General features: G+C 42.8%; 1 protein-coding gene across 2 annotated transcripts; it reads right to left on the reverse strand.

Moving 5' to 3' along the window:
- Nucleotides 1–2,079: 2,079 nt before the first annotated feature.
- Nucleotides 2,080–48,001, reverse strand: EFEMP1 (EGF containing fibulin extracellular matrix protein 1). Of its 2 annotated transcripts, none has more exons than XM_082277242.1 (11): nucleotides 47,744–48,001; nucleotides 47,212–47,299; nucleotides 44,246–44,294; nucleotides 43,807–44,067; nucleotides 14,460–14,582; nucleotides 10,886–11,005; nucleotides 8,576–8,695; nucleotides 7,046–7,165; nucleotides 5,497–5,620; nucleotides 5,181–5,376; nucleotides 2,080–3,286 (listed from the first exon to the last, which is right to left on the reverse strand). In XM_082277242.1, the coding sequence occupies exons 2-11, from the start codon at nucleotides 47,290–47,292 to the stop codon at nucleotides 3,128–3,130; spliced, it is 1,353 nt and encodes a 450-aa protein (XP_082133368.1). In that variant the 5' UTR covers nucleotides 47,293–47,299; nucleotides 47,744–48,001; the 3' UTR covers nucleotides 2,080–3,127. The 2 variants fall into 2 exon arrangements, with proteins under 2 accessions (XP_082133368.1, XP_082133367.1); XM_082277241.1 differs by lacking the exon at nucleotides 47,744–48,001 and adding an exon at nucleotides 47,401–47,442.
- Nucleotides 48,002–71,668: the final 23,667 nt, after the last annotated feature.

Genomic DNA, 71,668 nt, shown 5'->3' on the forward strand with positions numbered 1-71,668 from the left:
TTACTCAGTCCCACTTTTTTTCCTCTTTTCTCCCTGTTTTCTGTTTCTGAGAAGGTACTAAACTTTGCATGTGATCCTGATTTAGATTCTTCTCCAACATTGACAGATTTATATGAGAATCCTTCCTGGAGTGTGCTCTTGGTAATGGTCATGGCAGTGGGATACAGAGAAGGCTGAGCAAACACTCTGCTGTCAAATAATTTCTTGGGATTTTAGTGTCCCTTATAATCCAAGTAGCTCTTCAAACTCTTGCTGCATGTTTGCTGCAGTTCCATACAATTTGCAGGGAACAGGTGAAGCTCTGCTTCCCTGGAGAATTGGTGAACCTGCAGGTTTCCCTCCTAAAAAGGTGAAGGTTTTATGGTGCACAAAAGCTCTTCTTGTTCAGGCTCTGAACCATCTTCTCATTCTGACTGTGGGCTCCTTTCAGGCTCAGTCATGTACCCCACCCCTACCCAAAACAAAACCAACCACCCCCTGCCGGTTTCTGCACAGCTCAGCTCTGCTCCTGTTTTGGTTTGGAGGGGCTGCTGTTATTCCAGCTCCTGGCTCTCATGGAAGCGCTGCCCACACCCAGTGACCGCCTTCAGGCTCAACCAACCTGCAGAATAGTGACAAGTGGCTGGATCTGCACTCCTGAGCTGTGTGATAATCTCTGACTTGGCCAGTTTGGGCTCTCAGTGGTCTGGTGGACACCTGGATATTGCAAACAGGGAGCAGGGTTGGCAGGACAGTTGTGTGTAAATTGGATTGAGCCAAGCATCTGAGCACTGTGAGGTGTGGAGAACTTTGCAGGCTGAGGATGGCTTGGGAATGTGTGTGAGGTACAACTGTCTCTGCTGCTCCTGCCATTTGAGAGGTGTATAAATATTTTTATATGTAATGATTAATTTTGGGTCACTGTCAGATGAGCAGAGATTTAAAAGAAGGCTTAAAAGTGCTGGTGATGAAATGGATGAGAAAATTGGAAAAGCATGAAGGTAGAGTAAATCCTTGGGGCAGAGCCTGGCAGCTTGGGGACTTCAGGGATGGTTTGTGGTTCCTTAATTTGCTACAGAGACCAGCCTGGTGCCCTTCAAGTCTGGGGTCTTAAGGAGGCAAAGCCACTTGAGCCTCGTTTGAGCACCTCTCAAGAGAGATCTGCCCATTTTAAACTTAAAAGCACCAAATTTTATTTTTTTGTAGTGGGCAATGCTGAATTGCACAATTTGGAAGTTAAAAGTTGGTGTAAAAGAACAGTGCTGGGGGTGGATGCCTGAGGGGCAGCACAGCTTGTTTGTGAGGAGAGCCTCCATTGAGAGAGAAAGTTACTTAAGGGGCATGTGGAGGTGAGCATGTGCTGTTTGCCACAGGAATTGCATGGAGGAGCAGGAGCTGGAGGCATTTTGCTCAGTGCTTGTGTGGAATGAGGAGCTGCCTTTCAGACTGAGTGGATTTGTAGTGATGAATGGGGAGGAATCTCTGGGGAGAGGAAGGAGCTCCCTACAAGCCAAACACTTTATCAGAGACTTTTCACCATGGCAAACCCCAGTTAAATCCCACTACAGAGCAACTGGATTTGTAGTGGTGAGCCCCTCCCTGCAGGGAGGGACAAGGGGTGCCCGAGATCTCACCCCACTGCTCCAGGGCCCCAGGCAAAGAACGCGACCCAGCACCAGCACGATTATCTGGCCTGTGCTACAGCCACGTGCTCCGACCCTTTTGGCAGATGAAGTATTTGTTTAAAGCCACAAATGACTTCCTGAAGGAATGATCATTGGATAATGGGGTCCTGCTCTGCAGTATGCCCGGGCGGGGGGGACGTGTCACCCTCAACCACAGCGGTTGTGGCCTGTTCTGAGTTTTGTTCTGGAGTGAACTTTTGCTGTCAGGAAAACTAAATCTCAGTAGGCAGCAGGCTTGTCCTTCTACAAAGGAATTGTGTTTGTAGTCTTCCAAGAACTCATCGTGTATGGGTTGAGATCTGGATCCCTCTGACTGTGCAGACCTCAACGTGGCTTTGCCAACTCCCACAGTACGTGACAATAATGGCAGTAGTAACGAACTACCTCCAAATAGACCAAATACAATATGGTAAGAGATCTTTATTAAAAATTTTGTACATCAAAGGATTAACTACTACATTTTAAACAAGAAATAAGATTTTACATATTACAAAAGATGTTATTAGTTCTTGAATTAGAAATAAATTTTATGAACACTGTACATGATACATCTGAGTTGTAGGAGCAGGAACAGGACTGAGTGCCTGAGAATGATATAACTTAATAAGAAAATGCACTCAATTCTTAGTATACAACATAATATTTCTGGAAAAATAGTATGTCAACTTCAGTCTGAAAATGCTGCATCCCTCTGACCGGTAACTACCAACAGTGTTCTCATGGACATTTGTGCCCTGCCTGGTGCTTTCCAGTTTGGAGTTTCTTTCTTTGTTGGAGAAATTTTGTTCCTATGCTCTATTTTTCTTGGGGAGAGCATAATGCTATTCCATGGTATGGTTAACACAATCTGCATACAAAAACCTGATGCAAAGCCTTTCTCACAATGTAACTTTACCTCCAACCCAGGTTAGAAAAACCAACTGTGATGGTACATAAATGTCTACAGAAGTAGATTTTTATTGACTGTTACCTTTTGTTACAAAGTAGTTAAAAAGAAATATATTTTAGCTTATCAGATAACCGTTACTTCGTGTATCATTTGTACTACATAATTTTTTTCTTTTTTGAGATTCAGTGTAGCTGCATTAGAATTTAAAATAAAAACAAAACAGAAGATCACTTTTAAATTGCATGACCTATTTGGCTAGGAAGGGTGTGTGAAGTTTTACAGGATAGTATGAACATACAGTTCCCATATAAAAGCGTAGTATGTATCTAGTCCAAGGAAGGTAATAAAAAAAGATTTAAATCTTTATACAGAAAGTGACAATGCCCATGTTATACTATGGAACACATCTACTAATTTGAAATTACAGGTGTAAGGCGTGAATAAAAGATACCAACTTACTAAACAAATTCTTTTAAAAAAAGAGAGCAAAATCTATAAATAAAAATAGTAAGTGCTTTCTTTCCAATACTATTCTTTGGCTGCTGCGGGTGCCAGTGGAGGGTTATTGCGAGCACTAAAAGGCGTAAGGTCCCACTATGATCGTTAACCTCAGCACCGAGCTCGTGCGGTAGTTCAGGCTGTTCACTGTCAGCATCTCCAGGTCCACGATGTGCTCCCTGGGTCCTGAGAGGGACTTCACCAGCACCAGCATTGCGCTCACGGCGCTGGTTTGCTGCAACAACACCACAACAAAGCCCAGCTCAGTCCAACCCACAGCAACTCCCAGCGGCATCAGCACTGCTGTCACCGCACTGTGCAAGGCTCGGCCTCAGAACAGGCATGCACGAGGCAAGGCTTCTTTTAACACTTCCAAATGGCCATGACTAATCTCACACCTGGCTTTGCTGCAGGGAAAACTCCACCTGACTGAGGCCCAGAGGAATAAACTGCTGCAAAATCTGGTCCTGGTTATGCTGACTTTCCCAAAGGATGTGGGAAGTGGTAATCTATCCCAGGATGGTCTTTGTTTTAACCCCATCCACCAGCTTTTAAAATAGAGAGAGAATGAGTAAAACAAGAGCCCTAATGACTTTAACAGTGAGGTAGCTTGTTCAGTGGAGGGAAACTCAACACTGTTTTGTGGCTCATACTCCAGAAGTTGTGCTGTCCCTGTAAACACTGGGAATGTTTGCAGCTGGTGTGTACCTATTGCCATCCCCACTTTGTACTTCTCCCAGTCTGGGATTGTGCTGCTGGGGAACACTGACAGGCCTTGTTGGCATTGTGCTGCTGGTTTGTTAAACAGCTTTGTCATTTCCAGATGATAAAAGGGTCAACTCCATCTCTGCCTTTGCCTACTACAAATATTTTCTCCCTGTGTGACATGAGTTGGGTGCACAGATGAATCCAATCCATCTGCTGCATCCAGGAGCCAGCTCAGCATTTTACTAAAACAGTAGGAATAACTTCCAAGCAAGCTTTTGTTTACCACAGTCCCCTGGCAGGAATAAACACGTGCTTCCTCATTTAAGGCCTGTGATTTCTTGTCGGATGGCAACAGGAGATGGGAATTGTTACTCCAAGGGTCAGTCTGACAGCCACACTGGGGTTGAACCCAAGTGGCACCTGCAGTGATTTTGTTTTTAATTTAAGCAAATAGCTTGTATTTTGGGGGTAGTTAGGGGGTTTTCCTGTGTAACCTGTGATGCAGTGCTTTTCCCTGGATTTATTATGTCACAACAAAAGATATATGGATGAGTAGTTCCCTGTTCCCACCTTGGGTAAATGTGGTCTAAATAGCAAGGCCATAGTTTGGTGCAGTTGTTGGCTGTACTATCAAAAGCCCCATATCTCCTGTTTTGAAGGAAAAGAATTAAAAATTAAAACTTTCCAATTAATGTATTTCTGATAGAAGCTTTTTGTGTAGATTGATTTACTGAGTGTAAAGCCACATACAAAGGAAAAAGATTTCCCAGGAATTTGTAAATATTAGAAGGGCTCAAGAAAATGAGATTTCTTAAAAAAAAAAACCAACCCCTTATGAAGCAGATGTTCTAGACACTCCCATTCATGTGTATCTACTTGGATGCAACCCACCTACAGGACAGTACTGCTATCCCAAGTAATTTGAACTTCCTTGGTTTTACTATGGGAAATAAAGGTTTAGTTTTGTCTCAACATAAAACCATTGTAGGTTGGCCTGAGCTTAGCTTGGGATGGGGCACTGATTTCTAGACTGCTGTTACTGATTTCTTCTTTTGCAAAATGAGAAATGTAATTAAGGTAATTGTACAAGGAATCTCTCTATGACTGTGTCCTAAATAGATTTATCTGGGGTGTTGGTACAGAGAGGGGAAAGCAGGGAGGTATTTTCTGTGAATCTGACACGGGTGTCCCAGGATTGCTAAATATTCCTGAATTGGAAAGAAACAGTTTGAGTCACAGTTTAGGGTTTTCAGGTAGGAAAGTAAAAGGGTTGTTAAAAACTGGAAAGCAAGCACACTTAGTAAGGAAGCACCAAGAAGCTGCTGAACTTTGGGGTGCTGGGGAAGCCTTATGGGGACATTTGGGGTTGTCACAATGACAAGGCAGTGTGGAGGCAGGGTCTGACTGCTGCCAGTACTCACCCTCAGGTAGAACTCTCCATTCTCGTTGCCAGACTTGATCCGGAAGGTGTTGATGGTATTGGGGTAGATGGTGGTGGCCTGGATCTGGAAGATGTCGGAGGGCACGGTCCTGTCGGAGCGGATGCTCATGTACTTGTACACCACCGAGTAGGGCAGCTCCCGGCAAATGGCGTTGGACACCGGGCACAAGCAGCGGCTGCCACACGAACAGGGGTAAAAGCACATGAAAAACCATCAAATACAATTTTCTGCTTCATTCCATCATGTCCCCTCTTGAGGATGAGCCTAAAACCACAAGACTTAATTTTTCCCTTACTTCTCCGAGGTAAGGACATAGGGCTCTTGACAAGGATTTCTGGGGTAACAACGGAACCCTCCGTGGTAATTCCAGCAGATTTCATCCTCTCTGCATTCATTAGTGGTCTCACACTCGTTTATATCTAGGAGGAAGGAGAAAGGACTGTGTCAAAGCAGGTGGAAATGGGCTTGCTACAAAGGTACACCTGCTTGTGTGTTGAAACCCATCAGCTTTCTGTGTCCTTGTCTTGTTTTCTGGGACCTGGCTATAAAGGGTTTCTCTATGCAGAAGTGGAATAAACTTGTTTATTGAGTGTTAAGCGAGACTGAATGTTTTTAGTTGACTGGAGATGGATATTAATCATCTGTAATGTAACTGTGGAAATGCTGTCAAGTTTATAATTACCAAAGAATTGTTTTACAGCTGAAGGTGTCCTGAAGACAGGGAAAAAGTCTCAGGGAAGAATTGTTTTCCTGCCCTTTGCATCTTCTCATTTTGAATAATTTTGGTTTCATGGTCTAAAATGCTTCATTAATAGCGACATTTTAACTAAAATAGCTTTAAAAGGAATAGTGAAAACTTGCTTATTGTGCAAAGTAGAGCTTCTTTTGCCTGGGAAAAGAACCCTGAAGGGAGGTGGGGACTGTGAGCCTTGCACTGTATTAATGCTGTATTTCCTGTCAGTGCCAGAGCCTCACTGTCTACCCACATGGTCTCCTGAATTTCACAAAGGCACAGAAAGGCTTTATTCAAATGTAATCTCTTGGAAGGCACTAGCAGGTTTTTAGATGCTTAAATCAACTATCCTGCAATGCTCAGCTGCTGTTCTTACAAAGGGAAAGATCAGGATTTTGTAGAACAAAATACTGATAAAGTAGAGTTATTTTCTTGTATTTTCTGCCCCTAATTATCACAGCTCTTTATTTCTAAAATTACTGACTGCTAAATCAGGTTCTGCATTGCAGAAGCAATAGTTCTTGCACTTAATATATTGTTCTGCAATATTCTCTAATAAGATGCAGGGACTTTTAGCACCACTGAGGAAAAACCACAAACTTGAAAATCCTGGCATTTGGTGGCACCTGGCCAGAACATTTATTTTTCTACACACGAGTTATCTAAGCTGCTGAAGGCTTGCATTTTTTTTTCTCCTGTTATCAGAAGAAACATATCTTTATTTCTACTGTGACTGGATTTAGGAATCTCTCTGAAAAGAAACATGATATAAAGCCATGTTTCATGTCTGTAAAAAATGGCCTGATTTGATTCAGGGATGTTTATCTCAAATTAAAGCCACTACCTTGACATCCAAGACAAGTTTTACCTGTGGGTTGCAAAAATTGAAATTTTGTCCTAGGAATCTGAAGGACTTGGAGCTTGAGTTGAAGGATTCAAATAAGGTTATAAGATATTTAATGAATCATCAACTACTTCATCAACATATCTTCTGCTAACAGCACAGTAATCCTGCCACGAAATATAACCATTTAGCTAGCAGGCACTCTTAGCCTTGCCTGAAATGGTGTAAATAATGCAGGGCTGAGCCTGCCAAGGGGAGGGCACCTACCTTGGCATGTCCTGCCTCCTACTACCTGGTATCCTTCAGGGCACACACAGGAGAACTTTCCTGGCTCGTTGACACACTGGTACTGACATATGTAACTTGAGGTTCTGCATTCATCAGTGTCTGCAGAGAGCAAAAGAGCTTCATGTTGTTGGCTTTGAAAATTTACTTTGTTACAAAACTAAATAGAATAGTTAAACGTTTGAAAAAAAAAAAAAAAAAAATCTGTGTGAAAAGAATTATCCAAAACCTGAAATGTGCTGTTTAATGCCTTGAGAATGGAAGGGTGAGTGCTGCTGGGGTTTTGTTAGTAATCCTCCAAAGGAGGAATTTTGGATTTGAGGAAGCAGAAGCTAAATTAGACTTCAGAACAGGTTTGGGAAAATAACTCTTGAAATTGCGTATACTTGCAGTATTCCAAAATGCGATGACTTTGAGGAAAAAACCCACAGCTGTGAGATTAGTTAGTAACGCAGAAATGTTGCCTTTGTACTTGTGCCCTGTGCTCATGGAGTAGCTCTCTGGGAAAGAGAGAAATATATTTTTTTTTTTTTTTGCCTTTTAATAATAATCAGTGGATGCCATTCTCCTGCTTTTTTATCCTTGTGTATCCATCAGTCCCTTGTGAGGGAAGCCTGGTGTGAAACAGAACTGAGCAGTGTATGCCGTGAACAGGAAATGAATTTAAACCTATCAAGAGGAGGGATTGGCTTGGAAAGCACAGAGCTGCCTCCTACTACCTCTGAGCTGAGTCCAGCTCTTGGGCTGGGGTCAGGGATGTCCTTGGAGGCTGCATACTTGCTGCTCCCTGTTCTGTTCAAATAGGATTAGCTTAAGCAGCTTGGCTTAGCAGAGGGAGGATCTGTAACAGCTCTTCCAGCTCGCTAGGGAGGGCAGTGGTGAAGCAGGGACCTCTCTGGCTCCAAGGCTGGTAGAAAGGATATGGGCTCTAAGGGTGAGGTCATCATGTGTCCAAAAGGAGATTAGGGCACCCCTGCGGAGCCTCTGGCAGAGGAAATAAAGTGTTGATTGTATAATCATCAGGAGACATGCTGTTTGTATACACAAGCTGCAAAGCACCTCAAAAGCACAATTGTTGCTCCCTTAAAATCAGAAATTGGAGGTTTTGTTTTCAGAGGAGCCTAACAAGACACAAAATTGCCCTTGTTTTTGGTGTGCATTCCTTTCCGATTCATTTAATGGTCATCAGCATTAGACCACCCACAATTCCAGGGAGTTTGTGCAATCAGGGTTCAGAAACCTCTTTCATCCCACTTTGGGATATGAAGTGCAGCAATCTCTGTCCTGTTTTGCACTTGCTGTAGAGAGACCCATTCCTACCTGTACCTGAAAGCAGCTGCAGCTACTCAGGTGTGAATTAGCCCCATTTGTACCATAAAAAATAAATATCTTAAGGCTTTTGGCTACAAACTGTACCCACAGAGTGTCTCCAGTTCTGTTCCTTAGTTCACAGGCTTCTGGGAAAACAAAACAAATGAGAAAATTGCTTTTCCAAGACAAAAAAAGTCTTACCTTCACAGTTGATTCTGTCACTGCTTAGCTCAAAGCCGGGATTACACTGGCAGATGAAAGAACCCAGGATATTGTAGCACTGCTGTGCACATGGGTTGTTGGCATCACATTCGTTTATGTCTGAAAGGAAAAATTAGATATTTATCTCGTGTAGGTGGTAATTAGGCTCAGTGGATTAGTCCTTAGGCTGGGCCTGTTGCTCAGCAGAAGCTCAGTTGGCTGTAGCAATGTAGATCTGCAGTCACTGGAGCAATGTTAGATCTGTGCTTTACGTTCCATGTAAAAACCAGTATTTTTCCAGGAATGAGAGTTATTCTAATGTGTGATGAATTCTCCCAAAAATGTTTAATGTGGCTATTAAACTCCACATTCCAGCGCCTTTTTTTCAGGTATGAAATGCCAAGTCTCTATAAATAATTGATATAAGGAACACATACTGATAAGACCTCTCAGCATGCAGTGGTTAAGATTTATTTGAGCTATTTATTACTCTGAAAATTTGTTCTTTTAAATTCCATTGCAGTTATAACATGAGCCTTTGAGGCCAGTAGAGTTCTGCAGAGCTCTAAGGCCTAGACCATATTGGGGGAAGGTATTTTTCTGTGCTACATTTTCCATGGTGTTGCCCATCCCAAGAACATTTTGAGGACACTGGTATGAGAAGAGAAGCAATTTTTAATGGGAAGTTTATATAAGTCTAATCACCTCTGGAATCTATCGCCCTTGTTTTGCACAGACTGTTGATTAACTGCTGCTCCTGTCAGTCTGTAGGTTTTAGTGTTTTCCCTAGTATTCCTTGTATTTCCCTCCTGCATGTTTTCCATTCATGTTTGTGTTTATCAGATATTGCCAAGAGTAGAGAGCTGTGCTTGGAAAAAACCTTTGAGTTCATGGCTTATAATTGTCAGCAACACTGTAAATTTACAGATACAACTAAAAACTGACAAAGGTGAGGCATTCAGAAAAATGAAACCAGTGAAGAGGATATGAATTCTCTGCATGATGAACCTTCTAGTCCTGAAAATGAATGATAATAGGGGAGAACTCATTGCAACATTTTTTTTTTCTTCCTCTGAGTTCATTTCTGGCAACAGTGCAAAGGATGTACATCATTCCTTCTCCAATACCACCAGGAGGAATAAATTAGGTGGCCAAAGCCCCAGTTCTGTTAGTTTTCCAAGAAATATTGACCCACTTTCAATATAGGCAGAAGGTGTGACACAAATGTAATGGCTACAGCTGTCAAGTATCACTGTGATAAATGTGAGATTTTGTCTTGAAGCAGCAACCATTCATTTATAAATTTTCTCCTTAGCTTCCCTTTTCCTGGTAGAAATGTGCCTGATGAGGCTGGAAAGCCAGGGAAAAGGGTGTTTGGTGGAGTGCTGAAAGAATCCACCTTCCATTTGAGCCATGGAAAGGGACAAATAAGTGACTTCTGTCACTTGGTTCTGTTGTGTCCATGGGCAATTTTTAAAATCCTATGATTTGGTGAGAACCAAGCAATTCCTGTCTCAGTTCAGAGATGTGCAGTGTCCCAGGGTGATTGATGAGGTCTGGCAATGCTTGGAATGATGGTAGAAGCTGGAAGATTTCTCTATGTATAGAATAGATTTTTTTTTTATATATAGTACATCTCTGAAGAACTTCTGACCATCTCCACCAATCTCTTGATTTTATAGCCATTCTGTCAGTGCTTCAGCAGACAGAGTTACCTTTTTATTATTGCTCTAATCCTTCTAGAACAGATTTTATGATTTCAAACTTGACATCAGTCTTAAAGTTTTATGGTGCAGCTTCCCTTAGTGTTTTATTTCTAAAAGCAACGTCAGTGCTGAAAGGTCACTCTTAGCAACCCTTGTTTTAATTTTTAATATTTTCTAGATATTCAAATGTAGCCTGGAGGCTTTCTTTACCATGTGCTGAGGATAATTACCCTTAACAGCAGAGGTATGGTATTGATTCCCTTAATTCCCAGTTCTGGCCTTTGTTGTGTGAGCTGGGAATAATATCAGGAAAGCCAATAATAAAGCTGAACTGAAAGAGTAATTAAAGCTAGGATTGAATACTGAATATAAGGCTTTAGATGTTCCTTGGAAATCTGCTATGCCGACAAAATAACAAGCGATCAAGAAAGCTCTAAATTTTTCTCCAACCCTCCTGTAATTCTGGGATCACCCACAGAGGAGATCACGCTCAGTGCAATCTTTTCCTGGTTGCTGTGTATTTCCTTTAAGTTTCCACCATGGCAGCCGTGTGCCAGTGTTTGTGTGTCTGGGGGAGCTGCTGTGCAGGCTGAGGAATCCTTACCTACACAGGTGTGGTTGTTGGATGCCAGCTGGAAGCCAGCGTTGCACTGGCAGTAGTAGGAGCCGGGGGTGTTCACGCAGCGGTGGTGGCAGTACGGGGGCAGGGTGCACTCGTCGATGTCTGGGGCACCAAAACACAGCAGTTAGTTCACATGGAATCCCAGCACTTCCCTGCTGCTCTCTTGTGTCCACGGAAAGTTAATTGCACTTGATTAAAAGCAGGTGAAAAGCTTATGTGAGCAGGGGACTGCTTCCATGGGTATTGACAAGATACAGTTTAACTTTTCCTGTAAGGGACTATTTTGTAACAAGCTTTTATGCTCGTTGTCTTCACTCTGCACTCCAACATTATTTTATTCACTCAGTCCTGCAGTAGTGCTTGGTCTGGTTTATTTTGTGTAGGTAGAATTCGGTGTTTTGTTCAGCTTTGCCACCAGGATCCCTCAGGATCAGACACGGTGCCGACCAACACAGCCAATGTGCCTTGGAGCTCATTTTCCCAAGAACTCGCATGCAGCACTCCTGGCACGTACTAAATCTTTTCAGCTCCATTAGGAACAGTCCAGACTTTCTGTGCAAGTACAGGGGAATGGCAAGGATAGAGAATTAATGGGCCTGAAAAGGAAACAGGTGGTTGTGCTTCCACAGGGATCCCCAGACCCTGCCTTGTTCCCCAGGGAGCTCCCATTGCTCCCATTCCACTGGCTGCCTGTCCTGGATACCTTCCCACCCAGCAGAACCACACCTGGCTGTGCATCTCGGGCACTGAGAGCCTTCCACAGCCTCTCCTTGCAGGTCAGCCCTGCTTTTGAGGTGGAGCAGGCTGCCTTTCCAAGAGTCGGCATTCCTGGTGTGCATTAGAGCAGGGGTTTCACCTGCCAACCACACAAAATGTGCACCACCCCATTCTCTTACCCCTCTGCATTTTAAAAGGCTTCCCTGCATTCTGGAGGAGATAGTAGCTCTGGTTTTGCCTGGAAAACATGTTTTATTATTCCATTTTCGTGTGTGTGTGCAGTGGCTGTCTTGAGCTGCGGCCTGCTGGAGCTTGGTGAAGAAATCCACGCCGTGCTCCGTCCTTGTACACAAAGGGACATTTCAAAGGATCAACACTCACACAAATCAGACCAGTATTCACTGGAACAAAGAAAGGCACTTCCCATATCCATGCCAGATCTTGAGTTTCCTACCTCCAGCTGTTTCCACCATAGATGTGTTTAAAAAGAGGCAGTGTCTTTTTTTTTTTTTTTTTTAATAATGAGGAAAGTGTTTGTTTTAATATCAAGTGAAAAAAAACTCTTTAGAAGTTAACCCTTTCCTTGTCAAATGTGGGGCTGAACTTAGTGAGGTGTTTTGGATGATTCTGAATGAAAAGGCTTATGCTGGAAAATTCCTGGCTATCCATACAGTAGCAACTGTCACTGTAACTCCTGTTGCAGAGAGAAATTTGGAAGTGGAAATGGAATAAATTAAGGAGGCACAGTAGATTTCCATCCTTGACTTTTACAGGACTAAGCTCTTGTAAGTAACTTTTAAAAAATAGGATTATATGTATGAGCAATGCCTTGCTGCATTCATACACAAATGCTTTTGGGATCTGGCTCTTATTCAGTGGGAATTTTCCTTGTGGGATTAGGCACATCAGCTCTGGGCAGATCTAAGGGCTGAGATTCATCTGATCCATTGGACCAAATCTGTTTGAAGTGATGCTGGAAAACAATTTATTCTCTCTGCAGTCATGCATTTCTGAAAAGACTAATTTGGCAATATGTGAACGAGCAAATTATAAAAATATCTAAAAAAAAGTCAGAAATTATTAGTGAATTTAGAATAAAATCAACCGATTGTTAAAAATGTCTTTTTTTCTTCCCTCTACCTTCAAGCCAAAATAGTCTGGAAAAATTTCTTTCAAATTTGAGAAACATTTCCTCCCATATGGAGAATCTCTATCAAGATCTGGCCCTGAGAACATTTTCTGGCTAAGTTGCTATAAAATCCCCAAAGACAGGCTTTATTCTGAAATGCTGACAGTACTAACTGTTGGGATGTACTTCTAATTTAGGTCAGTGTGTAATATGTAACACAGGTGTTATTCTTGGTTTTGACCTAAATAGGAGAAGGGAAATTTCACTTTCCAGACATCTTTGTGCATAGATTTAGATGTATAAATGTATTCACATTTAGATATAAGGGTCTATGACTCTCATTTCTTCTCAGTTCTGTCATGTTTCCAGTGAGGCTTTCATTTAGGACCATAGGTCTTGATATCAGAAGTGCTGTTGCATGGCAGTAATGTAATTTACCTGCTACATAAAAAAATCCCAATAAATCCCAGATATTAAAAAAATAAATCCATGACCTTCCAGAACTATTCCTCTACCTACATTCCAAATTAGTCATCCTACTCCTGTACAGAGAAGGGAGAAAAATCAGATGCACCTGTGTTTACACCAATTTGACAGTTCAGGGCCTGATCTACATCTCCTAGGAAAGAGATAAGAATTTTTGGGTTTATTTCTACAGCCCTTGGACTGGAATCCTGAAGAAAGAGCCATGCCCAGAAATTTGTTAGTCCAGGTGTGTACTGAAGTCTCCCCAGTTTCTTAGCTATGGCCTTAACAAGGCTTTTTGAGGAGATTAAGAATAAAAATTTTAAAATTCTCATACACTTTGAACTGCAGGATCCCTGAAAGAGCAACACCTCGAGTTTTGTTGAGGACAAAAAACCCTAACCCCAAACCCTTTTCTCCTAAGCTGCATAAAACCAGCACAGTGTCTTAGAAGAGGCTGCCTTGAATATCACCTCCTGATGTGCAGATTTGACTCTCTTCTTTCATAGTTGTTTTTATTATCTGACAAACCCAAGGCTTAAGGCTGGAGTGCCTCTAGAAACAATTTATCCATTGAAATGGTGATTAAAGAGGTGTTAAATGCAGGCTGAAGGAACAGGGTAATGGCACTTAGGCGTGATGTCCCCACCTGAGGATGGGACAGGGAAGATGCAGTGTTTGCCCTGCACTTGGATTTAATTCCGTGCTGTACTTGCAGAGCTCCCGAGGGTGCCAATAGCTTATCTTGGCATGGAGAATAAAGCCTAGTGGGGTTTAGAGGCTGCAAATCACCTGTACGTGCATTCAGATTTTCCATCTCTTTCATTTGTGCCCATAAAGCGGAGTCCTGGGGTGGGGGTGGGACTGGGGGAAGGGAGCGCTCTGTCCCACAGACCTGGAGTTGAATCTCAGGGGAAAGATGTGCTTTGCTTTGCTGCCATCACGGACTCAGGGCAATATCTGGGACAACGGGCAATGCCCCAACACAAACAATCAACACAACGGGAACTATTAGCAAAACTCAGCTTGTGAGTATTCACAAGTGAATTCAAAGTGTTGATTATCCTTAACATAGCTCCTCGTCCCATGTTTTAGTGATTAATTATTGTGGTAAAGTGACATTCCATTGCATTCCAAAGCGAGACAGCTGTTTTACACCACACATACCCATCTGCTTTATGACCAGTATGAAGTTTGCAACTGGAGATCATGAAAGCAAACCACTGAATGGAAAGCAACACTTACCAACACATTGCTCCCCTCGTTTCTGGTAGCCTGGAGGGCACTGGCAGCTGAAGGACCCTCTTAAATTGACACACACTTGGTCAGCTCTACAATTGTGGGTTCCAGTTGCACATTCATCTATATCTTTATAAAAAACAAAACAAGTGCAATATTAGTCATTAAATTTATTTAAAGCATTTAGCCTGTGGAAATGCTTTACACATCTTCCAGCTACCTACAAGTGAAGGCAGAAAAGTTCAAATGCACTCCTAAGATGTCATCTCTACACTTGCAGCTATCAGAAATCTGGTAACATTTCAAGTCTTGTACACTGCCTCTTTAGATATTTTCAGCTATGGTTATTTTAAACATTTATTTGTCAAATACCATTAATATTTTGTACTTGTCAGTCTAGAATTTTCTATAAACTTCTTGCAGCTTCATCATATTTGAATCATTTGCTTGTTTTGTTTTGCTTTGGTTTTTTTCCCACGCTGGTTGGATGTTTCATGCTGAATTACTCCAGAAAACTTCAGCAAATGCCATTCAGCTCTTTCTCAAGGAGGAGAGGAGTTAGAAATATGTTGTTTTGCTGGTACTAAAGGGACTCTGCTGATCTCTTGCATGGTTCCCGTGCTCCATGCTTTGGACAGGGACTTGGAACTTGGTATGTGGTGGCCTTCTCATCAGGAAGAGATCTGCTTCTTGTCATTCCCGTGAAAATTCCCCTAATTCAGTCAATCTGTTTAAGTCTCTGGAAGCAGTTTATGTATGTTTGTATTTGCACAGTATGGCTAAAAATGCAAGTTCTAGCCCGATACTTTTCAGAGTAATTCAGGCAGCTTTTAGTTTGCACTGAATGCAGGTTTATACAAGTATAAAACCAGCATTTTTATTTTGCCTGCTCATAATGAGTCCTGAAGGTGCTTAATTATAATTAAACTGCATGTGCTGACAAATGAATTACAATTTGCTTTCTCATTCGAACATCCAAAATGTTGGAGAGCTTTTTATTGTAACATGACACAGTACAGTGAGATGACTTTTAATTTTGGCGTTGTACACAATTTTTTTAGACTCTAGGCTGAATAAACAAATTCCTTAAAACTTATGATCTCTAGTTTACAAATCTCAGCTGACCTCTCTATTTGTATAGGCACTGGGGATGTTAGAACATCACCAGTGGCAGATTCTGGGTGGTGCTTTGGAAAAAATGATGGATTCGTTCTCATAACAAATGAAAACAATTCTGGCCACAAGATTCAATAAAAAATAAACTATCAACAGTTTGAATTAATTCTCAACGTTTGCCCTTTCCCCAAGTGTCCAAATATTTTACATATATCTTCCCTTTACCTGACAGGGAAGCTAAAGCCCTTTTATGTTAGGCTGCTCTTTGCATTTCTGCACAGAGTCAGTCCTGAAGCTGCTGTGCTGGTGCAGGATTTGCTGAGCTCACTGTTGTGTCCTGACACCGAAAAGCACAATTTCAGGTGTGAAGACTTTTGGGGACTACAACTGGCTGCCTCCTGCCACCCCAGCATGGGGCAGCTCAAGGCAAAGGTTTTGCAGGGACCTCATGAGCTTTTTACTCCTGGTTCCTAAAAGCTGGAAACAAAATACTTGTACAATTCCAGTCCTTTTTGTTGCAGAGTGTGTTGGGACAAAGAAAGTTTATTTGATCTTTAGGAGCTTCATATATGAGTAAACATGAGTTGCCTTGTAGATGGATTAGTTAAAATGCATTGAATAATAAGCTACTCCAGCTAGAATGATTCATAGATTTACTTATGCACTCGTGGTCTCTGGCTGCTCCTGATGGTAAGTTCAGCTGGACAGAAACACAATTATTCCCAATTATTGCCTGCTCGCTGCCTCCCCATTTGGAAACCCTTGGAGGGTTTTGATGTTCTGGCCAAGATGTGGGTTTATAAAAGGTGGGAAGTGAGGGTGGGCGGGAGAGCAGACTCCTGCTGTCCCTGGGAAGGGGTGCTATGCTTGCCATGCTTGGAGTGGGTCTGCTCCCACCTGTGCAGGGAAATCAGTGCTGGTAGAGCAAGGCTGGTGGCCTAAAGGTTGTGTTTGAGGGAAATACTTTGGGAGGAGAGCAACAGGCACCTGGAAAAGTTTCAGTGCTGGCATCTCCAATATTACAGTAGTTACAGATGTGTCCTACTGTTGTGACTGATGCAGGAGTGAGGAAGTGAGTGAAGATTTCAGTGCTGAAAGCAGTGCCAAATGTGGATTGTGTTGGTGCAACCCCAGAGCAGCCCAGCCCTCGTGGAGTGTGGGAAGGAGCACTGGTGGATTTAGCAGTGATGCTGCAGCTCTGCCTGTGAGCGAGGCCAGAGAGGAGGCTCCAGCTCTTGGCACTCAGAGTGACCCAGATCACTGTCCATTACAGAAATAGTCTGTTTCCTAACTGTCCAGAGAGTTATTGGAGAAACAGAGGTGTGGGAGTCCTAGGAAGGAAGCAACAGCAACACTGGAGTTTCCTTGAGATGTGGCAGAGTGGCTCCATTTCTCTCTGAGGTGGCAGAGGCAGAGTCCCTTATTTACCACTACACACACACACACACACACACCTCTCTGCCCATGGGAACTGGCACCATATCACACTGGAGGAGCCAATATTGATTTGGGATTCCCACTATATGTTAATGGCCCTGGGATGGGTAGATTGCTTATCTGCAGTTCTTCAGGGTCTGACTGAACTGAAGTTTCCAAATCGCTTTCCCAGTTTTGGCCCCTCTGTAGGATATCAGTCACTCCCAGGTCTTCATACCATTATTTTAAGAACTTATTTTTTCAGTTGAAATCAGACTTTTCCAATCCATGAGATTCCTGGAGTCACCATGACTCACACAGTGCCCTCTGACAGTGGTTTTGAGGTTCTATCAATTCCTGCTTTTAGTCTGTATCAAATGCAATTACATGGGAAGGAGAGAGTGGGGGTGATACAAAGCACATATTCTTCTCTAAATTCTACCACTTCATTCCATTTGATGTTTCTTGATAGAATCCCTGGGCTTAAGTGTGAACAGTAAATGAGGACATTGGGAATCACAGCTTTTGGTTTCTGCCTGGTGCAGACACCCATGGCCATGATTTGGTCTCTGAGAAGACACTGCAATCTGGGGCAAGGGTGTGATACAGGAACATCACAGAGTTCACCAGCTCTGATCCTGACAGCAAGATAAATTTATCTGACCTTTCCTCTCTAGCACGAATGTTTAATAATGTGTTACGTGCATGTGTATTTATAATAATTAAAAAAAATTAAAACAAGGCTCTCCATTGCACACACTTGTCCCTCTGGGGAGAGGGTAAGAGAACAAACATGTGACAGATGTTTGTCATGTTGCTTAATGCACTACTGGAAAGCACTCAAGATACCACAGTGATGAGTGCAGTATGAAAAACAGATCTAGAAAGAAAATATGGGGCTTTTACAAGCTCATTCTTGAGCATCTTTCCTCTACATCCTCTTTTCCAAATTTAGTGTCATCATGATAACGTTCATCTCCAGAACTGTTTCAGCAGCTCATTCCATAGCTGAGGCTTCTGCCTTAAGTGACTATCTTACCTGATAAGAAAACACCTGAAAACACTCTCGAATAGTTCCTCATCAACTTCGTTTAAATTTCATTTCTAGATGTTGCACAAGCATTTTTTTTGCCCAGGTAAGCCATATAAATTACACCAGTAACAGAAGTGATCTGCTCTTTCTTTTTTTTCCTTTGTATTTTCTAACTGCAGCTAACATTTCTAAAGGTTGTGCTGTTCACCACACAGAAACAAGGGCTGTAAGTTTGTATTAAGTAGTTAAAAAATGGAATGGTATTTGCTTATTGACACATGCAACCTGTGAAATACAGTGCATTTAAGAAGTAATCTATATCTCTGACTCTGATCAATTTACTCCCAGAAAGGTTTCCTCTGGACAGTTACATCCTGTGTAGGTGGAAAATTCCTCTGAAATAGCCTGTGTGTCTCTAACAATCCTTTTGCAGATCAATCTTACTTGAAAATGGAGCTGGGTTACCTTCAGTGTCTTGACCGTTGTAATAATTGAACTCAGGAAATTATGTAGTCTTTCAGTAGGCCACTCAAAATCAAACTTATTAGGGGATTTATTTGTACTTTGGTTGGAAAAAATATTTGCAAAATGAGTTAGGATTGAGTACTTTAATTTCTGCCTTTTGCTTATAAGTGGTACATCCAGAATACTGCACTGAAAGGATGTGACAGTTCCAAAGTCAAGGATTTGGGGGACTGTAAAGCACAGAATTCAGGTTCTCTGAGCACTCTAAATTCAAATCCATTAAGTATCAAGACAGAGTCCTTAATTGTAGGAATCTCACTCTGATTTTCCTGCAGGCTTGTGCTTGGTCAAATCTTGCTGTGCCCAGAATAGGTTGGGTGATGTGGGCCTCTATTGAGTTGCTGTATAAAATCCTTAAATTAAGGTCAAGATCAGAGTCTAAGGAGAAAGTGGGGCAGAAACACAGCAATTAAGGACACCATGTCTCAATTAAATGACACGTGAGCCACACTGCGCTCTCAGAGACGTGGATGGAAGTCCTCAGCTGTGCTGTGGTAAATAGGGCCATCAGACCCCAGTGACTCACCCTAACATAAATACTGCCTTTTGCAGCAATTTCCAGGGCTGTTCTAGAAAGTTCCTTTTGGAAGACTTTCCTATCCATAACTCTCTGCAAGGTAAGAGAATGCTCTGATTTGCACTGGCAAGTGACTGAGGTTTGCAGGGTGCTACAGCCATAGTAGGAGAACCGTGGAGGGCAACAGAGCTTGTTCCTGTATTCCTTCAAAATATAAATCAACTTGCATTTCATAGTTCTAATTCCACAAGCCTCACCAATGCCTATACCCAGTGATTCCCTCATTTTCCAAAAATGTGCCCGCACTGCCTCTTGAAGTGATTTACACAATTCTGTCCCTCCACTGCTGACTTTGGCAGCCTGCTCTGTATTTCAACCACCAGTTGTGTACAAAAATTTTGCCTGACCTGCTTTTTAGCTATAGCTTTCTCTAACCCTCGTGTATGGCTGCCTCTTTTAGAGGTAGTTTTTCTGCTTCTCTCCTGCACTCCGTTCTCTCAGGCTCTTATCTAGATCCTTAACATTTTCTTGCTAGTCTCTCTTTCTGAGCTACAACCCTGGCTCCATTCCCTTCCCGCTGTGACTCACTTTTCCCAAAGTCATGCTGCTTGCTCACTTATGCAACAGCTTAATCTCTGCAATTTGCTTCGTATCATTAAAAGCAGCACATAAAACCAGGAGATGCATTTCACCAGGGCTTCGAACTTCTAGGAAAAAAATGCCATCCACATCCACCTTCATCTTATTTAAGCCACTTAAAGCTTTTGTCCTCCTTTCCAGCACATACCTGTATGTTGTGCTCAGAGCTGCAGAAATGTTAACTAACTCAAGTGTGTCTTACTCCTGTGGCTGAAGTGTTCAGCTTCTTGCTGCTCACTGGCTCTCAAAAATATTGCAATATATGACAGCATCTTCTTGCTCTCTGTGTACATTCTCCTCTGTCCAAACAAAATGTTTCCAGGCTGCTTTTCTCTATTCTGGCCCATAACAATCTTACTATTCCACCAGATAAAACAAGGAGGCTCTTAAAATATTTTACAGGATTGAAATTCTTATTTCTGTCCCCTCTGAGGAGCACCAGCGGAGCAGCTTCTGAATGGTTCATAGAAATGCAAATCCATGATGGTCCCACCGATGTCAGTCTTGCACTTGTCATGGACTGCAGCGAACCTGTTCTCAATTTGTTTTGAATGTAAACCGTAAATATTTTACTTAATGGGTTTAAATTTTTTGAGTTCTCAGTGTGAGTGAGGCTAGAAAATGACTTGGTCTATTTTTCTAATGGATTCATCTGAAGAGCAAACATCAGCTCCCACGTCAGCAACGGCACCAGAGAGTCTGATATCAGACATGCAGTGATCTGCATGGTGCTGCAGCATCACTGACAATTTACTTAACCTCAGGGTTCTGTCAAACCTTTCCCTTTCTGCCCACTTCATTAACTTTTATTCAGTCTGTAAGATGTTTTATACCAGCATTTTTCAGAAAGAACCATCTGAAGATAACATACTTGAAGAAGTTACACCTTTATAGTTTGTCCACGAGTTTGGGCTTATTTTATTTGACCAAATTAAGTATTCTGTCCCCTATTTATGTTTCTTATACTGTTCTTGCAACTGAAGCCAAGCTCACTGCTATGTCGTTTCCTGGATCCTCCCTGATCCTTTCTTACACATAGGAACAACATTAGCAACTTCCAAATTCCCTGGTTCCCTCCCCAGCCTTAGCAAGCTATCAACAATTTCTGTCAAAGGCTTTTCTATTTCCCTTGCTACTTCCTTCAACATTTGGGATGTTATTCATCTGGGCTGGATGCCCAGACAGCTTTTAACTCATTGGTGTTGGGAGGTTGTGCTCTGTGGTGGTAGAGCCCTGCATAAAATTGGTTACATAACATCAGGGCAGGAGGTACCAGGAGATGAAATATCTGGAGAAATTTCCCATTCGTGGAGTGGCAAAACCTGCTAATGCAGAGACCTTCATTGCAAGTGCTGTCACTGTCCAGTGGTGTCATGAGGGAGCCTCTCTAATTCTGCACAGCTCTGCAGGAGCCCCAAACCTCCCCCTTTTCTGCTGGTTTTTCCCTTTTAAATTTTCCTTTGCCCTTTCATGTGAGGTATATTGGCCTGATTGCCCTGGTAACAAGTTTTCACAGTTGAGCAAAGGTAACCTGCACAAATACTTGTTTGCACAGGAAAAAGAGATGTGAGAGCCAAGACCTACATTTAAGCAAATAGGTGAGGTAGAATGTTTAAATTAATGAGATTTTCCTGAAAAACGGCACGACTCCTTTGGTGCACTGAAACGTTTCCCCTCTCCACTCTGAGAGTGCAGCAAAGCAAGTTCCTTGTGGATTCATCTTTTACTGCTCCTGGATGTCATGGCAGAACAAAAGAGAAGTAAAGCAAAGTATTGGTGTGGGAAATGTGCAAAAAGATAATTGAATGCACTGCAACTCATTGTGTGATTTTTGTATTTGGACTGCAAAAGTGTGAGCAACTTCTGTGGATTTGGGCAAGTTACCCAAGCACGGTGATTCCAGGAATACGAAGGTACAGGAAAAACATCCCTCTATTAACAGAACAGAGTTAAGAAGCTGTAGTAAGTGAGCCTGCCCTGCAGTTCTGTCACAATTATCTATCGTCTCTGGTATGTCCAAAGCAAACTGACTTATCACACAGAATAGCTCAGTAAAGGAGTGAGCCATAGCTTTCAGTGCTAGAACATCTCCCACATGTTTGGGAGCTGCAGGCAGCTGAGAAGGGAGAAAGAAATGAATGAAGCTTTGAACTGATGCATTTCTTCCTTTCTCCTGCTCTTTCCCTCTGTGTGAGATGCTCCTTCCCTCTCCAGCACACACCAAGCACTCTGGGAGGTGCACTGCACACAGGAAATGGCTCCTAATTCCAAGATCCTTTGGAATTACATGGATGCACCTCACTATCCAACCACAGCCACAGCAAATTAAATGAATGTGACACATAAAACATTGGTCAGGTAACACAGGAATTGAAATGATCACTGCAAGTGACAGTAGGGGTATGGCTGATATGTTAGCCTGATACAAGGCCACAAATTATTCCCCAAAGGATTTTCTATCCGATGTCACTTCAATGTGTATCCTTAAAACAAGAACATGGACAATAATATATGTCCTTGTGTTTAAAGTTTCTCAAAGGGAAGAGCACTTTAATCCCCCATTAGAAGACCACATTGTTAACTATTAGTCTTCCCACTCATCAAAAAGAAAAGTATTCCACGCTTTTGATGGATCTAGATTAATTTAAAATCTGTATTATTGGCTTTATTTTTGCTAGAGCCATAAATGGAGTCATTACAATCCATTAATTCAGGGCAATGTATCGGTGAGTCTCTGAGTGCTTCAAAATGTGAGTTGTCATAATAGTAAACTTTTTAATTTACATTTTGCAATAGCTTATTTTTACTTTCAGTGGAGTATTTCCTGCTGTTGCTTTCTTGTGATTTTATGCTAGAGGTCTAACAACTTGTGCTTTTTGGTTCAAGCCTGCCCAAGTGAGGATCACCCACCCATGATGACCAATACATTTGGACTGTGCTCAAAAACAACAAGGGTGGATTAAACTATTCCATTATTGCAGATGAAAGAGTTCTCCCGACATCTGGCATATCATCTTCAAAACTGATATGGAACATTTCCATAAATTCAGCTTAACATTGTTTTTGTGAGTGTTCCAAGGTATTTTTAACATGAAGAAATAGCATGCAAACTAATTTCCTATTTGAAAGTAAATGTCTTGTTCTTATTTCTGATTCACCCAGTTATTAAAAAGGGAAAAGAAAAAAAGGATGTTCACTTAACTTGAAGCATACTGGTTTGTTTACTTAAGTTAATGGAAAAGCTAGTCAGTGTTTGATGTAAAGCTGCCCCCTTGCTTGAAAGAAAACCAAACAACTGCTTATGAATTATGAATATCTCCTAATATTTTCCAGAATTATCTGAAGGATGTATTTTTTTTTCTTAATTACATACACTTAAAAGTTCCAAGTTCCCTCTTCATTTCCATTTTGTTTATTTCTCTCCTTGGAAACCTCATAAGCATTTTCCTTTAGCTAGGCTTGACTGAACAAAATATCATTGCTACAACCTGTAATATTGGGGAAATCAAGGCCTGAAAGCTCATTGTGGTTTTTAATTAGGAAGTTGAAGCTCATTAAAGCTTTGCAAGCCTTTTCACAGCACTTGCACTGGCAGCTGCTGGATCCCTGCAAAGGAAATAAAATATAAATATCTACCCAAAAAGTGAGTTCAGGGCACACTTCAAAAATCAACTTTCATCCTGAGACAGCTCAGGAAACAGCTCCTACAAAAGATGTTGCTTTTCTTGTATGTTGGCATGTTTTCCACTGGTTCAGTCCCAGTCAGAGGTACAGGAACCTGATTTTGGGGTAGTTTTGGAAGTGGAGGTGCAGCTGATCAGTGCAACTCTGCTGTCAGGTGTAAGACAAGCAACTTAAGCTATTTGATATGAGACCAATTTTATCAATACCTTCTCATTCCCCTCAGCTTTTGCAGGCTGAATGAGCCTTTTTAGCAATTACAGTTTCCAAGCTGACAACATTTAAGTTCAAGCTGAGTTCAATAGCAACTCTCAGAAGGAGAGGGCTTATCTAAATGATGATATTGTTTTTAGCACTAATCATCCTATCTGTTGGCAGTACCAACATGCTGCAATCTCCACAGCTCCCTACGTAAATAAGCAGATTCCTGATGCTGTTCCAGCTTCAGAAATGCCTTTGAAGGCATTATTTAGTTCTGAATTTTTCCTATGTGGTTATGTGATACTTTTAGTGTGTGGCTGGACATACCCAGAGATGCCTTGTTTTGAAGAAATTTATCTAAAACTATTTAAAGTGTTATTGGCAGGCACCAGGCTGTGAAATAGAAATGGTTAAAAAAAGTTCACTTTCTTGCTTTTTACAACTTTTGAATGATAGAGAAATAAAAGCAAATTATGGAAATAGTACTTAAAAAAAAGACACATCAGTTGATTTGGTCCAAAATATACTCTGGGGATGGGAGGGGACTGGATAGCTGGGATAGAATAACACAATGTTCAGGTTGCACAGTTCAAGTGAAGTGAAAGGATGTGCAGAAGTTAAGGTTTCTGTGGCAATATAAATTTGACTATGCCAAAACCAAGCAGTGTCAGACAGTTCTGCTCTAACAAAACCATCATGAACTGGATCTTATAAATTTTTGTTTGTCTGTTTTGCCCTAAGAATTTTTATTAACTGCCACCCCCTTAGAACTTAAGTGGAAAATTCAATTTTCCATGTAATTCTTCACATGAGGAGGGCTTAAAATTGAGTTTGAAGTTTTAAAATTTCTTTGTTTGCAAGAGAATAGATACAAGAGGTGAAGCCAGGCAGGATCAAAAGTGAGGCAGAGGCACCAGGGGAAAAGAAATCCATCCTCTGAAGGTAAAATTTTAAAAAAGAGAAAAAGCACTATGGATACTAATGAAGGAAGGAAAAAGAACAAGGAAAAAGCAAGACAGGAGGCCAGGGGAGGTTGTGGAAAAGGGGAGATGGACGAGAGGGGCAACTGAAATAAGCTGAGGGTGTGCAGTCTACTGAAGATTGTAAGTTGGAGCGGTGCTTGGGAAGTATTTGTTGTTCTTTCAAAAACCTGACAAAAAAATTCTGAAAACTGAAAATTATTATTATTTTTGGCCCTACTCTAAGATTTTTCTGGGGTTTAGCCACGCTTTTTTTTTTTTCTGTGTTTGGGAACAAAAAAAAAAGAAAAAAGACACTAAAAAATACTTTGTTCTTTCAATGAGTCAGTAATAAATAAAAATGAACGTTTTAAAAACCAGAAGTTTCCTTGGGAAGAGAGAGCTATTTCTTCTTCCAAATTTACTTTGCCTTAAAATTGGGATGTGCTCTGCTCTCAGGCTGAGGAGCTGCCTTCCCAGCTGCCTTTAAGCAATCAAGTAGAAGTAGCAATTGGGACAGCTTTGCTCCTTTCTTTCTTTTTTTTTTCCCCCTGGTGTTTGGCTGGGAATTTACATGGGTTTGCCTCAGAATAGATGCTGTGCTACCATAATCCTGGCACTTTTCACTGAAAATGAGATTTCAGCAGTGTTTCCTAGAGTAAGTGGAGGAGTCCTGAACATCCAGCTGCAGGGCTGGCGGGAGGGGGAAGTGCAGCAACCTGCTTTGTTTGCCTGAGCATGTGATTCTTTTTCTTTTTCTTTTTTTAAATACCTTGTGATCTTCACAGACTCCTGGCGAAGCTTAAAAGGTTAGTTTGAGAAGGGAGTGGCTATCATTTGTTTAGAAAATAAATAGGAAAAAGTAGGCCAAATACCAGTAAAGTTCCAGTTTTAAAATATTAAACTAACACACAGCATTGCTGACCTGGAAAGGTCACATGAAGTGGGAGAAAGGATGTATTTAGAGTGATTGCCAGGCAGGACGTGGGATCTCTCACTGACTTGGCAGTAGATACTTCAGCTCTATTTGCTGTTTCTAATGCTCCTTATTTGCTAAGTTCTTAAGTTTGACAAGATCCATGCTTTATTTTTCAGTATTTACATGGTATTAAGCAAGTGTGTAAATCCATTCAGAGGGGTAACCAAGGCCTACCCTTCCTGCTTTTCCTGCTTCATCTTCAGATATAGACAGGATGCGCAGAAACCTGGGAAAAGGGAGGCTTGGAGGGGGTTTTCCTTTGGGGAGTGTTATTAGATAACAGTGTTATTTGTGACAAGTTCAACTTGCTAAATATGGTGGAATAGGTTTGGTGCTTCCAAACCTATCAGTGAGGAAAGAAATGACTACTTAAATGACAATAGAGCTGTTAGAATTCTTTCAGAAGAAGCAGGAAGATGTAATGGAAATGTAAAGATGTCAGCATCCCTCTCTATGGCCTGACTGTAGGGCTTTTGGCAAATGTGGAGGAGAAAATCCAACGCAGCAGATAAATAATTGCTGCCACATCATCCCAGCACATCATCATCACTGCTGGTTGAGATGAAAGGTATTTACAAACCAGAGGCTGCCAGCAGAACACAGGCAGCCCCAGCTTGATCCAACTCCAGCTGTAATCAATAGGAGCCTTCAGCTAAACCAGAGCCTGCAGAACAAACCGACTGCTTCTTGAAATGTCTTACACGGTGAGTTCTGTAAAGGCAAAGCTGGAGCTCATCAGGAGTGGGACATGGAGGGATGCAGTAGAGTTTTACTCCACACATTGTTTGGTGGGCTTCAAAATTTCCATTGACAATTGAAGCCCCATTTATTTTCTTCCCCTTAAATCTCCCACTCTTACTTTTCTCCTGTTTTCCTTTCCCTTTTTCTCTAGGTTCTGCCCTTCTAATTTTTCAAGGCGGAGAATGTGCCTTTGTTTGTGAAGAGCAAGGAGAGTTTATGGCACCCTATTCATTATATTTATGAATCATATCTGACTGAATTTTCCCATAGCCCAAAGGTGGCTGATTGCCCAAAGGCACACTGCTCCTAATGCCTGTGTTTTCTATTTATAAGGTGTATTTTAGTTTACATCAGAAGCTGAGGGAAAGACTTCTGCTTGATATCATTTCTGCCAAATGGAACCCACAGAGAAACCGTGGCCAAAGGAATTCTGTACAAAAGTTGTCCAGGCTCTGTAATTTTGTTCACGTGGGTGCCTGGTACTGTACACTGGCTGCCAATAAAAACACTCTGAAATAGATACAGCTCTGTGCAAGTCTCCAGATGATCTTAAAATGTACAGGACACAGGTAAGGGAGCATGGGGAGAGAACCAGGCTTTGTTAGGACACAGCCCAGTGAGAAAATCAGCTTTTGTAAGGTGGTCGTGAGAGGAGAATCTCTGACAATCCCTGCTACTCCCTGCAAGTTGATGAAATTCCTGAAAGAGCAGTTTACAACCAAATTAAAGAAAATTGTTGCTTTTGAAGCCATTTGTGGTTGTGACCAAGTGTGGGCACTCCCCAGAATGTGTTGATGCTCCATGGGCAGCAGAGCCAAGGACAGGGAGAAATGAACCCCTCCAAGGTGGGAACATTGGTCTGGGCCATTGCTCCATGTCAGGAGAGTCTGGGATTACTGGCAGGGCTTGGAAAGCTCTGGCAGCACGGAGCCCAAGATACAGGGAGAAGATCTGTGGGATGATCATTAGCACTGATGCCTGTCCAAACCAAGCTTTTTGCCTCTGGAGAATGGCAGGAATAAAAGGAATTGGCTTTGCAGCTACTGGGGGGAAGGGAAGGAACAGGCCCTGACGGATTCACTGGACAAGTTTTTTAATACTTTGTGGCTTGAGATGTTTCTCTTGCTTTCTGGCCCCAGGAAGAGAGTTAAGTGGGAAGCTTTAGAGTCATAGAATGGCTAGGGTTGGAAGGAATCTGAAAGCTCATCCAGTGCCACCCCCTGCCATGGGCAGGGAACACCTTCCACTATCCCAGGTTGCTCCCAGCCCCATCCAGTCTGGCCTGGAACACTTCCAGGGATGGGGCAGCCACAGCTTCTCTGGGCAACCTGTGCCAGGGCCTCACCACCATCACAGCCAAGAATTTTTTTCCTAATATCCAATGTAAACCTACTCTCTCAGTGCAAAAAAGTAAATTGTAAAAAGCCCCTCTCCATCTTTCTTGTAGCCATCCTTCCTGAAAAAGCATTGAGGACCTTCTTCATCCTTTATTTTCCCGCCCACAAAGGTTCTTTGCTTGGTTCTCTGTGTGTTCCATTCCCTTCTTTAAAAGGCGTGAGATCCCAGATATTTATGCTCCTGCAAATGGAATGTATGAGCCAAGTGCCAGGGATGCCTGTCTGCATCCTGGCACATCTGAGGGATGCCCAGGACATTGTCAGTACAGCATTTGGCACTGCCTGGCTGTCTGGAACTCTAAGTAGACAGCCACGAATGTGTGATTAAAGCCCACTGCAGCCTTTCCGTGACCACTGCAGAGGTTAATGACCGGGCAGGATCCACAGGGAAACATGAGGGCCTCAGATGCTGCTGGACACAGGCCAATGTTGGTTGGTCAGAATAAATTCTGCTCATAAATTCTTGCAGGATGGGAGAAGAGATTTCTCAATTTAGACTTTCATCAAAGCTATTGGAAAAAGCTGTCAATCACACTTAGGGTTCTCAGAGATGCCTTGCTGCCTCAAGTGCCTTCCAGATGGATTTAATTCCAGTGCATTGATCAGCCACTCGGCTTTGCAGCTTTGGGGGAAGTCCATGCCATCCTCATTGAGCTGCTGCATGGCAACGAAATTGACTGGTGGCTCTTTCCTCATGGAAGTGCTGTCTTCCAGGAACTGATGAGGCAAGAGGTGAACTGGCAAAAGATGAATCTATGGGATGCTAATTCTATCCAAGTAATTATTGCCAAGAGCAAAGAATAGAATGAAAAGGTGAAGCAAGGAGAGATGTAGCTGCGTATTAGGAAGATGGTCTATTTCTAGTGGAGAAAGAATAAATATCTATGAGCACATTAATTTCTTACTTATAGGATAAAGGGGGGAATTGCTTAAAATTCTGAAACTAAAGTGTTTTACAGTAATTTTTAAAAGTTATTCACTAATCCTATTATTTATGCAATTATATTTGTTAGCTTGAATAACCCAAACCAATGTGTGCAACATTAAGCTTTCTGCCAAGCTAATCAACTTCAAATTCTTTGTGTAAGTTTGGGAGGTCTAACCTAGAACCTGGATTTCTCTGCGCTCTTGGCTTTCAGACGCTCTGGCTGTGGAGAAGGATTCCCCTGTTCTGCTGCTCCAAACCCTGAACTAAAAGCCAGGTCCATGTTTAAGCAGCCAACAGACTTAGAGAGGAGGGGGGCGGGGGGGGCTCAGAGGACAGCAAGGTGTCAAAAGTTGTGGCCTGTAAAGATTTTTTTTTTTTTAAAAAAAAGCTTTTTCAAAATACAAGGTTTCCAGACAGGGACTACTGAAGAGGAGGGGAAGTTTTTTAGCAGACTGAAAACATGTGGGCTTCAGTACCTTGAAAACTTTCATAGATAGCATTTAACCAACTGCCTTGGTTTAAAGGCTGAGTTTAATTAATTAGATGCTACCAATAAATATGCAAAACACCAGTGGAAGACCAATGGCAAGATTGATTTTTTACCAGTTAACTGAACATCCTCTGTAGTGAGACCTGTATCTAGATTTATCTAGGACCCAACAGACTCTTAGTTTGCTTTGGAGGTTTCGTGGACAGGCAAAAAAATCAGCATGAAAGAAAAGAAACAGAGTGTCCCAGCTAATAACCACAGGGTCTTCTGAACGGATATCAGAGGTTCAAAAACACCTCTGACAAATGAAAACCAGGTCATGAAAGTTCTTGTACCCTATTATTTTCTGGACTGGGAAGTGTTCAGTGTGTTTTAGGATCAGGTCCAAATGATTTTTAAGGACTTAAGTCTTGTTTTCAATGAAAGGAAAATAAAAAGGAAGCAAAACATAATAGATAAGTAAGGTTAAATACATATTAAAAACAAAAATCTTTTCAAAGCAAAGAACAATGAACTCTTATCTACAGAAGGTTCAGTAAATAGGTTAATTCTTCATATTGGCTTAAAACTCTTCGGCTTGATTTATTATTCCCCTTATTTGTCCAGGAATTTTTATTTACCCCACAAGGCTTCACACTTACTACATGTACATGTGCTTGCCCAAAATGTCCAGTAGTGGAGAGCAAGGCCCCTTGAGCCAGAAAAGGAATCTGAGAAGTTCCTGGAAAGATCTCTGTGGATGCACAGCTACGTGTCATTCTGTCCCAAACCAGCCACTGCATCCATCTGCTTCTCAGAAGGGACAAAACAGATCTGGTTTGCAGGTCATCAACAAGTTTGAAATTCAACTTCCAGAAGGGATGAGATTTTACAGAGTAGATACTGAGGAGATGGTTCTTGTAGCCAAGCCAGGCCTCACTTCCTATAGAAGTGGCACGAAGTATTTATTGAATAAAAGTGACAGCATGGCCTCGTCTGGCACTGCAAATTCTCGATGCTGTTTGGAGTCTCCATAAATCATCAACTGTAAAGTATCTGCTTTCCTAAAGGAGCAGCTTTATTTCATTAACATTTTGAAAGTGACGTTGCTAATTGTACAGTAATTTATCCAGGATCACAGTGTGAACTGCTGTTTTCAGTCAGGTTTTGGCACTCATTGCCAAAAGTTTAAGTGAAGAAAAGAGGAAGGCAGAATAAGGAATGAAATAGAAGCAAGAATTGAAGAGTATCTAAAAGGGGCAGCACTGGTAGATGTGAGACAAGCTGGGATATTCAGCAGAGTGATCTGAAAACTGTCCCAGTAATGGAACTGCAAGCTGAGTAAACAGCCAATTCCTCCAGATCAAGGCTACTCCCTCTGCTACTCTCAAGCATTTCCTACCCACCCATGAGTAGGATCAGCCTGTGCCTGGTATTGCAGGCTTGCTCTGGCAAGTTTGTTAGTGAGGGGTTTTAAAATAAAAGTTCCTAGCAACAAGGTGAAGGACTGATTGAGGACAGCAGTGAGGAGCTGTGTAAACTGAGGCATGTGTAAAGGTGTCAGGGAAAACACAGGGATCTAAATGTGTGCTTTAAATCCTGGAATGCAACTAAAAGTGTCTTAAAATGACACTTCAAAGTACAAACAGTGATTTTTTAAATTAAAATCAGTCTTGATGTGCTCCCAGTACTTTGAGAAGCTTGGTGGGCACTAGTTATGAAAACACTGCAGCTATTCAGAGTTCAAGTAAGCAACAGTCACTGATCAATGAAACTTCCCTTCTTTCCTTCTTTGTGGATACACACTGATATTATTTATTTTTTTGTTTTTATCTGGAAATGAAAAACCTGCCGAGATTCACTTGTAGCAGGAGTTGGGTCATGGGAAGTTGGGAATGACATTCAGCCAGTCTGCTCCTCAGGAAAATGTTTTCATTCAAACCCAGGGAATTGTTACCTTCCCTTATGGAAAACACTTCCTCACCTACACATTTGTAAGGAAACAACCCCTTTTCCCCCCATATCTGCATTTTTAGCAAATCTCTCTTGTCTGTGTCAATCCAGGGTGAATTGGAAGGAGGGGTTCTGGGTATATGGAAAACCTTTTTCACCATTAGGGCAGTCAAGGTGTAGAATAGGTGCCCAGAAAAATGGTGTGTTCTCCATCCATGGGGTTTTTCAAGTAGTGACTGGATAAATCTCCCAGGTCTGATTTCAGAGCTGAGCAGGATGTTGGGCTGGAGACCTCCCAAGGTCCCTTCTCATCTGAATTATTCTGGGCTGCTGTAAACGTACTCTGAGCTATAAACCAGAATGAGAACTCTACTACTTTCTTTCCTCTGACTTTTTGTAGCATTCTTCAGGCAGGAATTGAGTGCAGTGAGGTTTCTGATTAAAACATGTGGAGCCTGTCACACAACTTTTTTTAATGCAACCTAAGCACCAAACTAAATAAATTCAGCCCAGCTGTGAACTAAGAGAAGAACTGTAGGGAAACCAGTTGGTCACCACTGGGCCAAATTGTGAAATTAGTGCTAAGAATAGTTAACAATGGGACATAAGCATTTAATTTTTCCAATTAAGGACAAATGATAGGAATGGAAAAACCTGCATATTATCATTCTAGTTTTTAAGGGCTGTTGTCTGTGCAGCCTATCCCAAGTGCATCCCAACGGGACAGTAATGCTGTCTTGAAGCTGGCTTTGTGTGACAGAGGCAGTTCTGGAGCTCTGGGCCATAAAGCCGAGTGCGTGTGTGTTGGTGCGTTCCGCAGGGATGGGCTCCATCCAGGCAGCTCCCACGGCTGTCCCGCTTGGAACGTTACAGCCAAATTAGAAACCCTTTCTTGTTTTGTGCTGCCTTTTTGCTGTTTTTCCTGTTCTTACACGCTTAGGGTTGTTCTTGCTGGCTGAACCCCCTGGATGGCCGTTGAGTACGTGCAAATCCCAGCCGGTCCCTTTGGTCCCTTTAATGCTTTGCTTCCAGCCTACTGCTCAGGGCTGTAGCAGGAGTGGGACCCCACCCTGAGGACCAGGCTGCGGAGTGGCCCCTTCGCCCCTGCTTGGTCACACGTGAGGCATGTGAATGGAGCCCCCGGGGCTCTCTCAGCCTCCACCAGCCAGAATGTGCTGAGGCCACTTTTTGGCTGGGTTGGACGTGACAGATACTAAAACAAAGAATGAAATACAAGGAATGATATAAGCTGCTCTTGCTGCTGCTGCTTTTGTCCCAAATGCACCACTGAACACAGCAATTGTGGGGTGCGATGTGCTGGTTAAGTCACAGATCACAGAACAATCTGAGTTGAAAGGGATCATGGAGTCCAACCCTTAAAGGAGAGAAGTGTGTGCCCCACAAGGCTGTTTTGAGCAGGACAGTTCCTTCTCCATGCACATGTTGTCCAGGAGAATGGGGCCTTGGAGGGCCCCTGGAAGCTGTGCCAGTACTCAGGGTCACTGAATTTCAGTATTGCTTGCTCTGCCCCACAGTAACGAACATGATTCCTGTGATTATAATGTTCTGATATCAATACCTGATTTTGATATAGAAATTGCACTCGACAGCTAACAATCAGATTATTTACACACCACTTTGTCAGAATTACAGAAACTTTTGTTTGAATTTCCCAACGGTTTAAATTTTTAACAAAACTGCACTGGTTTGTGCTCTCCCAAAAAGAGTCTCAGCCTTCTGCAGCTCATAGGGCCAGGAGTGGTTCCATTGTGGGACTGAACATCTGATGTCCACCAGACTAATTAGCCAGGGCTTTGGGGAATTGGCTTTGTGCTCAACCCACAGGTAACAGCCACCAAATCCAGCAAGATGGAAAACTTAACAGACTCTGCTTTCTCAAACTGGGCACTGAGACATACCTCAGAAAAGTACAGATATCACCAATCTGCCCTTCAACAATCAACCTCATCCTGACATTCTTTAAGAACTGAGGATTGCCCTAAGCATAAATTAGGTTTGTTAATTTTTTCAAAAGTTGCTGCTTTTTAACTTCTGCTCTCACTGTATAAAACAGTGAGCTTTGTTTGATCAAGTTCTTAAACTGTTCCTCTCACTCCTATCCCATGGCAGAGATTTGGGAAGCGTTTCCTTTTGGGGGCTCCTCCAGCCATGCCACCTTCCAGCATCACAAATAAAGACTCAATGTGGGAAGCAGCAGCTACAAACCTGCCTTGATTATTTCTGTATGGTTTTGCTACACTTTTCTCTGCTGTAAAAACCTCCCTTCATCCCCAATGCTGCTTTCTCGTGCTGCTCCTGTTTTTCAGTATCTCCCCTGTCCCAGACTCTGCAAGCAGCTGCCTTGCTCCTGAGCTGTTTGAGAGGGAAGAAGACCAAGCAAGTGAACTATTCCTGCATCCCAAACAGCCCCTGCATGGCTCCGGAGCTGGGGAATCCCCCAGGAAGCTTTTAGGAGGGTGGAGAAAGCGGAGACAAGATCAAGACCAGCGCTCTTAAGCTGTGCTTAGGGGAAGAGCTGAGGGTGTTCGAGGGTGTTGCTGGGTGGATCTCCTTGGCTGGTTTTGGGGTTTGGCTCTATTACATGGCTGTGCTTTCAATTTATTTCAAAGGTGCCTGGAGCCTTATAAATCTGCATACATAGTAAGGAAGAGATTCTCCTCACAGTGGATACTGAACTCTGAGTGTAACCAGAACGGAGGGAATGTTTTGATTTAAATACATAATGAAGCAACCTTTTCATAAAAATATCTTTTCTAGAAATGGGGAATTTTCCTTTTTATAGACACAGAGAGCCACAGTTTCTAATAGAGGAATACTTTGTCTTGGAACACACACAAAAAACCAGCCCCCTCCCCAAAATCATCCTTTTCACATGCTGATTAATAGATTAAAACTTAGGAATATAGTTTCTGGATTGTTTAAATAACAGTCAGTGTTTGTACTGGGGAAAATGGGTGGCTTTTTCCTGCACCCAACTTTTCCTGCACAAATGCTATCAGGAGTGTGGTTCTAGCTCTCTTCCACCTCAGCTTAATTCAAGCTGTAATGTTCTTCTGCTTCTGCAAACACCAGAAACCCAAGGGGTGCTCAGTGGTGTTAAGCCTATCATTTTTATCTGCTTGTGCAGTGCTTTCTGCTCCAGGGAAAAAGTGCTGGAATTGTCAGGAATATCTTTGGAATATCAACCATCCCCAAATTGTTTTCTAGTCCAGTAACACATAAGGAGAGAGTGGGAAAGAAAATCTGTCTTGATGCTTCAAATTAAGCCAGATAAGACCGAGGAAGGTCTGGATGCAGAGTACATACAGGCCAGGATGATGTCAGAGAAGAACACGTTTTTTCTTTCCCCTTGGGAAATGGGAAGGACTTTTGGATTCTGCTCTCTTTCCTGATTTAGTCTCCAACAACTTCTGGGAGGAATGAAGTCAGGTGTCATCCACAGCCCACAGGGGCAGAGCAGAGGTTGCTCCAAAGCACTGCTTATTTCTGATGTGATTCTGTGCTCACTGCCCTGTGAAATATTTCTATATTCCTGCTTTTAACTCATTCCAGGCATGACAGGCAAGTCCTTGTTTCACCCAGGTCACCTTTATCATCTCAAAGTTCTGTGGAGAACTGGCTCCTGATAAGGAAGTCCCTTGAGAACAAATTCATTTATGAAGCAAGTGCTTTTAAAAACTACAGGCAAGTATTTGTTGCTTCTAAAAGTGTATTTAATTCCACCTACTCTGTATCCCAGATACTCAAAATTCTCCCCAGAGTGAGTTTAGACAAGAAAGAGATTGTTTCTCCTGTGTATTTTTATAAGATAGGTCAAGTCAGCTAAAATCATACTTAAATTTCTGCTCACTTTGCCATGTTTGATTCCTTTGCTCTGTGCAAGATTGTTATTAAATGTTACCTTATTGGCAACCTCTTTAAAAGCACACAGAACATTGTTACCTGTCAAAAGTCCTTGCACTTCCCAGTTCTGAGTACTTTTGATAACAGGCAGCTGTTACAGTATTGATAAGGATCTCTTTCTAAATTTATAATGCTACCAGATATCCAGGAACTGATTGTACAAATTACTTCTTTTCTGGAATTATGGAGGTTTTATATCCCATCAGATGCCTCCTTTTTTTTAGTTGGTTTTTTTTTTTTTTTTCCCTTGGATTTCTTTAACTCTGGAGAATTTTAATTGAAGTTGAAGCCCAAACTTAACTCTTGGTATAAGGCCCAGATTTGCACAGCAATCTGCCTTGTCAGAGTTTGTCTTTGGGTGACATCTGCTAGTGGAATTGGTTTGATTGCACACGTTCTGCCCAGTTACCTGCTAACAGGAATCCCATCCATGCAGGCAGATGCACATAAAAACCCTGGAACAAGCTCTGTTTGTACTCAGGAATCTCCATGGAACATCTGTTCAGGCACGGGCTGAACGTGCTCAAGTGCAGTGTCAGATTTGCTTAAATCATCTCACACTGGGTCATGCACCACACCAGGGGTTTCCTTCAGATTAAATTCAGCTTGTAAAGGAAGGCTCAGCAGTATCTTCTCCTCCTCAGAGCTGATCAAAACAGGCTTAATTAATTAATATGTCCAATCAAAGGCATGATTTTTTTAAAATAAGGAGTTAATAAAGCCAGATTCAGAGTTTCCCAAAGTAAACATCTCTTCCCAGGAGATAGACCTTCACACACTGAATCCTTTGTCATCCCATTTAAGAATTTTACTTTAAAGTTATTTATTTAAGCCATGCAGTAACAGCAAAAGACAAGAGGCTACTGAGTATCTAATTTCAAAAATGCTTAATTAAGAGCTCGGGATACATATTGCTAGAAAACATCTAATTCATTTCTGAGCCTCAAGAACTTTTTCTTAGCACTGTAGCTTATAAAAGTGTGTGTAACTGTAGTGGTTACATGTTTTCTTAGTCACTTTTTTCAGTGTTGATGCTACAGGTTTGACCATATAATTATACCTAACAAAAATTAGACATCTCTCTGCTTACAACAGAACCAACCTTTAACGTGATTTCAGATTAACAAATAAGACACAAATGTGGAGGAGCATTAAAGGTGTTTTATAATAACTACATGTGGGCTAAAGTACTTTAGAGCTCTGTAATTTACAAATCCCTCTTGTACTTTTAGTAAAGTTAAAAGGTAGATGAAAGACGGTACAAGCAGCATTCTTGTGTATTTAGGATGGTTTTTTCAGGTTACATTTTGCTGTCTATAGAATTATGACAAATACCTTTCTCTCCAAAACTGTTGCTTTCTGACTGCTATGAAAACAGAATTTAGCAGATGAAACAGATATTTGTTTGTGGAATTTCATACTTTTTACTCATGAACTTTATATGTCTGATTACCTATTCCATGTATTCTTGTCATACAGAAAACAGAGATCTTACAAGCCCAGTTCAGATCTTCCAGTCTTGTGGATAGAAGCATCTAAACTTTGACAGGGATGTGGCAAAATTCCCTTTGATAAAAACCCTTCAGCCCAAGGGATGCTTAAATTTCATTTGACTTATTCTGGACCATGCATAAATAGTGACAGCCCAGAAAAAGTAGCTCAAAAAGCATCACAGAGGGGAAAAAAAGAATAAATTTTAAGTTTAATGAAAGGAGGTGGTCAGGCTCAGCTTACATTTATCCCATGATCAAAAAGTACAAATCCTTACCCAGTTAACACAGACATGGCACAAAGGAGTTGCCATGACAAAGTGCAGCACAAGAGGAGTTGACTACACCACCAAAAATGTGGAATGTTTCAGATGCAACCTGGTAGGTGAACTCAAAAATTACACTCTCCTTGTGGTTTTCTACCAGACCAAAAATATCTTACTAGAAAGGAGTCCTGTAACACTCCCACTGCCTTTGACAGTAGGAAAATGGCAAACCAGCAAGTCTAAACAGCACTCTTGAATGAATTCCCACAGTACTGGAGACTGGGGTGCTTGGCTGTGGGGCAGCAGATGGGATTCCCTAGCAGAGGACAGGGAGAGGAACACAGGCATCCCTGGGTGGTGCAGGGAGGAATCAAACAGGCCTCTGCTGCCTTTGCAGGAAGCTTTGTTCTTCCCGTGGGGCTGTTTTGGCACACAGAAACAGCAGCTATCATCTTCCCTGGCCAGCATGGGAAGGGAGAAATCACTTGGAAAGAGAATAAAATGAAGGAATTAACAGTTTCAAATTTCAGCTCTTGAACTAGTTTTCCAGCTTCCTAAATTTGTGACCCATCACTGGAGATGCTCAAGAAAAATTTTGGATCTTTGAAAAATGCGTCTGCAATGCTGAGATCCTTTAGAAATGTTCCAGCAAAGGTGACTCAGTAACACAGACTGCAAGAGTGAAAATAAAACACAGGCAAGAGCAGTTCCATTATACACTAATTAATCTGAAGTAGGAGTCACCACCCTCACAGGTTTGAAAATGGAGGAAAAAAGTGGTGGTTGAGAGAAAATCATCCTGAGCAAAAAACTGGGGAAAGGAAGAACACAGAGCCTTTCTCCTGAGGCTGAGGAGTGACAGTGCAGGAGACTGGGAGGAAACAACTGCCCAGAGCAAACACAATGAGAACATCCCAGTGGCAATAGTGGCACTATTATCTGAGAGAGGTGCTAAAAGCAGCTGCCAGGGTGCCTTGGCACTCCTGGGGCAAGTGCCTGTATCACTGTGATGCTGTGGAATGTATTCCATTGAGAGCAGGTTTTGGCACAGGGAACAAAAGCCAGCCCGTGCTGCCCCAAGTCCTGCTTTGTGCCCTCTGGTGCTGCCGCCGAGTGCAGCAGGTGACAGCCCTCACTCCTTGTGTGGTTTTCCTGACTTGTAGGATGCTCGGCTCTGAGTGTCTGCAACAGGTACAGGGAATTCCTCGAAGAGAGAAATAAGTGCTCTGAGCTGTTTAATGGGGTGCCAAGTACTCTGGGATGCCAAGTCAGGATCAGGCATAAGCACATTCTTCCCTTTTGCTATCTGGTGGTATTCCTGATTGCATTGTGGAAAAGACCTCCAGCTTAGAGAAAGGAATTCTGAAGGAGGACAGATGGCTGGAGTTTGGACTTTTTTCAGGCCATGTGCCTTCTGAATCCATTTGCTGTGTTTTGTCTGTCAAAACATGAGCCTCCTCTGAGCTACTAAGGCAACAGGCTTCAAAATCAACAAATGCAGCCCACGAGGATGACAGCCGAGGTGACTACTGTGTGATCCCATTCTTCTGCTGCAAGAAGCCATGAGAACTGCTAATGAGTTTACTTAAACTTGAAGTCCAGTGCTTGCCTGCATAATCCCCATTCAGGAAGCTAAGGTAAATACAACTTGGGGAAGCTTGCTTGCCTCTAGGACACTTAGCACGATATGAGCAAATGGGAGGAATCATTAGCTGCAACACATTGAGCGTATTCCTGCAGGGGTCAGGACAATGGGAAAGCAGTAACTAACTCAGGAACGGAAAGCAGCTGCTAGTATTTATGCTTGTAATGGATGTTCACAGTAAAGTGGTCAGACAGAACAGAGAATATCTCTCCAAGGTCTTGACTTGACACCCACAGCTGTGCAAACAGCACAGATGGGAAGATGATTCAGAGTGGCCAGATTTCAAAAATGCCCAAAACCAGGCCCTCAAAACAAGATGGGTTTTTGTGAACGCCCCTCTGGACCCTCAGGGCTACTAAAGAGATGCTTCCTTGCAGTAGAATGCAGCAGTTTGACAGATTAACAGCTTGAACAGTTGGTTCGGGGTGGGCTGATGAAAGATCTCTGCATGATGCATCCAAATGTACAAGGAATTAATTGGAAACTATGAACAAAGAGCCGTGAAAGTGTCAGCTTGTGTCCCTCCGTGGATCCTCTTAGACCTGCAGAATTCCTGGGGCTTGTCCCAGTAATGAGCATTGAAATGGCACATGTAACCACGTTGGTCTCTAAGAGTGGCTACAGCTGGCAACAAGTGTTCCCCAGTTGCTGGAGTGCTGCACAAGCACATGGCCTGAGGGAGCACTTTGAGCTACTGCCATCCCAAACCAGATAACCAGGCCTTCTTTTTCCTGCCACAGCCTCTGTCCTCACCCTATCCTCAAACTCAACAGGCCTAGTGGTGTTTACAGAATCATAAAATAGTTTTGTGGTTGAAAGGAGACCTTGAGGATCACCTCATTCTGCCCCCTGCCATGGGCAGGGGACACCTTCCACTATCCCAGGTTGCTCCCAGCCCCATCCAACCTGGCCTGGAACAGTTCCAGGGATGGGGCAGCCACAGCTCCTCTGGGCAGCCTGTGCCAGGGCCTCACCATCCTCACAGGGAAGAAGTTTTTCCTAACATCTAACCTAACCTACTCTCTTTCAATTTAAACCCATTCCCCTTTGTCCTGTCACTGCATGTCCTTGTAAATAGTCTTTCTCTGAGAAGAACAACTCTGGAACTAAACTTGTCACACCTCAGGCTCTTTTACAAATAGCCCTGAAGCATTTTAAAAAGTACTCCTTACCTACAGGAAGGGGGAAAAGTTGGGATGGTGCAATATTTTACAAAAAGCTCTCCAAAACATTTCCATGGCTAAGGAACTTCTCTAGCTGTCTCTTTTAGGCTATGTCTGTATTAGCAAATGGATTGAACCCATAAGAACAGATCCAAACTTGGTGCAGAGGCTCCAAAATCCCAGTCCAAGCACTTCTGAGGCTCCTTGGAGTCTGGCCCTGAAGGCTGAGTGCTCGTTAGTGGTTGTGGCACATTAGTGGCACCCCTGGGGTGCATTTCAGGTTGTTTCAGCTGGACTGGATGTGGCTGCACGTTCCAGGACCGCTCGGGGAGGGGAATCAAAGCGCGGTAAGCGGAGCTCATTAGGAGCTGCAGCGCAGAGGGGCTCCGGTGCCCCAGCCAAAAAGCCAGGGAAGAGCTCTTGCCAGAGGCACAGCCAGGCTCTGCCAAGGGCAGCCACGTGCACCTGCACTCACACATCTTTTGTGCCCTTTATATGGCAATTGCACATCCCTTACTGGGCAAATATATATAATATAAAGTGACTTCTCTGTGGAAAGCAGGCCATCATGAACCGCTCCCCCTTGTCCCTCCCTCCTTAACAGGACAACAACAAAAAGGACTCTACAGATGCAAAATTTAGCCTGATTTGACTTCTTCACCCTTAATTAACTCGAGTTAAAAGCATACCTGGAGTATGGTAAGTTACTTTAAAAAGTACCAGAAAACTTAAATGAAAAAATCCCTAACCCTTACCAGTGTAAAGATACCTAAAATGATTTTGCAGGGGGAAAAACAACCACAGCACAGAAAACAAATTCATTTTTTTTCCTCCTTCCACAGAGGAGGAAAAAAGCAAGCAATGTCCACCAAGTCTGGGCAGAACTCTGGAGAAATGTCTTTCTCTCACATAAGCACTGATCTCTTGTATTGCAGTCTGTTTCCCTGCTGTACTTGACATTGCAGCAGCACAAAGGGTTACAGACAGACTGGAGAAATATCAAAAGCTAATCTAGCTGAGGAGCAAAAAACTTTGCTTACTTTATTGCTTGTATTGCCAGCATGATAGGAATTAAGAAAAATAAGTTCTTTTCCCTTCTCAAGTTTACAGGTTATTTGGTACCTTTTTTGGTCCTTTTTTTTCATTTAAGTGTCATTAACATTCTAGGAAAAGCCAGTACTTTCTTACAGACCAGGTTTGACAAAATTGAATTAATTGGGTGATTTTCTTTTGACTTCAATAGGAGCAGACTCAAATCACAGAAAGCCTAACAACAAAGTAAAATACAACTCAGTCCTGTATGCAAGCACAGAGTGTGGCTATTTATGGTTTTTATCAGGCAAAACATTAGTAAACCTAATGTACTTGTCTGGGAACATTAGTTTAACTCAGTAATTTGCTTCAAATTATTTCTTACTCTCTTTTTTGCTCTTCCTCATTACAGTGGCAGTGCTGAACATCCAAGTGGCTTCCTGAAAGTATGATGACCAGATGCCACATATGGGAATCTCCCTCAGGGACCAAATTTAGGAGTGACAGTGAAGTGGGAACTGATTGGGATGGGATGGAATGGGATAAGTTAAGGTCATAAACTCAGAATTTAAAGTACAGTTCAAGTGTTTACATTGAAGAACAACATTTTCCACATCAGAGATCTTCCTCCAGAATAACCTTCCTCATCCTTGCTTCAGTTTGGGGGGTTCCTGGCACCACTGCTCATAAAGAGTATCTTAAGGACGTCCCAGGAAATGTTTGCTACCCCCACTTCTAACATCAATAGTTATAGAAATGTGTATCCTCACATCACTGGAGTGAAATCCACCAGGACCAGTGTCATTTATGTGCATTTATTCCAAGCACAGGAGCCATAGGAGTGTGTTTGGTCTGTCATTCCCCCACTATTCCATGTTTAAAAAGGCAGTGGACATTTGTGTTAAAACAGAAGGCCCCTCACACTGCAGCATGATGTCAGTAATTCAGCTCCTCAGAGCATGTTATTGTTTGAAACAGAGGTCTCCACACTTCCACATTGGTTATAAAATACTTAGTGCTGCTGGACTGGAAGGAAAATGTCATACATCTGCAAACAATTAGAAGGAGCTGGACTTCGTATTTGATTTACTAAACAATAAAACAAGCTTAAGTGTGACTATATCTGTAAGTTACACTCCCTAGGAGCCTCGAGCAGTTATCACAGCAAAGTCTTTTAACCATAATTAAATAAATCCGCAGCGGGACCATTGCTGATCAAGATTATCTTTTATAAGATGTTTTCAGCAGTGGAAAGCATGAAGATCATGAAGTTGAATGCATGCTTTAAGTGCTCCAAAAGTCTTTCATCCTTTCTTTCAAGCACACTGTCCACTACCCTTTTTCCAGCTGGAATGCATTCAATACAATACATTTCAACTTTTAAACACTAATATTGCCATGCTTTCTACATCTAGATTGAAATTTTGGCATGAGGAAATGAGTGGCTTGATTCAGTCAAGCCCAAGATTTCACCATAGGTTGTGTGCCTGCTGGTCAAAAGTTCTGGTACTGTAACAACACTTAGTTGTTGTTATAAATTAACCAAAGATTTGTGAATTGAATAGAAATATTTAGTTGCAAGTTCCAGGAAGCCAGAGCATGGAGTAAAGTAATAGTGATGTATCATCACCAATTTCTCCTCAACAAAACAGAAACCTCAACCAGTTGTCAGTCTCTAACTTAACACTCCACCTTTATTTGGAGGACAAACTATGGGTACAAAATGCTGTCAAACTTCCCTACTGTATCCCTAATTTATACACCTAAAGCCAGTGTAGCAAAAGGGATGGGTATGTTTTGAAATTTTCTAGCATAACTTGCATTTTTTATCAAATACAAATGTTGTTATGTGCTAAAGTTGGAGCAGTTTATTGCAGTTCACCAGTGAAGAGTAGTGCCAGCAGCATCACCTGAAGGAGGGAGTGCCAGGCCAAACCCAGCAGCTCTGCTCCTGGTTCTGCAGCTGCTTTGCCAAGTTAAACTAAGGAAAAAACCAATCTTCCATCCTTAGCATTGATTTTCCCTTGATGACCCTCAGTGAACACCCAGGGTTAAGGGGATCTGACCTCCTGTGGTAGGTTCTGTACTCAGCATTCTTGAATCAGAGTGACAGAAACGTTGGACATGAGCAGATAAGCCAGAAATGCAACTCTGAGGCTTCGCCCACAAAAATAACTCCTCCGGCCTCCATGATGATTGCTGTGCTCCAGAATGACAGGGAATTTACTTACTAGTGATAAATAATGTTCTGAATACATGAATACCAGGCAGAAGGAAACTACCACTGTGTATTACAGCCTGCCCTGATTATAGTCCCTCAAGTACTATTTTATGTGATTATACTGTTACAGGCCACAAAGTGGAAAAGATGAACCACGGGGTCAAGTTTTGCCCTCTCTTTGCACGGGTGTCCCTCTAACGTGCTTGACAAGCAAGTTTGTGAGCAAGTAGTAGAATATATTTCTATGAAAGAAAACAAAACAATGGCTGAAACATTTGTTACTTCAGCAAGTAGAAGAGTAAACTATTTATATAAAATAATAAATGAAACAGTCTTAGTTTACAGTAGTGCTTGTGAGGCTGATTCCTGAATGCATACAATTAACATTGCTAATGCCCTGAGAATTTTTGGCACTGTGTGTGGTGTATGTACACTCAGATGAAAGCTCTTCATTGCCATAGTTTTCAAGAGTGGCCAAGCTAGGACTGGAAGTAAACTGGCAGGTTCTGCCTAGAGCTACTTCCATGGAGATCAGAAGAACCCAGGCTGTTCAGAAGTTGGGTTCCTACTGCTGGAGAAATATTCCTTATCCATGATAAAAATGCAGGACCCTTCTGCATTGCAGCCTGCTCTAAGCAAAAGTTCATACTGTGGTTAGTTTTTGTTCATTCAGCATTCACTTACTGACAAATACAGAGTTCTGCAAGTCTTTCCAAATTGTTTATGCCTTGCTGCATTGCCCACTCTTTCCAGAGCACTTCCTTTCCTAGACATACTTAGTACAACACAAAATGCTTCACTAGAGTTGCTGTCAGGGTTGTTTTTTTTTTTTTTTTTAGGAGCTACAGACACTGTAAGGCTGCAACAAACTGCACATTCTGATACCTTGAACAACAGCAATAACATTTCTGCATTTTATTTATGTATCTTTAAAGGTGTTAACGGAGCAACAGTCCCTTTCGATCAACGCAAGGGCTACAGGCTGGCGTTTCCCTGGGTCTCTTGTCACCCACGCTCCGACTGCAGCGGAAGCAGAACCGAGGCAGGCGCTGGCTTACCTTGGCACACGTTGTGGTCACTTTGCTCATACCCAGCTGCACACTGGATTTGGTGGGTTGGGTTGGGAGGGGCGCGCTGAGGGTCGGCCGGGGTCCGGCGAATGACGCTGTTTCGACCACTTGTGGATTCAGCTGCTGCTTCTTCTCGCTCATTTACAATAATTTGCGCTGTTCTGGGTAGACAGAGGTATCCTCCATAGTGGTTAACACATTTCATCCCACCTTTACATGCATCTGGGACTATTTCACATTCATCAATATCTGTGGTTAGCAACAACACAAGTCATGCTTTTAACAGTCGAACCTTCTGCAACAGCCATTAACACAAAGAACACGACGAGACATGCACGCACACCTCCGTGTCCAAAACAGGGGTGTGCAGTGAGAATACTTAAAGAATACCAGTGGCAAGTCTGTCTTTGAAAATTATTTACTGTACCTTTGCACCGTTGCCTAACAGGATCCCATTCATAACCATCTGTGCATTGCTGTGGAGAAAAAAAATAAATAAATTAGGTTACTTGGGATTCTTTGTTTTGGAAAAACAGTTGAGTATATTCAGTGAACTCAAAGTGTGACACAAAGGGAAATGCAATGTTTGCATACCTTGGTAGGCTAGAAAAGTGGCAATTGGTACAGCACTGCTGTGCAGGAACAGCAAAACTCGGGAGTCCCTGCCCACTCGGAATGTTCTATGACTCTATGGTACACAGAGAGAGCCTCTGTCTCGGAAGTTCCCAAGATATTGTTTGTTGTGAGCAGGCTGGGAAACAAAGTGAGAAAAGCATTGCTTTCTCCTTGCCTTGTCCCTGTACCCTATGTTACACCCTCTGTCCTTGGCCGAATCCTTGGATGATCTTTGGTGTGATCAAGCTGACCAGAATGAAAATCTTCTTATGAAAAAGCAGCAAGTTCTTCTGAGTTTGGATCTCGTTCCCTGCCTGCCAACAGGTGAACCTTTTTCATTCCCAGACTCTGTTTGCCAGAGGGACTAAGACAACTCTGTGCCCCTGGACTTCATCCTCTCTCCCATTAGCACGCCAGCAATGGGGAAGGATCCCATGACAGCTGGAAATTCATTCACATGCTTTTTAGTCACATGACTCCAGGAACTGCAGTCTAGGAAGGACAATTTATATTGTGAGACACACAATAAACGGTCAGAGTTTATAACAGAAGGACTACTTATTTACACAAGACTTTGCAAAATTCAAACAAGGCTATACTCGGCAGCTATTCATATCAATGCACATCAGTGAGTTCAGGAAAGGTTTTAAGTATTCAGCTCTGCATCTTCATTCTTTGTCTGCCCAAAAACATGACATTGTCCAGAGGGCAGTCATTTTAATCACAGGTCGCAGTTACAGAGTCTGATTTGCAAAGTATCACAGTGCTACCAACTGCAGCAGAAACATTAAAAATATTAAAATATCATTGAATCAACCAGGCTGTGCTGTGTAGGTGCATCCTGGGCTGCTGGGGCTATTACTTTAATGGCCCCATACTAAAAGAGAACGGAGTTGGCTAATGTAATTAGTCACAGTCAAGCAAGCTAAATCTAGTTGCAATTCTTCTGCTGCTGAGGGACTTACAAGTGATAAACTTGACCTTCTGATGCCAAGATCCGCTTGTTCCAGGTCCTATCCTCAAGTTATTTTGAGGGACCTGTTACTGACGGACACTGACTCAGCAGGAGGATTGAAAATATTTTCTTCTCTTGCAGGTGACACCAATGATTTGCCAAACCTGGCGGTGTGTTGTAACTTGGAAGGGTTTTTATCCCCAAGGGGTAAGTGGACACTCTCTAAAGGATTGACTGCATGCTGAGTTGACAACACCAAAGTTACTGTAGCTATGAAAAGGCAAACCCAGGGGAAAACAGCTAATTCGTGCATTTACTGAATCACCCAATTCCTGTTAAGGCACAACAGAAGTACTGTGTGTCTAACTGCAAGGAGCCAAGTCCATCTATTACTGCAGCCAAAGGCTTTTACAATAGCAAAGGATTTGGCCCTCCATGGATACAATGTGTGCATGAGAAACAGTAGCATCCCAAGACCAAAATCTCCCAAAGCTGGGGGTTTTTTGTTTCATTTTACATGATTGGATTTTAATAATCAGTGAAGTACCTAAATGCTAAGACCTCCTTGAAAATGGAGCACAGGTACCCAAGCCATGTAGACTTGCTGGAAATGTTCAATTGGTATAATCAGAATTATGTGAAATGCTACATAATTAAAAACCCCCTCATACAATAACTGTGGGAAAGGAAGAGGGTGGGATCTCTGTTTAGTCCAGATTTTCAAAAGGTACTTACATCTTCAGTTTCCAGTTCTATGCAGGGACTTAAAAAAAAAGTAAATCACAGAAGCCTCTAAATAAAAGTACTCCCAGCCTTCAAAACCCTAATGCTTCTAAAGCCCAGTGTTAAAGTATTTTATGACTGACTTCCTGATGCTCACTTGAGGCTTCTTTAAGCCCTGACTTCTACAAGAAGGTCCAACTCTGCAATATTTACTTGCTTGAGCCATCCCACTGACTTCAGTGGGATTACTTGTATAAGACACAATCCTGGGCTTTGGCTGTGGTTCTCTAACTTTTTGCATGTGTGCAGAATTTTCTGCTTGTGTGGCATTGGGCTGATGTCTGTGCACATATCCAGAGGTCCACCCATATGAAGCAAGTTACAGGGATTACAACTGTAATCAGATGTGAAAATGCGGGTTTTTCCCCAGCCCAAGCCGGGGTAATTGCCACTCCTTCCATGACATGCATTATGCAAGCCAAGCACTGAACACAAGCAGATTGAAAAGAAAAAGCCTGACAAAAAGGCCTTTAAATCTCTTAGCCCGTCACTGGGCTGCAAGCAGAACCTGTTTCCAGTATTCTTGTACAATTTTATCAAGCCACTGCTCAAAACCAGCTCAGAAAAGAACAGTCCCATGATCTCTCCAGGATTCAGATGCTTCATTAAAAGCCCCAAATTTGGAAGTACTTGCATTTTGTTTAAAACAGCTTGAAATATCCATAAGAAAACACAGAAGAATGTTTGACCTAATTATCTGTCAAACTCCATATATTTCAAATGAAGGTCCTAGGGACCCTGTCTTTATGAAAATGGATTAAAAAATATTAAAACCTCCTAATTTTGTTCAGTCCCTCAAACTGAGTTCATAGATAAACTTTTCCAAACAAGCAGTTGTAACCTATTTTCCTCAATCTTGTCAACTTGAACTTTTAAACACTGTTTCAGTGCAGGAACAGCTTATTTTACGATTAACATTCGAACTCAGCGACCTCTGTAGCACATGCTATACATTGGCAAGAAATTCAGTTTTTCTTAAGGGTCATTTAGCAAAGAATCCCCGCAAAGCGGTAGTTATCTCCAAGTCTATTAAACCTTACCGTGTACGTTATGGTTTCCTCAGTTTCCTGCGAATGTACTGTAATAAGAATGAGCGCAGCCAAGAACAGAGCTGTCAACATCGTGAACCTTGAAAGAAAGGAAAAACAAATCAAGCGGTCTCCTTTGCTAGAAGAGGCTGCAGCACCCCTGGGACCGGCTCCTGCCCAGAGAGCCCACCCAGCCCCTACCTGGGAGAGGCGGCCGGGCACTGCCCGTTCGCTCTCGCAAGGAGAGGGTGAGGCTTAGCCGTGCTTCCCAGCCCGGGGATTTTATCCAGCTGGGAAGGGGGGCGGAAATAACCAGTCAATGGAGTTTAAAACACCCCAGCGCTTAACGGGAGCAGCGCCGGACAAGGCGCGGGCAGCGGCACTGCCCGGCCGGCGCACGCTTTGGGGTGGAAAAAGCAACTTTTCGGTTAAAGCAAGGCGTGGGGGACACCGCCCACCTGCCGGGCTGTGCCCGGGACCCGCTCGGGCAGAGCCCTGCCCCGGGGGCGGCGGGCACGGAGCCGCCCGCGCTGCCCGCTCCTACCTGCGGGACCGGGCGGGCGGCGGCCGCTGCTCCTGTCCGCTGCCTCCGCTGCGCTGCCGGCGGCCGCCGGTTCTCCCTCCCCCGCTGCCGGTGCGCTGCCGGCGCCCGCTCCTTCTCTTTCCCCCGGCGCGTGTGCGGTGCCGGTGCGCTGCTGGCGGCCACTCGTTCCCTTTCCCGCGGTGTCGGTGCGGTGCCGGCGGCCGCTCGCTGTCCTTCCCCCCCGCGCCGTGCGGTGCCGGCGGCCGCCCGTACCCCTCCTGTCGCTGCCGGCAGCCGCTCGCTGTCCCTGCCCCGGCGGCCGCTGGTTCCCCGCCGCTGTCGGTGCGTGCCCGGTGCCGGCCCCGGGCTAAATAGAACGGGCGCCTGTCCCGCCGCCGCCGCGCGCGCCCCCTGCCGGCCCCGCGGGCGCGCGTGAGGCAGGTGCGGCCCCGCCGCCATGTTGGGGCCGTGAGGGCAGCGCGGCCCCGGCGCGGGGAGCGGGGAGGGCACGGCGGCCGCGGCCCCGGGAGCCGCTCCCTCACGCCCGCTGGGTGCCCCGGCCAGGCGGCGGCTGTGTCCTAGCTGGGATCTTCGTGGAAGTGCAGCGCGGCCATCGTTTTGGGGTCTGTCGTGAGTCATGCAATCAGAGAATCGTTAAGGTTGGGAAAAAAGACCTTTAAGATCATCAGGTCCATCACGACCATATTCACAGTTACAGCCGTAACCTGATGTGGAAATGAGACTGGAAAACTGGTTTTCCAGGAAGGAAAATAAGTTTTTTCGTTAGTCCAAGCTGGTGTAATTGCCTGTCCTTCCATGACATGCATTATGCAAGCCGAACACTGAAGACAAGCAGATTTAAAAGAAAATAAACTTACAAAAAGGCCTTTAGATCTCTTACGCTTTGCTTGGTTGCAAACAGAGCCTATTTCCAATATTGTTGCCCTCAAGTCCCACATCCACGCATTTTTGAACACTTCGTGGGTGGTGACTCCACCACTGCCTTGAGCAGCCCCTTTCAGTGCTTTGTAACCCTTTCCTTGAATTTTTTTTTTTTTTTTCTGTAATAGCTAATCTAAACCTCCCCTGGAAATTTAAAATAGCTGGACTGATGCGTTTTTGTGCCCATTATAAATGCAGTAGATGAAAGCCATGAGGTACCCTCCACAGGGCAATGCCTGTTCCTCAGACACCACCTAAGTTCAGCAAACACTTCTAAAAACCTTTTCAGTCTATGAAATGCTGTTATTTCCCCACCCAGGGGGAAAGTTGTTGGACAAAAGGAAGGATGAGGAGGCATTGGAGGGATTTAGAAGCTTTGGTGGGTTTTGGTAAGGAGAAGGTGTCCAGGAGCTTGTTCTACGGAGGGATAAGATGGATCTTTATTTAATTCCCTAGTTTTGCTTCTGGGGGGCCTGTGACACAGTAGAGCAGCTCTATTCTGTTCCTGTAGTTCAACATGAGGTCTTTAGTTTTAAAATAAACTTTTGCCTCTTTAATTTAGACCTTGAAGGGACTGGAGAACTGGAAATCTCCTGAAAAAATGTCTCATTAGGCTGCAGACCTCTGGCACTGTTGGCCTAGAGAATGGCTTTCCTATATAATCCCTTAAATTCTTAACAGTAAATTATAGTTGATCTTACATAAAGCATGAGTTCTTTTTTGGATGGCTGTACAGTGCTCATTAATTTTGTCTCTGAATCAAATACTTCTTTTCTTATCTGTTCTAGAATCAGCAAAGCTGGTAGTTTCAGAATACTTGTAGCTGCAACCATATGTTGCCTATCTTTTATTTTTTAGGTAGTTGTGAGAGAAGACAGGATTTTCCCTCTCTCGCTGCAGTTTCTGTGCTTACAGGTAAGTGGGACTCCTGAAAATGTACTTACAGTCCACACACCTCACTGGTAAATGAAGAACAGAAGCAACAACATGGTGTAATAAAGAAAATTGAAGTTGACTACTTTATAGGACATTTTGCATGTACTTTCTTATGCATATTTATTTCATATTTAACATGCTATCTTTTGACATGTGTCCTCCTGCTCCAAAATGATTCCTTTAAAGCCTATATTTCATTATTTAGGAATACAGCTTCACAGTGTTAGATTGGCTCTGAGTTATTCACTTCTGTTGGTGTAAATTGGATTCCTATTTGTGACGTGGTCCCTCATATATTTTCAACTTTACTGTTTCTTGCTTACAGAAAGAAGTACAAGCATTTCTAATAATCTCATGAATGCAAACTAGTAACATAATTGCTTTTATCTACTTGGCAACACCACTTGGTGAGTTTTGAATTGTCATTTGTATTGTCATTCATGCCATGCAAAGAGAACAGAATTTAAGTTGTTGGGTTCTGGATTAGCTAAAAATTTTAAGAAGTGTTGTCTTAATCTACTACATAGGGAAACACTGCCTGTATTACAGGACTTCAATTGGGTTTTTTCCCTCTGGAAAGATGTTCTGCAAAGCAGAAAACAGCAGGAACATCCTTTTGGAGGATGTCTGAATGCTGACTGAGCACGGACCCCCTTCCCTTGGCTTCAGCCAGTGTTACACGTTTGCTGAAATGCCCCGTTCTGCCAAGGATGGTTGTCAGTCCTTTAAATGGAGGTGGGAGATCAGTCCATGATTTGGTAGTTCAGATATTCCCTGCTGAGACAGCTGGAAACTTGCCTGGTGTGGGAGAGCAGAATTTAAATGCTTGGAAATGCTGATGGGAGTGTGAGGTATGTGAACGAGCTGAAGGGCAACTTATTTACATATCTGAGATGTCTGAAGATGTCCAGGTGGTCAAACAACCCCTCCTTCCATGCTGACCATGAGCCCCTTGGCACTGCTGAGGCCAACACCTACCAAAGTTGAAGAAGCCCAGTGAGGCTGATCCCTAATTTTGCTTTTTTTCCTTGCTTTTGGCTCCTTCTGAAAATTTTGCACTCTATTCCCTACTGCTTCAGTGAACTCTTTGTCACATCTCAGTTTTTACTTTCTTTAAACCCCACAGTTTTCATAAATTCTTTAGCTCGAATGTGTTTACGACTTCAGTGTTCACATTTTTTCTTCCTGGCAGGATGTGTTGCCACCCCCCATTGTCCTCAAAAACCCAAGGATAGGTAGGCTGAAGGGAGACTGTGTGTGGTTAAAATGTCACTGCACTCCCAACTCATTCTGGCTGCTAGAATTGTCCCTGGGGGCAACAGACAGCTGGACATAATTTAGAGCAGGCTGAGATTGATACTAGAGGCTAGCCCAAAAAGGAGGAAAACAAAACTGCAGTTTAATCTCTTCTACTCCCAGATCTGACCCCCTTTTCCTGTTTCAAACATAGCTCTCTAGGACAGAAAATGAAGCACATGGAGAATTTAAGCAACTCATGTTTGTCAGCTCAGGGGACCATTGGTGTCAATTTAAGATGATTTCTGTTCCTGAGCATGTCATATCGAGTAACACTGGAGTTGTCTAAACTCAGAGCTGGAGTGGTGGGGATGTTATTTTCATGTTGGACTCACAGGAATTTTAGAACATAAATTATTTTGATAACATGGCAGGCTGCCTTTCTGCCACGCTGCCTGCAAATGTCAAAATTTTTTCCATGTTTCAACTTGGAAGTGACATAGTGTTGGTGAGGGATAAATTGTGAAGCATTAGATGTCTGACTTTATTGCTGATTAAACATGACAAATGTTAAACTTTTATTTGAGGTAAGATTTTACAAGTTTATTTATCTTCAAGGGAGGTATCCTGAGCATGTTGTATGTGCCATGAGGTGTTACTTTACTGTAAACTTAATTTGAAATAAGATCTGTGTTAGGAAATTACTCTCACTTTTCATAGAAAGCTGACAGAGAGAGGTAAAAATTCACCATATCAGTTTCTTATCATAGGTGTTGAAATGACAAAGAGGTAATAAGGACCAAAATGTCAGTAGCAAGGGACAGAGAACAAATTCTCTCCTTCTGCTTAATCCTCCCATTAAATCTAAACATATATTTATTGTTATTCCTTGTTTATTGCTTTACAGTAGAGCAGATGATGCTTTACAGATGATGCAAACACAGAATTAGAGAAAACTGACAAGGAAAAGACATGAGAGTTGGATTAGAAAAATCTAGTAGTAGAATTTCAGCCTTTATTTTCTGAAACTTATCTCTTGTATGAGAAAAATTGCATGAGTTTTGTTGTGCTGAGGCCTCTGGCTAACTTGGGCTAACCCATGCTTTCATTTTTAAATGTCTAACAATGCTCTGAGGATATTAAAGTATAACGTTCTTGCCATTTTTTATTTTGATTTTTGCTAAAGATCAAGCTTGTGGTCTGCATACAATTTGTCAAGCATGCAATTTGCTTGTCTGCTGCAATTTATGGGGACGTGATCCTGTGTTTTGTGTGTTTCTGTGGACTCCAGCAGAAATCTGGATGCCCAGATAAGGTGGTGACTATTCCCACTGGAGTCCTTTGTCAGTAAACAAAACATGAGGGAGAGAGTGAGTGAGTGGGAAAGGCATCTCCCAGAGGTTGTCCATCTTTTTTGTTGGTGCAGTTGTGCAGCCCTAATAAATTGGGACTTGAAGGGCTTTGGAAGGGTGAGTGGTTTTCTGATACAGCTGAAAACAACACAAGAAATGAGGGTGTGCTGGTGTGGGGGAAGGATGAGCCCATTTCACTCTTCATGTGTGGTCCATCACCTCTTGCAGCTTAGGGAATAAGGATTTTCCAGGACTGCAAACTCCTCCTGTTGATACTCACGTGTGATGTTGATTTTAGGCTCCCCATTGGAAAATGAGAGAATATGGTTAATGGGTGTTTTCTCAGTGTTTTCAAGGCTGTAACTTTGAGGCCCAGCTTAGCACAAGTTTACTCACAGCCCCAGAATATATTTTTTTATGGATTAACCATACAGGTAAAGACCCTTTGCTGTGGTAAGAATTTTAGATATGCCTAACCTGGGCTGTAGCTTAAATTGAATTGTGAAGATTTGCTTTTGCTTAGAAATTGTGTCTGCAGTTTGAACATTCTCCCTCTCTTTAGCTTGTATTTCTGACTTCTTCCATCTTTTTATACTGTGAAGCAACTCTTTTCTATTCTCTATCAGTGATTTTCCTTCTCTTTTTTTCTCTTTCTCATGCCAGATAAGAGAAACAGCAGCCCAGAAAACATTCATCAGTGTAGATGTATGGTTTTTTAACACTGGAGTTGTCATTTCTTCTCCTTTTTCTTTTGGAAAACCAGCATTGCTGCATATAGGAGTTGAAGTCTGATGCTGTACTAGGTTTCAACCAATGTGGTTAAAATGAGAACTTTTTCCCAGAAATGTAAGCCATCTGAGGAGTAGACAGCCTTTCTGATATTCAAAATCCGAACTGGAATATATACTGTTGTTCTGATTAAACTGTGTCAGTGTGGTTCCTTGCTCTGGCTAAGAGGCAACATAGAAATGCCAGAATTCAAATCCAGTATCACCCAGAATATGTTGAAGACAGTTTTCAGCTCTAGTTTTTGGCTTCCCATGAAGCTTTGTACAAATCATTTAATCTGTTTCTTGGTATCCACTCTCTGTGAAATGAGGAAAAGATGTGGCACTTGCCCAGGGAAGTGGGGTGGGTGCATTCACTTACCTGTCTAGGATTTCCAAAGACAGTTAATTGTCTTGGATACTCAGATCCCTTTCAAGGTCCAGGAGTTTGGATCCTTGTCTGTGAGGCTGCCTTCAGGCCTGCAGTGGGCACCTCAGCATCCACTCAGCTGAAAGGAGAATCGGGCAGAACTTACCTACTGCAACATTCATGGGTGTGGATGAGTAAAAACTCTGTGCCCTCTCTTTATCCTCCCTCCATGCAGGAAATCCATTTCCCTTCCCCTGTCAGTTCTGAGAAAGGTAGCTGTGGGCTGATATGAATGGAATACCTGTGTGTGACCAGCATGGATTTCTGACTGGCAGGCCAACTCCAGCAGGCTATTCAAGCCGTAGTTTTTAATTTTTGCAGTTTTCTAGTATTGTATTTAGCTCCAGATTTTGGGAATTAATTTGAATAATCTAACCTTTCTCAAGAGGACTTCGAGTATTCCTGATTGTCAGAAAGCACTAAAGACCTTGAAGGCAGACGTTCTGTTTGAAACCCTTAACCCAAAGCTTTCTGCAGAGCCTCGTGGGCCTAAACCTGAGCGTGGCAGTGTTGTGATATTTCAGCACAACCAAACGGAGACCTCTCAGAAATGCTGTGGTGAAAGAGGACCTTAGACAAACAGATCTGAGGCAGAGCTCTTGCTAAGGACTGTTCTGCTTTTTACAATCCAGGAACATCAGGATCAGTAGAAATACTAAACAGTAGTTTGGTTCCATAAGCGTCTTCTGAGCTCTCTGAGTTTGCTGTTCCTTTCTTTCCTTTTTGAGAAAAAAGTTATTAATTGTGGAAAAGCAAGAGCATTTCTTATTTATATTGTATGGGGGCGAACTTGGCAAACAACCTGCCCAGTTAACCTATTAAGTATTGTCCGGAGACACAACTTTTCTGCTCAATATCTGCATGTTAATTCAACAGAATGTATATCAGAGCATTTGAATTCCCTGGAATATTAAGCTTAGTGCTTGTCTGTAAGCTGTCATACAGAAAGCAGAATCAAAATACCAGTGGGGATTTTCCTCTCTGTGAGATTGATGGGGTTATCCTCTCACCCCTCTTTGCAGTTACATGTGGTTGAAAGGGATCAGCATTCTGGAAAAGGCTGGAAGATGATACCTCTAAAAGCTGGCACAGAAAAGCCCATAACCCTGTGTGCTCCCAAAATATGCTCTGTAGGAGTTTAACCACATCAGGGAAAAACCTCGGTTCTGGGAGTGAGGCAGTGGGAACACCACATCTCCAAGTCACTGAGGTGGAGAGGCTGTAGAACAAGCCCCACATGTCATTTGTGTAATAGACGAACACATCACTTATTATATATTCATTATAAGTCACGTGTAACACGGGGATTCTTCTTTTAATTAATCAGCTCAAGTCCTCATTCCCTGGAAGCCCAAAGCCCTGGCAAATTAATTCCTGCTCGTTTGCCCATTACTGTGCTTGAACTGTTGTAATGTAGAAGTGATAAAGGCCCAAAATAACCTGATGGATACAAAAAACCCCCAATCCCCCTCTCCACCCCACTGCAGAGCAGCCCAGTGCAGTTCAGTTCACTCCCTTATGTCACTCCAGAAACCCCAGAGCTCTCTTTGGCCAACAATAGTCTCAGTGTGTCAGGGGCCGTGGGCCTCTTTGGCACCACAGCTGCAGGTTGTAAATGCAGTTCTGGAGATTAAGATATTAAATTGGGCCTCTTTGGGGGCTGCACAACAAGGCCTGAGGTATTGCCTCGTGTCCCCAAGGCAGCCTGGTGGCTCCCAGGGCTGTCAGGTGCTGCACGGAGCACACGCCAAGAGCTTCCCACATGAGGATTTGTCCTCAGCAGTGGCGTGGTTTGCCATTTCCTCTGCCAGCCAGGGAGTGTTTGCTGCTCCAGGCTGCCACTTCCTGCAGAAGGCTCCTGGAGGTTGGTGACAGAGGTTTGCTGAGCAGCAATTCAGTGGACATCAGACAAAGAAGATGTAGATGATTTAAGTAAATCACTGGATGCTTTGTGCAGACCAAGCTGCAGTTGGAGCACTGCTCTGTCCTCATGGCTTTCCATGCATTTATAAAACCCCAACTAAAAGAGCCAGAGGCATGTGGCAAGAGTCACTTGCATCAGCGCAAAGCAGGGGAGTGTATTAACCTACTCAGTGTCTTACTAGCACTTACTTCCAGGCTTCCTATTTATTACCTTTTATCCCATTTTATGTAGAAATGGGATTTTTGATTTCCAGCTCCCTTGCTCTTGGAAAAAAGTGCCTTTCTCACGGTAATGTTTGACAGCACTTTAAACAGTGAGCTGTGATTGTAGAAATTTTGACTTCCAGAAGCAATAATTAGAATGTGTCAGAGTTTTAGGGCTTGGTCATTTCTGCTCACGTTCATCCTTCATTTTTCAGATGTAGGTCTTTTAATAGAGCTTTTACCATAGAAATTTCACCTCTGCAAGAAAACACCGGAGCAGAAAAAGCAGAGTTGATTGAGCTTAAATCAAAGGGAGACCTTGGTTCAACATGTTGTCAGCAAATTGTGGCTGAGTTATTAATTATCTGTCTCAGTTATTAAGTACCTGGAATCTGTAAATCTTTCAGAAAGGCATTTAATATACAAATCTCTGAATATTACTGGAGCTCCTGACTGGTATCTCTGAGGAAGCTGTGGACACATGGAAACATGTCATCCTGAAGATGGATGATTTAAGTCTGTTGAAGCAGATTGTTTGATTGTGTGATTGTAAAAAAGCTTTTTTGGCACTTGTTGCTATAGGACTAAGGGTCAGATTCTTTCTCTGCCTTGCACTTGAGATGCATCAAAACTTGTGTGGTCTGACTGCAGTGTGTTGGGAGTCTGTTCCATTTTTGGGGGTGACTGTGCATGTGGCTCTTGGGGACAGGTCCTGTAGTTGCTGGTAAATTCCTTGCTGCTTTAAAGGGAAGAGGAAGTGGCTTTGGCCTCAGGACTGTGGCACTGCAGTTATTAAGAAGGGCCTTTCCATGTTTTTCCCATGCTCTCCTTCAGTGGATTCAAAAGGACATAAGCCAAAAGCAAAAAGAGAAATATAATTTTGTTTCTCTGAAGGTAGAGGATTGAGGGGGTTTATGACATTCCTTTGAAGCTAATAATGATTCAAAGTAAAGTCACATTATACACATAATGTGTATAAAAAACACTTCCATGTAGAAAATGTCAGTGGCATTTCTTTGGATAGAATTACTCCAGATTCTTCATTCAATTGACTTTTTTCTCCAACAGGGCTGTCATTATTTAGTAAAAGCCTTCTGTAGTGCAGGAAATGTATCTGTGAGGAAGGCCTGAAGTGTAGCAAGGCGTTCAAAGTGGGTTTAAAGTGCTAGAACACACTTCATTGTGTCAGTCAGATTTTGCATTGTTAGGTGAAGGGGAAGGACAGGATCTTCTCCACAGCAAAACAAATCTTTACTTGGTGTGGATTAACAATTTCTCACTGTTAGAAATTTGGGGGTTTTAGTGTGAATCGTAGGAAGGGAAAAATGTGCTATTACAATACTTCATTTGGAGTCAGGAGGCCTTCTTTCACTGCACTGCTGCCTTTTCAGAATGACTGCCCAGTGTCAGGCAAAGAATATCGTGGAGGCATGGAAGAAAGTGGAATGGATTTATTTGCAGTAATCTTTATTAGAGAAAAACTCTTAATTTTCCAGGAGGAAATGAAATTCACACACATTTCCTTCACAAAAAGGTAGGGTTGTTTTTTGTCCACCTTGAGATCTGAATGAAATCTTTATTCCCAGTTGGCAATGTGTGACAAAGCATACCTTTGGTGACAGGCTGCAAAAGGGATTAATCATCTGGTGAATTAATTAACAGCAGTAATAAATTAGAGCTCTCAGGGATCCTCAGTGATTTTACTAGCTTGAATTTAAAAGTATGTGAATGGAGTAAGTGAATTACAAGATAATACTAATTAGAGATGTTTGCTCACAATTTAGCTTCTACTTCTCAAGCTATCAGTTGTTTACTGGTCTGGACCAATGACGTGCTAAAAGCTAAATACTGTAAAATGTTAAACTTTGATGAAAGATATGAAGACAGAAACTGTTTCTTTTGCCAACATTGTGGTCAACAGCAGTGCCCTGACCTGATTACTTAAGCTGATGTTTTTCCTAAATCTGTCATGAATCACTAATTATCAAGTTTTGCAATACTCAATGATTCTCTTGTGAATAGCAAAATTATTTGTTATTTTAGGTTGGTATTTTCTAAAAAGAAGTGTTCAACTCTTGCATCTGCAACCTCTATACAGTATGTTTGGCCCTTTTTTTTGCCTGGAGAACTGTGGAATGCCACAACAAATCTCCTGAAGAGTTTCACAAAATGTGAGGAGAATTCAATCTGGCCTAATCTGGAAGTGACCCCTCTGGTGTCTTATAAAATAAACTTTCATGTCAGTGTGTTTTTCCAGTCACGGTTGGAAGATTTCCAGTACAAGTATTTAGTTATGGGGCTTGACTTGTAGGGCTTCTAATAGGAAAAGGAACTTGTACAACATATTGTTTTTATTAGTGGGGTGTTCTCATAGCAATTTAATATGGCACTGCCAGAAAAAATTCCCTTTTGCCTTGCACCAAGTGCCATGCAGTTGTGTGAGGTGGGTGTGCATGGGGTCAGAAGAGGGACCAGGTCCCTGAATGAGGCTGGAAATTCAATCCATGCTTCCCAAGATTGTGGTGGCATAATACTAACAGCTGGCTTTGGAGCCCTAGTAATCCTCGCAGCTCCTGGCTGAGTTTTCTGAGACATAAGAGACCAGAATTAGGGGAACTTATCCGATAAGGTAAATGAAAGATGTGGTAACACGATGCATTGTCTGTTCAGTCATTTCAACAGAAAAGGTGGGATGGCAAAACCTCTGTGTGGGGCTTATTTGATGGATATTTTGGGCTCTGTCCATGCACATCTGTGGCTACCCCCCCATGGAAATTGGACTGCACTTCAAGCCATATGTGAAGCCACTGTGGAGCTGCCATCCCTGGATCCTTATCCAGGGAATGCTACTGAGGATGTGGCGAGTGGGACTGTGCTCCCCACTGGCAGCAACCAGGGGAGAACGTGCAAACAAGCAAATCTAAATGCAAATGTTCATGTCTAACCTTGGTGGAGATTTATCCAAATGATAGGGGAGTTGATAGCAGGAAAATGTAAAAGAAGAAAAAAACGAGGAAATTTGAACCATCCAGTTCTTTTCGGGTGAAAATTGCTTAACTTAGATTTGTGGTTTTAAGTAAACGTGCACATTAAAAGAATGCTGACCTTTAAAAACATGGGTTTAGATGATTTGCTATTGTTGCTGGTTAGAACATATGCACTTACAGGCAGCAGAAAATACCATAAGCCTGTGAGATTGGGAATGCACCATGGAAACAAACAGCACCCTGGCAAAATAAAGAGCTGTTTCCTCAGTGGATCTCCATGAAAAAGCTCAGCAGAGGTCCTTCTGAACTCTGCACGCAGGGATACTCCAAACTTCTCAAAGAAAAATGTACAGCAAAGTGGGAAATTAAACGGTATCACCGTGCTTTGCTGCAAAACAAAGAAGGCTTTTATGAGAGTCTTGAGCCCAAGTGATAAGCTGTGGATCCATTGTGTTGGAATGCGATGAAATTAATTCCTCTGGGAAACAAGGAAAAGGATCTAGAAATGTAGTGCTGCCCTCCAGTGGCGGCATGAGGGGGTTTGTCTCCAGTGCTCGCAAGATGTTGGTTGGAAGGCAAACAAACACGTGCAAATATTTCCGAAAGGACTCGGTAGTTACAGTTCAAATGCCAGAGCAGCAGCGGAGAAGAGGGGATACGAGACATAGCCGAGCTTGCCCTAGGCTGGAACTGTTGAATTGGTGGCTTTGTCCAAGGTTATTCTCAGCTAGAGGAAAGAACACTTCCATGCATGCTACATTAATCCTCTTCACTTCTAGTTTGCAAAGTCTTCTGCTCTAGTTCATAAAGAAAGGAGTGTTCATGGATGAAGTGAGCCAAAATGATGAATTCTCTGAACAGACTCACCTTAAAAAGGGAGATGATGTCTTTATGGAGAGTGCTAGCATCGTCTAACATACGCAATTAAACCAGTTTTCCTCTTGCTTAAACTGTGGTAATAACTCCCCTCCACACCCCTTAAGTCAGTTTGCCTCTTTAACATGGCATGAAAGAGAAAAGAGTAAGTCATGTGAGTGATGTAGCAAGCTGCCACCTACAAACACTGTGTCCTGTGTGAGGCTTCATCTGTTGCCTTGCCAAAGGAATTACCTGTCCCTCTCTGATACTAGGGAAAGCACAGTTAGCACGGTATTAGGGAATGCCTACAAAGGTGCCTTTCCACGTGATCTTAGCAGCAGCAGGGCTGCTTAGTGAGGGTTAAACTCTGCTGTCCTGGTATGGTGTTTTCTGAAGCTGCTGCTCTAGCTTCATCTTCCGTGCAAAATGTGGTTTCTGTTTCCATTTGGTTAAAGTCGTGTAAGACAAATTCAGGTAAAGAATCTGAGCCTGGCAAGACTAGGAATCCTAAATACAACCATTTGTCGTAAGGTTCAGGTTCTGGGAATACCAGACTGTTTCAGATTCACAGAGTGCACCACAAGGGAATCTGGGAGGGGCTGCGTTACTCCAGTGTGTGTTTTGAGGTGACAATGGATGCGTGTGAGGGAGAAGAGCGAGATCCAGAGGGGAAGGGTATGAAAGGCTCTTGCTGAAAAGTTTCTTTGGGTATATTAATATCAGTGTAGATGAAAGGAGAAGTAAAGATAACATTGATGGCAAAGAGTTTTGATCAATATTTGCTCCCTGTGCAGTCTTCAAAAGACCCAAATGAGAGGGAGGACTTCTGCTGGGGAAGTCAGTGTGATAGGCAGAGTCTAAGGAGCACTGATGAATCAGGCTTCCCTTTATCCATGCTTATCAGGAACATCTCCTTCCTATTCATGTTTCCTACAGTCTCTTTTGTTCTGCTCTTAATGAAAGCAATGCTGCTGAGAAGGCAAAAATCCATTTCTGTGGGTGCAGAAGCCCTAGAAGTATGGACAGACCTATGAACACACAGGTACCTGCACACACACACAGAGCAACTGCAGCTGTGTGTGAGGGCCTTTCTGGTAGCACCTGCTCTGTCTGTTTCCATGGCTTCTGCAGAGGCTTCTCTGCAAGGTACACAAAGCAGGTGCTGCAGGTTCTCTCTGGGATTAGGAGTTAGGAGGAGCCCCTTTGAACATGTAACCAGGAAGTCAGAGCATGGTGCTGGAGGCCCGAGTCAGACCTCACTCCACAAAATCCTGGCCTTCTCTGAAGTTCCTGTGAATGAGGCCAAATCTTTTCCTTGGTGGGCTGATGTTTGACTCATCTCCATGACTCTTCCCCTTAAAGGGATACTCTCTTCTATCAAGGTACGGTTAGACATTGTGGCTCAGTTCCTTTGGTCAGAGTATTCTTTGGTCTGTCCTGAATCTGGTTGAATGAAGAGGCTGACTGTAGTATCTCATGCTGATTTTTGATGTAGGGAGATGCAGATGCTCTGCAGAAACTGCTGTGTGATTTTATAGACACTTGGGAGGCAAGCTGGATGGAGATGGAAACTTCCAGGGATAACTAAGTCCAGTTATGCAGTTATGGTCAGGGAGTAAAATATCATGTTAATTCATGTAGATGTTAATTCATACAGATGTTAACTCATAATCCACTACACTGATGTACACGTAATATTCTTATAATGACAGCCTGAGGCTTTAAACCTTATCAGACTTCTGGGCTTAGAAGATTAGACTGAAGCACATGACAGCTGAAGCTACTACACATGAAACAACAGCGAAATACTAATTCGTTAATATTTTGTTACATCTGTCCCTTCATGTGGATATTTTGTCCCACATCACACAGTACAACATATCCAGGAATAGGTGTTGTTTTCCTGAATATTCTGTTACATCTGCCCCTTTATGTGGGATATTTTGACCCACGTCACCCAGTACAACATATCCAGGAGTAAGTGTTGTTTTCGTTGCTTTTCCCATCCTTCCCATCCCCCTACCCCCAATTGGCTCCTCAGGGTTCAGTGTTGCCCCTGTGTTACTTTGGTGCTCATTGATTTTAGTTCAGCAGGTAGTTTGGGATATCTCAAACAGAAGAAAAACACTCAGCAGAGAGCAAACAACTGCTCTGTGCTTAGGGACGTCTTCACCTTCCATCAAGCCTTGCAGAACTGCTCTGAGGCTGGAATGTGAAGTAGTTGGTGGCTCCTCTGGCGTCTGTTTTATTTTGCGTGAGATACAATCTGTATCAAAGATCTTCCCCAGACTACCTGCGGAGGTTAATTTGCATGAGAACCACGCTTGCAGCATCCTTCAGGCATAGGGTAGAAGACAGAGCAGTTGGATCTCTCAGGAAGTTCCTGTTGCCCTGTAGCTACGGAGCCAAGAACATAACTTCGCTTCCCAGCACAGCCATTCCCCCTCCTGCTCCGGGGCAGCGTAACCCCTGCAGCGGAGCTCGCGCAAAGCTGCGAGCGGCAGGAGCTGGGAGCTGTTTTCCAACGAGCTTGGCAGATCCCCACAAACACCAGGTATCTGAATTTGCCAGTTCCTCCAGCTGCCCTGGGGACCTTGTCAGTTCCTTGAGCCTCATTCCTGCCCGCATGGAAGTTACAAGATGTGACTGCTTTGCCAGCAGGGCTGGTAAATTCCAAGAAGCCCAGATACTGGATTCGCAGAAATTACAGCCCTGCTGACCACACTGGTCGAAGCAGAAATATTTTGGAGTTTCATGAGCCTTAGCTGTTTCTCCATGTCATTTACAAGTTCCAGTTGTGCATCTGTATAAAGGGCTTTGGCACAGGCAGCCGGAGCTTTCCGTGGCTGCAGTCACAGCCAGCACAGTGCACAAGCAGCTCTTGGAGCCCTTGCAGTGCTGATGGATTCTCAGCAGAGCTTCTAAACCTGGTGGTCTCTGGCCAGGGTGGTTTGGAGAGTGTCCCTCCTGTTGATTTAGCAGCTTCAGGGATGGGATATAATCTAGCACATCACTAATGACTTTGTACTTTTACTGGAGCCTAAAATTAATCATTTGGGGAGATAATAAACTCTGCCTCTCAACCAGCAAGTTTGAAAACCTCTCTGTAATATCTTGATGTGGAGGGAGATTGGAAGTGGAAAGGTCAAGTTACCAAATAATGAGAATGTGATTTTTCTACAGAAATATTTAGATGACAACAGTTTCTAACTTCTGGCAGTGTTTTCCTCTGGTGAGGGACCAGACATGCTGTATTTAGATGCCAAAGAGGGGGGTTTTTAGTTTTATAAAGTCATGGCAAATTGACTAAAACTGTGTCTTAACCTCATGTTTTGTCTCTCAGAATTTACAAGTACCCTATCAACTGTAGGTACTGCATTGAGAAAGAAAAAACGCTCCAGTTTTCTTGAAATATCTGATATTTGGAGAATTTGTTAGCAAAAAAAAAAAAAAAAAAAAAAAAAAAAAAAAATCAAAGTGCTGCACTTTTTTTATGGACAGGCATTATATTACATCAACCATTTGGATCAAAGGATTCTAAATAACCTTGATGTCTTTTCTCTTCGTGTTCTGTAGACACCATTGAGGTAGAAACAACTGAGTGTGTAAAATGTACAAGTTGAATCTTGCCACCTCATGAAATTTGGAGCCTGGACTTTGCAACTTTAACATTCTTTCAGCATTGTTTTTCAGGGGTGTAGTTATAAATGCAAGTGTTCATCTAGAATATAAATTGATGAGAACCAATAGAGTATGTGATATATATTTAAAAATAACATGGCTGCCACAACAGATTGGAAAATGGCAGGAGGAAAAGAAGTTTGTATTTGGTATTTATATGGTGTATATACCAAATAAGCAGAGGAAGAAAAATTGATCCAGATGGGATGTTACTTACATCTGTGTACATTATCACCTAAAACTGTGTCTGTTTTATCAGGAAAACAACAGTAATGATGAAAAAGGAGATTTCTAGTTGGATCTGCATTTCCAGTGCCTTCCTTTGTGTTCCCTTTGCAAACACGAGAGGTTTTGTTCCGAGGGTATCTCAGTACGGTGGGGAGGTCGAAGAAGCTGATCAATCACAGAAAATATTCTGGAAATGCTTCCTTTGGTAGCTGACACATGGGTTGTTAATCATTCTCCTTTCCCTGAAAAGGGAAGCATGGCAATATATCTTTATGTCAGAGCAGTTTTCTGTGTCCAGGGTCTCTCACTCTGGCTCTGCACATCACAGGAGTCGTTCCAGTGTGGCGTCTTCCCTCCTGATGTAACTCTTCCTTCAGCATGTTGTGGGCAGTTCCTCTTCTGGGTGGCTGCTCTGCACATGTTTTTTCCATTATATTAGTAGCAAAGTGAGCTGGCAGTTGTGAATCTTCTTGCACCCTGCGCCCCCTTGATTGGCAACACTGCCTCTTGTAATTAGGCATTGAATAGAACTGGCTGGAAAGCAGCAAGAGGGCATATTCTGCTGATTTGAAAGTTGGCCTTGATGCATGTGACTCTAAAGTTAATTTTGTCAAAGCCATTGATGAATAAAACTTTCCTTGTGTTTTCCCTTTTTGATTAAAGTTAACTCCTACTTTACAACCTTATTACTTGCCTTGTGTGTATCTCAAGTATAATGGTTGCAGCTGCTAAGAGAGTAATTAAACTTCAAAGTTTTGCTATTAAAGACTCAGCAAGGACACCCCAAAGCAGAAGAATTTGCAGTTAAGACTATACAAATCCATCCTTAATAAATCCGTAGTGAGTAGGGATTATGTAGCACAGGAATAGCATTTTCTGTGTGGAGGATCCCTGCAAAATCTGGACATAATGAACTGCATGGAGTACAGTACACAGCTGAATGTTCCAGGATTATGATTCTGGGATTTTCTGTATTTCTTTTAATAGACATGGCTTTGCCTTGAAGGGCGTAGCTGAAAATCATTTCAGATAAGCAGGACTCTGCAGTCCAGGATTTTGCCTTGACAGTCATCTGTAAAAAATGTTAGTTGATGTTTCATTCCAAAATAATGAACAAAAGCCTTGATTCTGCTGTTAGATTTGGGTTTATGAATCATCAAAAACTGCATTAACCTATGTGTGTGGGTGGCTAAACTGCAGCGTGTGCCCCGAGCTGTTGCTCCATCAGGACTGTGGAGTCATCCAGAAGGGTGGACAGCTTTGTGTTCTTCCCTGTTTGTGCTGAGGAATGGGCCAAGTGGGAGGTGGATTAACCAAAACTGGGAGCCCGTGGACCTCCGTGCTTGTTACTCAAAGCCTGCTGTCTGCAATGGGCATCTCTGGAGCACAGCTCTTGGGTGTAACTGATTGCATGAGCTTGATGGAATAATTATGGCATCTAAACATTTCCAAGCATGCAGTCAGGGGACAGCAGGGGCTGTCATTTAAAACATCCTTTACTTGCTGAGATACTTGGGCCGGAATTCAGAGGATGTGTTAAGTTGTCTGGAAGTCTTCTTTGGGTCCCTAAAGGAGGAATTACAGATTCTCTCTTTTGATACCATAACCTGCTTTACCACAGTCCTCTTATTTTCTTTCCTCACTGCCAAGGCTTCCCCCTGCCATCAATGTTTTGTTGTTTCTTTGTCATTTCTCCCATTTACAGCAGGAATTGTAGAATAGTGTGCAAAAATACACACGATTTTTTTTGGGAAGAATTACTGTTTTTCATGTGCACACTCAGTTAATGTATTTTCAACTAAGGTAAAGCTTGAAGGAGCCCCTACTGATCAGAGGTACAAAAAGAAGTGAATCTCCATTACTACATGTAGTGAAACTGTGGAACTCCTTGCCTCAGGCATTATGGATGCTGCAGCTTAGGTGGGTTTGGGGGGATATTGGACAGGTTTGTGGAAAACCAATTTGTTAGGGATGCTAAATGCATGGAAACAGATGTCCCAGGGAGTTCATGGGCCACAAATTGTTGGAGCGCATTTGGGATAATACCACTGAGTTTATGTTGTACTTGCACCTTGTTTTAGTTACTGCCAGGTGAATTAGTCTGTTACCATTAAGATAAGTTTTGTTGTAGGGAATGCCTGCCTCAGATGATTTTTTGTTTGTATAGAGATTGCTGGGAAATACCAGTCTGGTTTCTGTTGCCTTCAAAAGCAGTGAGAGCAGAGGGGGAGATTAAACACATTAGTATTTAATTAATGCCTTATCAAATGCTTCCTCCTGGTTCTCTCTTCAGTTTTCTCCCAGGTCATCCTGTTGTAAGTGAATGTGGTGCTCTGTGGTTAAAGTGCAGTGTCTCATTTGCACACTGTTCTCTGGCAGAGGCTGAACCAGAGAGTGGGAGCAAGTAATGGAAAGGTAGCTTTCCCTCTGGGATGACAAAGGAGTCCCAGGGCAAGAACTAGTGAATACTCTCTTGGCAGTGAGAATAAGGGAAGTGAGGAGAAATACAGTTAATGCCATTTTCTTGTGGCTGTCACTGCAGGCTGATTGGACAGTAGCTAAACTGGGATAAAAGTGTGAAAGGGGAGGAAAAAAATATGGAGGAGTAAATGGCCCCTTTTTGCCTCTTTAACTTCTTTCTGGTGAGGCTTCAGTGAGGGAGTTCCGAAGCTGGCCATGAGCATTCAGCAGGGAGGAGGGAGGCAAAGAAGTTATGGAAAAACCAAGTGTGAGGACCCCATCACCTTCTGAAACGCTCTGCCCTGACATTTCACTGTGAAATGTCATTTTCACATGGTGTTTCCAACCACGCATCTTTCTGTTTATGTTTCTTCCCGTCTTTCTGCAAATCCTCCCTGGAGAATGCATGGACATTACTGGGGTTCTGAGAAGCTCAGTGGTTTGTTTTCCCTGCGAAGCTGTTCCCCTCCCTCCCTGAATCAGCTGCATTCCCACGGGAGAAGGCTTCCTTCCTCCCCCCTTCGCTGGGTTGATCTCTCTGGGCTGTGGCTGCTCTCAGCCTGATGTCGTGTGCCGCAGCAGCAGCCGTGGCTCTTCTCTGCTGCAACAAGTGCTGCCTCCTGACACTGCCTCCCCTGGGGGATCATTAGCAGGGTGGAGGCTCTTCACTTTCCTAGAAACAGGAAGAGAAGAAGAGCCTGAGAGATGGGAGGCCTAAACAATCTAGAATTAGATTACAGTATGAACTCCATGACATCAGCTCCCTTCAGTCTTCCCACCCATTGGCTTTCTCACGGCATTTCTGCTTAGGCTGATCAGGATCTGAGGATACCCATAATAAAATGCTAATTCCTTTGTGGTCCAAAAGGCCAGAGCAGCCAGTCCCGCTCCCCACGACTGAGAAGTCAGGAGTATGGAGAGCTGCACTTTGAACTGCACAGGTAACTGGATATATCTAACAGGCCAAAATTCAGAGCACTTCAGAACTGCTATCAAGTCATGTAGCAATCTTTAAGTCTTGTAAATGAAAATAAAACCTAAATGGAGAAATAGGGTTTTTTCATTCTTTCACTGCTAGCTCAATTCTCCAGCAGTTATTCCTCAGACTTTGTGTGTGCTTGGTCTGTGGAACTATGCCATTCACTCATAAATGATATGCTGGATGCATTTCTGGCACTAGAAAAGGTCAAAATAAGTAAAGCAATAAATAAAAATGTTTGGTGTATTTCCCCTTTAATACAACTGTTTAAAAGTAATAGGAAATAGCAGGGGGAAAAAATTAGCCAAAGACCATTGTTTCTAAGGTAGCCTTGAATTATTTTCCCAGGAAGGAGAAAAAAAGGGGCTAAGAAACCACTTTGGTTTCCTTTGGAACCTTAGTGCCAGCTGGAGACCATGTGGATCTCCATGTGCAGGAATCCAGGTTCTGTATGGATTTTGTAGGTCCCAGTTCTACGTGTGGATCCAACGTGTGGATTCTCCGGAAGGGCTGGAATGACTTCAGTGTCACTGCATGAGCTGCAGTGCTGTGAAACTGGCACTTACCTTTCTGACTTTGCAGACGACATCTGCTTACTCAGGCTTCTTGTCTCCCTCTTGGAATTCCTCTTGCCATGAGCTGTGTTTCCTGCCTCTGGAAGGTGCTCCATGTCTCTGCACGTTCAGCGGCACCTCCAGACGGCTTTGGGATATGCAAATTCCTCTCTCTGGTTCACTCTGAGGATTTAACCTGTGGACCTGTGCCAGCAGTTCTCATCTCCAAATACATGGATTGAGGATCTGAATAGGGATTTAACTTCCTACCAGTGGAACATAATGAAACATGCCTTTAGTTCAAAAACTGCCGACAATTTGTGGGATGGAGATGAGCTCCAGGTCCTCATTCTTATTCAAAGCTTGTGGCCAGACTCATCTCTCTGTTGAAGAAATGGATAAAATTCACATGGAGACAGCCAGAAGGTTGCATTTAGTTTTTGAGCTTCAGGTCTGAATAGGAATAATGAATAAAACAGTGTCAGTTGACTCTGCTATGTCCTAATTATGTTCTGAGACATGCCCTTGCCCCTTAGAGAGCTGTGGAGGTGATGTTCTGTCTGTCAGACTGCAGGTAAGATTTGCCAGGTTGTCTTTTGGGGCAGTTGAAACCAGCAGGTTCTGTGATAGAGTTGATATCTTGCTGTGTATCTTGCTGCTTCAGCTCCAAGATCACAAATTCATGTGGGCTGGGATGCTCAGAATGGAGGTACGAGACCTCCAGCATATCCACAGATGTACTGGAGGATGTATTGTTCTGACCCAATGCTGACCCAAACTGTGGTATGAATAGAAACTGTGTTGGTGAGGGCTGTGCTCTGCAGGTGAGGCTCAGATTTCTTTTGGAGATGCAAGATCCCAAAGAGCCATAAAGATCTGTCAAATGAGTATCTTGCACTTGCCCAGGTGTCACACTGCATTAAAATGGGATAGCTTTGGTCAGTCCCTGGGGGAACTGTTGGGGGTTAACATTGCACGATGCCCTTCACTGTGCTCCAGTTCCATGTAGCTTCTGCTCCATCAGCAAACAGAGGCTTCCTCTCCTCTTTTTCATTTGTCTCATAGAAACATACATATAAATCCATAGGTGTATTTTTTGTGCATACATCGTAATAATACAAAGCAGATTGTAAATAATTTTGTAATGCTTTGAAATAATTGCAAGTAATTTGGAAATCCTTTGGACACAAGTGACTCTTCCCATTATCACTATATTTTATGTATGTCTTGTAAGTCTTGTATGAAGAGAATACATTGTTGAAGGAACCACACCTGAGGCAAGGACACAACTCTTTTCCTTCCATTTTTTTTCTCTCAGTCTGGTTCTAATTGCAGCACCCTAATCTGGGAGGGAGTGAGGTGTCCCACTGAACAGCACCAGTACCTTTAGATCTCCCCCTCGAGGTCAGGCTGTGTTTTTGTAGGAGAGCTGTCAAGGCTGACATTTAGCTCCTGTGTCACCAGCACAATATTGCAGCTGTTCCTGTTAGGAACTCCTGGATGCTTGTTTAGATGCTGAAGGCAATGCATTAGGAACTGATGGTGAGTGATTATTATCCAATCAGTTCCTGATGCAGTATCTGCGACATCAAAAACTCTGCAGTGGTTTTCATTACTGTTTTTTAATTTTAAACTTCAAATGTTGAAGCTTAACAAGGTCAGTGTACTAGGAAGAAAAAAACCCCATCTTAATTGCACCACTCATTTTTTTTAAGGGAATTTATACCTTTTATCTAAGAAATACTAAGAATAAATATTACCAAGAGTCACTCTAGGTAGCACTGCTGGAGAGCATTATACATCTTGCGCAAGTTTTACTTTTTAATTATTCAAACCTGTTGTTTGTTGGTTGAATAGTTGAACACAAATTAGTCAGCAAGTGTGTTCTGCTTCTCAAAAGGGCAGGAAATGATGTAGGCCTGCAGCAGGGCGAGTCTGCAAATTCACTGTGTGTGAGTTGTGAAATTGAGGAGAAACTCTACCCCTGTGCCAGCGTGGGTGGGCTTTCTGTGTGCAGCACTTTGGCAGTGAGAACTACAGACCTAATGTTACTGTTCCATTTCTCACACTTGTGCTGGATCTAGAGAAAATACTACATTGGAAAGGAATAATCTGGTTCTGAACCTGAGTCTTGATATCCTTCTGTGTCCTCTGGGTGGGTGTGTGCCAGGGATGTCTGTCCATTTGCTGTAGGTACTGAGAGCAAATTGCACACCCTGCATAAGCAGCATATGGTCATCGCAGCCCTCAGACATCAGGATTTCTGCTTTTGCCCACTTCTGTTTGAAAGTCAATGATTTTGGAGACAGTTGGGGTTTGTATTTCTGGCTCAGGCCTAAAATGTGAAATGTGTCTGACTGACTGACTGATTTAATGGAGCTGCTCTTCCTACAGACATGCCCTGGTTGTATTTAACTGGTAACTTTTTACTGATTTCATGGTGCATGTGGTCTGTCCTAAAATACTCTGCAGTCTGTCCTACAGATATTTTCATTAACCTCAGCTTTGGGTATGGAAGACAGATGCTTACAGTGGACAAGGGAGTGTCAGGTGACATGTGGTGACCAATGGGAATGATAACCAAATCCACATAAATGTCCTGCACAAGCTACACTTTTACATCAGGGGTACTTCTGTTAGCAGTTCATGAGGCAGCAATGGTGTCCCTTCACCAGGGCTGTTTCAAACAGGGAATTTTATCTCAGAACAAACTTCTTCTAAAACTCTGCAGGACTAAAAAGAACTCAGGTCACACCTGGTCTTGTTGAGCACCAACTTCTGTACATCAGAGTGAGCCATCTTTTAGTAGGCTCCTTTGATCCCTAGTTTAAAACAGGAATATTTTTTGGCAGGCTACAGATGCTCCCTGGAATCTCACACATAAATAGAATTTAGGGATGTATCTCTAAGGATTGGCCATCTGGAGCTTTCAGCCACAAAACTGTGGTGTAATAAATATAACTATTTTATGTGCTCTGGCCATATGAAATATTTCTTTCTGCTATGTATCCATAGGCTCACTAAAGCCATCTAATGTTAATGGGAATCTTGTATTGATTTCTGCATCTTTGGATTGTTCCTCTTGAGCAGGGGAACTTCAACTGTAGAAAAGTTACAAGAATCCTGACTGGTTTGAGTTGGGACATTACCAGGGTCATAAACATGGGAAAAATGGATTGCAATTGTTTTGGGTAATGGAAAACTCAGCGTAGAGGGTGGTTCTGGTGGAACAAGTCTTTGAACTTGTGAAAGGTCTGGACACAGAACTTTGTGTATCTTAAAGAAAAATTGCAGATGCAAAGGATTAAGCACAGGAAAGTCATTGTCAGCCCTACAATTCAGGGCTAGACCAGCGGCTTCAGGAGATATCTTGACAAGTAGCAGTTTCAGGGTGGTTGAAATGAGATGTGAATTCAGAAAAAGTTGTGAACACAGTTAATGAAGAGATTGTTCTGCTGCTGCAGGATGCTGCACCAGGGAAGCTGGGAAAGGCAGGAAGTAGCAAGGCAAAGCCTGGAGGTCAGCGTATGGTCTGGATAAGGCCATGAGGTTCATCCTGTGTGCGTGGCGTGTTTGGGTTTTGTGCACTGCAGAAGAGTCTCTTGGGTCTGTAATTAAGGTGCCACGCAGGTCTGCTAATCCATTAGAGCAAAGAAATTGCTGTGTTTAGCATAATCCCAGCTACAACTGTGAGAGAGTTATTAACTGCTCACAGTTGCCAGCTGAGATTAAGCCAACTCACAGCCATCCAGGTTAGGCCTGCAAGTGGGTTCATGTCAGCTAAATTTCTTCCCTGAATGTCCTACACAGGAAAAAATGGCATAATTCCACAGACAACACCTGGTGCTGTGGATATCTGTCATTAAAACATTTAGGTTCTCTCTGCATCTTCTCTGAGAGAACTATTATTAAGCAACTTGTTGAATAAACCTGGTTTATTTGGTGATTTTTGGCATGCTCCAGTCTGGGTGTAAACTGATAAAGCAGACTTGTTCTTTCTGGTTCAGCTTATTTGGCTCCTCTTGGATAATAAGGAATACAACAAAATACACATTCAAGGGAGGTCTCTGACTTCTGAACAAAAAACATTTATGTAAAACACCTAAAAATTATGTGCCTGTTTCTTCAGCTCCTTCACTTACCTCCTTTACTGCTCCTGGAACTCTGCTGAGCAGTGCCCTCAAGCCAGGGTAGCACACCTGTGTAGGGAGCTCTAACCAAAGCCTGCTTTCCTGTTGGGCAGTAAATCTCACATGTTTAGGGATAAAGTGCCAGAACTGCAAACAAGAAAAGAATCAAAAAGGTTGGAGGTACTGGAGACATTTGGTAAAATTAGAAGAAAAGCAGGTATTGAGATATGTTTGTGGAGAAAAGCCATACGAAAGTTTTCTGGAGGATGAAGTAAAACA

Source organism: Coloeus monedula (assembly GCF_965178545.1).
Source record: "Coloeus monedula genome assembly, chromosome: 2".
Taxonomy (NCBI): Eukaryota; Metazoa; Chordata; class Aves; order Passeriformes; family Corvidae; genus Coloeus; species Coloeus monedula.

Coding starts and splice junctions, on each gene's coding strand:
- EFEMP1 (XM_082277242.1), bottom strand. CDS start 47,292: ATGTTGACAGCTCTGTTCTTGGCTGCGCTCATTCTTATTACAGTACAT. Junction 44,295..47,211: donor AGGAAACCATAACGTACACG/GTAAGGTTTAAT, acceptor TTTTCTCCACAG/CAATGCACAGATGGTTATGA. Junction 5,377..5,496: donor TATGTCCTTACCTCGGAGAA/GTAAGGGAAAAA, acceptor TTCGTGTGGCAG/CCGCTGCTTGTGCCCGGTGT.